The sequence below is a fragment of the Phaenicophaeus curvirostris genome, chromosome 1 (genome assembly GCF_032191515.1).
Source record: "Phaenicophaeus curvirostris isolate KB17595 chromosome 1, BPBGC_Pcur_1.0, whole genome shotgun sequence".
NCBI classification, from domain to species: domain Eukaryota; kingdom Metazoa; phylum Chordata; class Aves; order Cuculiformes; family Cuculidae; genus Phaenicophaeus; species Phaenicophaeus curvirostris.
Window position 1 is genome coordinate 92,214,062 of NC_091392.1, and position 72,089 is coordinate 92,286,150.

Sequence of the window (72,089 nt, forward strand, 5' to 3'; positions counted from 1 at the left end):
TTATTGCCTTGCTCTCCATACACTCTGGAGGCTTAACAGACTCCCAATCATACGAATGAGGCAATCTTTCAGCAACTTAACACTAAACTTGAGAACAGGTGAAATAAGGAAACCACTTAGAGGAAAATAACCTCTCTGTTATGTCCCTTTTTCAGAAATACAAGACTTGCTGTTCAGCACCAGCAAGTGTGTAGGGAGCTAGTTGAATGGGAGAATCTGTCCACTCCTCTAAGTACTTAATGGGACACTTATTTCCCTTTGCTAAAGAAAGGCTGGTGACATCTGAATTTAGTTGAAGAAGCTAATGGCAGAGGGAGACAAGGAAAGACTATGCTGTAAAGCAAGAGGACAGATTAATGTTCCTTTCAGGTTGAAAACATCCTTTCTTCTCATCTGAAAATCTGCAGGCCCTCAGTAGAAGAAAAATTCTTGAAGTACTGGAAGATTAAGTATAATCTAGTTGTTAAAGAGGAGGAATGAGAACTGTGGGTTTGTTTAGGAGGTGGGAAAAGATTCAAAAAAGAGTGTGTTTCTGTTACGTATAGGCATGTATAACAGTCAGGATTCATCTAATGCTAGTGAAATGTATGTATATTTGGAAATGGTGGTCTTAAAAACAAACATTGCACATTGGTTTTGGACAGTATAACTTCCTGTGACTTATTGCCATTAGATGGCAAATGGTAGCAAAGTGATTTTTAAGCTTTCGTTTTTTTTGGATTTGGGGAAAAATAAGAGGGAAAGTTGAATTCCAGATTTATTTTCACAGCAGGTTGTCAGTTCTGCTATGGTTAACATGAAAACTCTTTTACGAAACATCCCCAGGTGAGCTGAAGCTCATCTATGAGTTTAGGTGTAGATTCTGCCAGTAGGGGTTTAAATAACTTAAAACTAAAAAGCAGACCAATTGTGAAAAAAAGAAGTTTTAAAGCAAGAAATGAGCCGTTTTTAAAGCTGTTCCAAAGCACTAGGAGAATATCTTTTTTGCCACCAAGCAGGCAGGTTTCCATAAAGTCAGAGAATCTGAAGGATTTCTGTGTGTGTTTTTTAATCCAATTTGTAGTTTGTCACTACAGCCATTTCTCATTCAAGTTCATCCCCGCTAAAATTGAAACATGTTAGTCCTTAGATGTATATTGTTGTGTGCTAGTATGACTAACGGGGATTTATATATCCGTGTTCTATGGTCTATACTGAGATGAAACTGTTTTCAGGGTTATTTACAATCTGTTCATGTCACGTTTTTGCCTTTAGTAAAACTCTGCATAAACTAGATTTGGGTTCTGTGTGATGTTTTAGTGCAAGTATAATTTCATGATCATTTTTCTCACTTGCATTCCCTGTTCTGCTAACAGTTTGCATTAGAGCGATTCAAATTATAATTGCTTTGGCAAGACAGAAAGTGAACTAGTCAGTTCTGAGCTTGAATACTGTTCAGTTATTTAAAACTGGTGCACACTTTTTCTAGATGCCAATAATGTAAATAGTCATGATAAGCCGTGTGTTTGTGGGAGTATATTCGATTACAAGTAGGGATGAATTTCTCATGCAGTATTGATTTTTAGATTTTTTTTTTTCCCCCTTGTGGCTACAGTCCACATCAAATAGATACAGTAAGAATCATATAAATTGTTAATCTACGCTAGCTGGGTTCTATATTAAATCTAATCTTTCAGAAAAGAAATCTGGGTAGCAGTGTGAATTGTTTATACCAAGGTGCTTAACATGGGCTTAATACTGAGAAACGGTTAGAAAAGAAAGTGTCATGAGACGCAGGTAAGTATAGGTATGAGAAATACAAAGCAGCTGGAGAAGGGGTGGGGAGCATTTCAAAGCTTCCAAAACTTCACCGCAAGAAGAACTGAAGGGAGTAGCGTAGGCATTGTTGGAAAAGAGGCAGGTAAGAGGGGACATTTATGGATGATGGTAATGTCAAGAGAGGAAATCCATGAGAACCCTCCCAAATATAAGCCTATACATGCCTTTCTATATCTTTCTGTGATACAGTCATACCACTGTGACCTTATAGTTGTTCTGGCCAGAATAACTGTTTGAAATCATACTGAAAACTCGTAAAACTATTGAATATTATATACAGTGAAAATAACTTCTTTACAAATAAACTTTGTAAGATATTAGCAGTAAATTGTGGATGAATGGAGGCTTTCCAAATCCTGGAGGAGAGAGGAGAAAAAATATTTTGCTTATGTATTGTCTTCTATATGAAAAGAAAAAGCTTCTTAGCTTCTAATTGCTAAAACTTGTAATCAGACAGTGTCCAAAACTCCTCTAAAATTAGTGTTTAGAAGAATCACCTTGTCTGACCTCAAATAATGGACCAAAAAGTGAGACCAGCAGAAGGATTTGTGGGATGGAGACAGGTTTTGAATTTGGAAATGAGGAAGATGTCTTTTAGTCATAATGAGGTACATTTGGAAAGCTCTTTCTGTGATACAGTCATATCACTGTGCCCTTATAGTTGTTGTGGCCAGAATAACTGTTTGGAATCAAACTGAAAACTTGTAAAACTATTGAATATTATATAGAGTGAAAGTAATTTCTTTACAAATAAACTTTGCAAGATTAGGGAATCAAATAGTCAGGGGTGGCACATTCCTTCAAGGATTAATGGTGAAATACTCAGGTTTGTTTAATTTTTTTATGCTAATGATTTCAGGGATTTCCTTTTATTTTAAATATAAGGAGCAGATAAGTAACACAATATATAGCAGTGGAGTTACTGAATTCTCCATTGTTTATAGAGAACTTAAAACAGAACTGTGGATTTTATAGGTGCATGCAGCATATCCTTCAGATTACTTATAAGTACAGTGTGATAACAACGAATTGCCTATTTCTACTAGCCACAGAGATTTGTTGATTTATGGCTTTTTATAAATAAGAGCAGATAATTACTGATAGAATGAATGTGTTGTGGCTTTGCCCTTCCATCTGTGGAATTTTAATAGATAGAGGGGGAACAGCTGCACGCCCAGGTTTTGAAAAATGTTTGGCGTTGGGAACATATAGCTAACTGCTCTTTTACTAAGAAACACACAGTATGAGAAGGGTATGTCAGCAATAATTTTTGCACGAGTGTGTGATGTGACCTGCTTAGATGAGCCTGGTCTTGCTGGTTACCAAGCACTGTGATGCAGCTGCTGTGAGCTGTGCTGCCCAGCCAGCTTTTAACCTGCTTCTGCTCACATATATGTGGAGGTGGAAGTATATTCACCTCAGCCAAGCTGCTCCTACAGCTTGTGGAGAGAGCTGGGTCTCCCTAAAATACACAGCCACCACTCCTCTGTGTGTGGCTGCTGAGATGGCCAGCTTATTGGGTGAGTCTCAAGTCAGATGGACCTATCCTGCAGCGTGGTATTTTACCTCCTTTATTTTCTGAAAAGCATAGTCTGCAGTGAAAGAAAGACAAGATGACAGCTCTGATGCTGGGCCAGGGTTTCCTTGCGTGCACATCCCTATGGAGGGAAGAAACTCAGAGGTTACAGAAGCTGTAACTGCTGTCAGTGGAAACAAAGAAAAATGGCACTGTCTTTTAAGATGGTTTGATGTTTTTAATAATCTTATTTGAAGACCAAAACTGAAAGGATAGCTTTTGAAGTGTCTTTAAAAATAAATAATAAAAAAATTTGAAATTCCCATTTTGGAAACTTGCTCAAGAGCAGACTATTCTTTAAACACTCTTCTTTGTGAAACTGGTATTGTGCTGAAATTTTTCGTTGTGAGTTTGTGTGACGAGATATCAAAGGGTCTAAACACTTAATATGAACTAAAAGACTGGAACGTGTTATAGCTGCACATATCTTGGTTTATCTTTTGATTAGTTCAAGGCTGCCATAATCCAGAATGTGTTCCGTTATTCATGTAAAAGGGTTGGATTTAGATTTTGAGTCCTTATCCAAAGCAGCATCAGTATTATAGGGTATGTGTCTGAATAAAGGACTAGAAATTTGCAGACATAAAGAGCCCTTTGAAGCCTGACAACTTCTATGTGTAACTCTTACAGACTGGATCTTTTCGAGAGCAAAACTCCTGCTGAGAACAGCAAAAGCTCTGTCTTAGCAAGGAATCTTCACTGGGCTTCTCTGCTGAGTCTGGAGTAGCCTGGTGGGGTCTGCCACTCCCTGGTGCAAGGCACAAGGTTTAATTTTGCAGGGACTATACTCCCTTTCGGGGCTGGGAGTAAGGTGAAATGGATCTTCTCCAGCTTTACTGGATCTGCGCGCAGCATCACTGAAGGATTAGGCTGCTTATCTGTCTCATGTGTGGAGTTAACTGGCAGGAGATAGCTCAGGAAAGGGTAGGGGAACGCTACCTCTGAACAGATTGAGAGCAGGCAGGGGACGTGCAGAACCATGAGCCCTCTGTGGTTCCTCTAGGAGTTCCATCGCCAAAGCCTATGTCTCCATAGGGTGTTTCAGTGTTAAAAGGGCAAAATCAGCTTTGTTCTGTCAGTGCCCTGATGTGGTAGAACCATGAGGAGGAGGAGGATCAGTGCATCATGTTGCCTCTTGCTTTGCCATGGCTGCTCTTTAGGGCCTGCCTGGGTTACCATGAATGTGCGCAATATGTTCTGCAGTACTTTGATGTTTAAGATTGGCTGGCCAAAGCGTAGGCATGTCAGAAGCAGGACTTTTCTGTTCTAAAAAATGTCCTAAGCCCCAACAAATCCAGGCACCTCAAAGCTTTCTCTATGGTGCCAAAGCCTATAAACTACTGTTTCCCTGGCAAAGGTGTAATGAAATCTTCTAAGCATAGATGTTTGCAATAGAAACTGAAGGGAAAGGTGAAAGGAGGCAGGAGGAAGAAAAAACTAATGCAACAAAAGGGAGTTAAACATCTCCCCTTCTCCTCCAAAGCTCAGAAATAGGGGAGTATATTTTATGAAGCAGATTCAGTTTCTAGCAGCTTGATCTTCGCTTTTGTGTGCACTTGCATTCATGTCCTGTTGGTAATTATCATTCTGTTGACACCTGTATTCATGATGACACCCATATATCACATTTTCATCACAGCGTGAAATGTAGTTCTTTCTGCTTTTGTTTTGTTTAGTACTATGAATTTAGCCCAGAATTGAAAAAAATAGACACTTCTCACAACACACAAACGAACATTGATAACCTTGCAGCTTAGTTACTGATCCTATCTCAGTGCTTCAATCTCTCTCCTTCCTCCAACCTCTCTTTTTAAGCAAACAAGGTTTTCCCTCAACAAGCTGATGACAAAATAATTTCTCCAGGTTGATTGTTTGCCCCACATGGTCCTCTGGAGATCTTCATACAAGTGGAGAGAAACAGATCAAAAGGCTGCAAGAAAAAAAGAGCAGAGAATTGAAAAAAGCTACTGTAAAGATCCTGCTCAGGTTTCAGCCTGATGATGAACAGGCTTGTAAAGTATTCTAAGAACTGTCAAATTTTCCCATCTAAAATCAAGACCTATTTTAAAAAGAATTTTCATAATGAGTGTCTCTTTTCCTCCATCCGCAGGCTCAGAATATTTTCTGAAAAAGTTCTGCAGGGCAGAAGAGTTGAACACTTGTTCACATGCAGGAGCACAGGATACATGGAGTACAGCTGACTCAACAGCTACAGGGGATTTGGGTAAGTGCCCACCACGTCAGCCAACTAGAACTTACTAAAATATTGGTGAATGTCAAACTATTTGTTACTTTATAAAGAAAATTCTCTTTTATCACCTGTCAGACAAATTTAACCTCACTGGGAAATCTTAGTGGGAGTTTGTTGACAAAGAATTATGCAGGGAATGGCTAATGAAAACAAGAAGCAGCTAACTAAGAAAAGAGGTGATATATATATTTTTTTAAACTTAGGTTTTACCTAAAGGTACTCAGGCTAGACTCATGCTATTAATGTGAGGGAAGGAAGGTTACAAAAACCTTATGGTGCTGAGGCTATCAAACTCACTCATGTTGCTTTCAGGAGGGAAATGACTAATAGCTTGAAGGAGACAATGTTATCCAGCTTGTGGTGTCAGTCAGCCTGTTCCCACAATCATTGCATTGATGGAAGAAAATTTTGATAAGCCAGACTTCTTATCTGGCTCTACTGCAATCAAATGACATGGGCTTGCTGACTGGAAATTGCATTGTCTCTGGTCACAAAGGTGACTAGACATGGTAATTGTGCCACCTTTGTTTATTTTTAAAGTAATAATTATGATAATATATTCTTGAATGAAGATAGTGGGAATATGAAATCGAGTCTTCGATTAAGCTCATGGACTGATACAGTCCAAATTGACATAGTTACTATAATTGCTGTGTGTCCTACAAGAGGAAAATTTATCATGGTCAAAGAGCAGCAGGAGATAGGAGTGTTGGCTGTGCTTGCTTGTATTCTTTGATCAAAGAACATTTTTATCACTGCATGATGTTTTGTTTTCTTTCAGCTAGATCTTTAGTCCTCAGGGTTGTTTTAGAGTCCGTCTTGAAAATTACTTCAAATACTGTTTTAAGTACAGAATCGCTATGAGAGGAACTTAAAATGTTGTGAAAGAAATATCCATAAGTGAATATTTTCTATTTCACAATAGAAATATTTTTTCCTTTTCTTTTTTAAATATAATCCTGTGACTGCGCTCTGATTTCAGAGTTTATGAAATCTGTGGAATTACATACATAGGCTAGATATCACCAGCATTATTTATTGTAAATTTATTTAACTTTTAAGGATAATAGTGCTGTACTGCAGCAGTATTCTTGACTTTACTGCTTAATTTCTGTTCTTAAAACTTAGGGAATTGAAATTATCCTGATGGCATAAGCTGTCACTGCTTTTTGTCAGGGAAGTCTTATTTTGCTGTTAACTTTTCAAGCTGCAAACAGATGGCTACAGTATAATCTAGTGACATCAAGCAATATTTACTGAAGATTTATATTAATACTGCTCTCTTCAAAAGGATAAAAAGAGTAATTAAGTAGAATGATACTCATTTAGATCTTTATATGCCCATGCGACTACAGGGCTCTCGGGCAGGCAATAGGATTAAGAGTGTGTCATCAGTATGTTTGAATCCAGACCATGGTTACAGGCAACTGAAGGCTATTGTCATGTGATGACTGTTCAGTGGCCTATACCAAATAAATTCATAGTCTCTGTAAATGTGCTAGTTGATGGAACCCCCATAATGATCAATGGTCTGAGAAAGACATCTGTAGACTGTATATGCATGTATTAAGAATGTATTTCAACCTAGGAACAACCTGTTCATTCTAGGATTTTAGGGACACTTTGTACACTCCCAGTACAGGGGACTAGATGCAATTTTTGCTTTTGTGTTTCAGACCAAGATGAACCTGGACTCACTTTAGTCTCCCAGTGGTTTTCAAATTGCAGTGTCTCCACTAAAACTGTAAGAGGAAAACAAAACTGATGCAAGAGAGAAAAATCAGCCCATTTTTTCTCAGCATTGGATTAATTAGCTAGTGCCTTAAAACCACTGTAACATTGTTGGTTACAGGTAACTCTATATGCAATAGTCACTCTGTAGGTGAATGCGGCACAGCTGGTGTTTACCTGATAGTCCTTGTTTCTTAATCAGGCAGTTTTAACTGTTAACTATAGAACTTCTTTCTTGCATAGAAAAATTTGTTGCTGAAGTGAGAAGTGGAAAATCAAAATTGTTTTTATTTTATTTATATGATGCGAGTCAAATATGCAGTGATTTTTAGTAGGAAGTAGGTTTATATTGTCATTTCATGTTGAATCCACCAAAGTAACACTGAAGAATGTAAATTCTAACACACAAGATTAAAGAAATGCACAGCCAGACACAAAAAGTCAAATTATATAGGTTTTAATGATTAAAAGGATGTTTTGCTTTGCCAAAGCCTCCAAATCTGGGATAAAATGGTCTTTTCAGATCACTGCAACAGCCTCCAAATCTTATATTGAATTTCCTTCTTTTTTTTTCTTCAGGTCTTTTGCTGATGTCAATTTTTTTTTCTTATGCAGTAAACAATATGAAGAGTGTGAAAGTGGGAGAGAATTTATCCAGAATTCTTTAATTCAGGTCCAAAGCTTCATTCAAATACATTTTCCTCTCAAATCTGCTTTCACTGATGACATTCTGTGACATTCTGTGTGAATGTCCTATGGGAAACAGTGGTTAATTCATGCAGGCTGAAAGCACAGAATAAAAATCTGTCTTTCCCGTGGGGCTCAGGAGATGTGATTTTGTTCATTTTCATATCTGGAACTTTAAGCTGTGCTGTGTTGTGTTTTAACATTTTATTGAGGTATCTGTGAACCATGGAGTCAGAAACATAATTTCAAACAAATTTTTTTAGCTTGTCTATCAGATACACGCTTAAGTACTTTCATTGTATGGTATGATGGGCATGATTTAGAAAACACTCACATTTCCTTAGGTTGTTAAAATAAACGTCTAGAAGAATTTTGGCAATGTTTTCTGTGAAATGCAGGAAGAAAGATCTAAATATCTTATTCAAGTCATCTTTGTGGGACAGTAAAGCAAGCATTCTGGCAATATTTAAAGTAAAATCTAACTGTTGCATTGCTAAGCATAACCCGTAAAAATAATATGGAATGGAGTCAGGGGAAGGCAATGCTTTTGAAGAACGTAAATATTTCACTAGTGAATATAGGAAAGCTAAAATAACTCTGATGTTTAGCACTGATGTTTATTTAGAATAGTGGGTAAAGTGTTTATTCTATCACTTCAACAGTCCTAAATGAATAAGTTTAAACAGATCTAGTAAGTCAAGATCTCTGCCTTGTTCAACTCATACTGTTTTAGTATTTCCCTAATAGTCTGTCTCCTTAGAAGAAGGCATTATGCAACTATGTATAAATTAACTGCAAGTATTTAATGTAGTCATTTTCTTCATTTGATCCCTGTTTCTCTTTTTGCCTTTTAAACAGATTCAGTTAATTTTAATCAGATCAGATTAAAAAATATTAGTGCACCAAGGATTTGTTGTAACAACTAATAAACATGCATGCTAAAGTACAGTTTAAAACCAAGTATTATTGATGTTTTGAAATGTTAAAATGTAGATATCTGTTTTTATTTATTTATTTATTTTTACTGCTTATTGGCAGTATGGTACACCAATTAAATTTCCCTAGTCCTCAGGCAGGAAGAAACCTCAGTCTCAGCTGGAGTCTTGTCTATCCAAGGCTGTGAGATGAAATTCCAGATAGACCCATGTTCAGGTGTATCTCTTTAAGCATACTTTGTACTGATTTTATAGGTTGAGGGGCACTGCATGACTGTAAGGCCTTTGTTATTTGCCCAACATAGCTATTTAATTCTCATTACCAGTAATGAGATTCACAAAAACAAAACCAAAAAAAGGCTGAGCTGCATCTCTATGAACAAGATCTAGGTTTTCAGTGTCTTGATGTTCCCCAACATATAGAATATTAATTTCATTTCAATTCATAAGCAAGGTATAGATAGCTTCCATAAAAATATTTTATGGTCTTGAATTTCAGTTGGCAGTGTAGTGTACTGGTCAAAATTAAAAGTTGTTCAGTTTAAAGTCTAGTGATTTTGGTGTGGCTTCCTTTTGCTGAAAATTAATGTCTCTTTCTCAGTGCCTTTGGCTTTTTATCTTGTGAAAGAGGTTATTGTAAAAAGGGCTGGAAAATAAACAAGATTATTTTAAATGTTAGAACCAAAGCAAAAGCTTTGTATATTGCTTTCAAAATACTTTTCACAAATTTGTTCCCCAGTCTCATTTTCCTTGGATGCTGTAGGCACTTGCTTGATTCACATAACATCTCAGCAATTGAGACTTCAGCTATGAATAGTCTTTGTCAGGTAAAGCTCCTGTTTCTTTCTGGTAGAAATTTGGATAAGGAGTGTCTCCAGGCTTTGACCTGACATTTAATTACATAGCTGAAGTAGTCAGACTTCTGTTTTTAAATCTCAGGAATTGAGTGGAAATATATGACTAGCAAATAAACATGGGTCGTTCTAGGACCAACTAATTGATGCTGTCGGCAACTTTATGCCTAACTACATGCAGGCATTTAATGCACAGTTTTTCTTGCATAGTTCACAGTTGCTGTTTGTATTCTAAATAGCTATGACTGAGATTAGTTTACCTATTTAAAACAAACCTATTTTCCCATTTTTGTAGGGAAAACAAAATACATTCTAGGGTGCACTTATCCCTGGTGTTCTTAGTTTTATTAATTCCCCGTGTTTGTTGTTAAATTTTATATTATTATATTACATTTCTGTGCTGTGTGCTCTCAAGTACCTTAATTTTGGGAACATACATTCTTCACAGACTCTTCACAGATTTAGCTCTGTCATCAGCTTTAGTCCTTTGATTAGGAAGCTGCTGACCTTCACTATATATGTGTGTGCCTCTGTGTGTATATTTGGCAGGGGAGGGGTGTGTGTGTCTGCATATATATATATATATATATATATTTTCAGCTTTGCAGGCTTTGCTTTGTGTCAGAAAATTGGATGGCACTATGGAGTCTGAAAATTGGAGAAATCTGTAAGAAAAGCAATGCCCTGTTTCAAAGTCTCAGCACCAAAGATTATACACGAGCAGAGGGGAATCTTATAATTGAAAGGTGTCTGAAAGCTCTCTGCGTCTCACGTGCCCTTTTTTCTGTTACAGTCCTTTAGAAAAAAGGGAGTTATTGCCTTTTGGTGGGCTTATCTTCAAAACAGATACTGTAAAGATTCAAGTCTGATTTTATTTCCATCAGAAGAGCCAAGGAGATAAAGAAGCGGGAGGCAATACTTAAAATGTGATCTGGATAATTTGCTACAATGGGATGTGCAAGTTATAAGAGAAAGTTGCACTGAAAAACTTGAGATAGTGAAGTAGTATTCTATTTTTATTCACCGGGTTACTTTTAAATGACAGCAAATGACCTACTACACGTCTAGAAGCAAAAGAGTTCTGGAAGACCTAATAGTGATGCAGTTATTGCACTTCACAACTATTCAGAACTTGAGTGCAGAAGCATAAGCAAGTATGGCTGTAAGATGAATATAAACCAAAAAGGCATAAAGCTATTTTTTCATGAGATGACTGAGAAGTGCTCATTGAACTATATAATGATAATTTAAAAATATTTTTATTAGTAAAAGTAGTAATGTTTCTATTCCATTACCTAATGTACAATGTTAGAGAGCATTTAGGCAGTTACTAGATAAGTATGAAAACACTTATAAATGTTCCACCAGCTTTCTTATGTGCTTATCACATCTATAATTTTCTTTCAGAAGTTTACATTATTCCTGTTAACTATTTCTTTGAAAGACTTATCCAGTCAAAAGGTATAAATTTCACTATATTACTATGCAGAACTGTCACACACTGTGAATGAAAAATGAAGAACAAGCAATAGATTATCATATGTTCTAATAAAATACATGATGAATGTTTGAAATAAGCCATATACTCAGAAGTTGGAACTGGCTCAAAAATTAATTTTTGACAAAAATATAAAGCTGAATCAGTGAATGCTGTTCACAATGGAAATTTTTTCAAGATATTTTTAGAGGGGATGGGTGTAAAACAGAAATGAATGTTAAGTAATAAGAGAGGAAAGAAAACGGAATCTAGATGGGTCAAACCACTGCTTCTCCATGAAACTAAATTCCTAAACTGACTGATAAATGGCTTTTGTTAAATCATAAAAGTCTTCACTTTGAAATTTTGTGCAGGATTTCTGACATGGTGAAGTTTATGAAAGCAGAGACAAGGGATTTGTAAAATGGTAATGATTATATAGAGGTCTGCATGTTGCAATTCTTACCCTTTGTACTCTTAAATGATATGCAACACAGAACAGTAAGACCTGTCATTGTGACCTGCTTCTGTGGTTCAGCAGGGATTCATACCATAACTTGTGTTCTGGAAGTTTACTCTTATTTAATTACATTGATACCTGAATATGTTGGCCTATTGTCCTTTGAACTGATTGTTTTATAAATCTACGAGAACCTTGGTCTCTGAAATTATTTTATTAACCATGTTTGGTAGGTCTTTAAATCCCTTTCTGTCTCTTTGCCTTTAAAGCTCTTTTGTTTGTGTAATACTTGAAATAGTTGTCATGTTAACTTCTTTTCATGGTAGTGGAAGACCTGCACGTGGATTTTTACCCCCAAGTCAAAGGAAAGACCAGTTTCCCTGGCTAAATAGAAAATACCAGACTTTGTTTGGAAGAGATCTTTAGGTGGATGACTGAGGGTAGAAACATTTGGAAGTAAAATTATTTCAGTGACTGTGATGGGTTTTTTTGAGATGATTAGGGGATTTCAGCGAGACTAAGCACTACACTGCGAGTATCATAAACAAAACATGATAAGTAATGTAAACATTACAAAGATCCTTGGAGATGTTCAGCAGAGAAAAATGGAGATGAGATCTGAAGAATATATGAGAGAACTCTGGGTACACCAGTGAAATCTGGTATAAATTTGTCAATTAAGTATTTCATATATAGAAAGGATCAAATTTCCCCTGTGGTATGTGATGGCATCTTTAGAGTCATGAAAACCTTTTTAACAGCCAAATATGTTTGATGCTAGAACAAAGCAGCATTTCTTTTTTTTTTAAAAGCACCAAGAGCTGTATTCCTTGAAAAAGGCTTCAAGAATTGCATACGAAGTTAAAGGAAAAAAGGGCAAATATCGTCCACATGAATTTGTTGACTTACAGTTCATAAATCACTTTATTCCTGACACTTCCATATTACCTTCCTTTTTTTGTACATGGAAGTTTCATTTATATTCATGTACAGAAAATGAGATTATGATGATCTCATTACTATTTTGGTAAAACTTTGTTTCTTTTTTTTATAATTGGATGAAATGTTCTGCAGTGTCCGTATGGCACAAATTTTTAACTACTATTCATTATATGTTTAGAGGACTGAAGTTTTAGAAATTTCTGTTGATAAATGAATTGCCAAAGACCTTTAAAAAAAGGCTGGAAAAAAATAGGAATGGCTGCTTTGATTCTTGCTGGGCTATGCAGACAGGCAAGGGTGGTATCTCAGGGTGCTTTCTAGCCTTGCAGTACTCTTGAGAAATGAAAAAATAATGTGCATTCCTAACTTAATTGAAATCAGCAGTAGTCAGCTTAGCTGATGATGTGGATCTACATGTTGATCCATGTGCAGATGAGTCAATAGCCAGAAAGCAAGTAGGACGTTATTGGTTGTGTTAAAACACAACTTGTTCTGAATATGGCTGTAGAGCTAATGCTATAAATACTTAATGTCTTAATTCAGTTTTGTTCCTTGGCAATTTTCTCTTCGTCCTCTGAAACACAGCATCAGTAGTTGAGTTTAATAATTAAAATTTTAGATGTTATTGCTAGTTCTGCTTTTCATCTAAAGTAATAGCTACAGCTTTGTCAGTGTCATCTTTCATTAAATTCTTTTCAAAAAGGTTTCTTCTTGGCTAACAAAAAATACTGTGGCAGTTAGAAAATTGAAGGCAGATTTAGATCTTGCTAAATTACCCTTGATTTATATCATTGTAATAGACATCAGAAACCAGCTCATATACAAAAGAACAGTAATAGCTACTTTATCGATGTAACTGTTGTACAAGCAGAGGTAAGTCTCCACTACACCGGAGAAATGTCAATTTTCTAAGGGGAAAAAATTCTTCTTTCAAAATAATGTACAAATTTTCATAGTAAACAGACAGACTGCCATCTAAGTTCTCGTGTCCAGAGAAGAGCAATGAAGCTGGTGAAGGGGCTGGAGAACAAGTCTTACGAGGAGTGGCTGAGGAACCTGAGGTTGTTTAGCCTGGAGAAGGGAAGGCTGAGGGGAGACCTTATTACTCCCTATAACTGCTTGAAAGGAGGTTGTAGAGAGAGGGGAGCTGGGCTCTTCTCCCAGGTGACAGAGGACAGGACAAGAGGGAATGGCCTCAAGCTCTGCCAGGGGAGGTTCAGGCTAGACATCAAAAAAAATTTTTTATTAAAAGGGTCATTGGGCACTGGAACAGGCTGCCCAGGGAGATCGTTGAGTCACCTTCCCTGGAGGCATTTAAAAGACGGGTGGATGAGCTGCTCAGGGATGTGGTTTAGTGGTTGATAGGAATGGTTGGACTCTCTGATGCTGGGGGTCTTTTCCAACCTAGTGATTCTGTGATTCTCCATCTGGAGTAATGGAGAGGGTGAGTAGATCACAAAACCACAGGGGTTTCATAGAATGAATCATAGAGTGGTTTGGGATGGAGGGGACTTTAAGATCATCTAGTTCTAATCCTCTGCCATAGGCCAGGACACCTTCTATTAGATCAGGTTGCTAAAGCCTTGAACCCCTCCAGGGACAGGGCATCCATGACTTCCCTGGACAACCTGTTCCAGTGCCTCACCACCCTTGCAGTTTCATGGCAACACAATTAGGAATTTTATTTTCTTTCTTTCATTTTCAAAATTCTTTATCAGCATTAGCTGTAAGCACTGTCAACGCCTACGGTAATCTGATGGAAGAGGACAAGAGGGACAAAGAGTGCTTTCACTTAGTTTTGTATCCATATGAAACTAAAAGGATGTTGTATTGTTGCTATAAGTCACATTTTGAGGAAGTTGTGCGGAACTTACTGGCAAAACTGTTTTTGTATATGGTAGGAAAAGTTACACCTGACTTATAAAACATGCATGCTTAGTAGGAAGCTGGCTTTTCCAGTTCTCCATTTTTATTCCATGTACTTCTAAGCAGAATTACACAAGTTAATAGCCAGACATTTGGACATCCTTTGACTTTTCAGTAGAGTTTGGCTCAGGGCATTGTTATAGTTGGTTTGTTTGCTGACAGTCTTGGGTTCTATGGGTCTGTCTTTCAACATAAGGCTTTAAATACCGGGGTTTTGTACTGAGTGAATGTTGTTTGAAAACTAGTGGAAGAATTTATGTTAATTTGAGCAGACTTTAGCTCACACCACTGTGTAGCCATGAAAGATCCAGTTAAGAGTAAGGGTCTGTTTCAAATTTTCTCTCCATGTGCTGTTGCCAGCTCTTTTTAGCAATGCATGACAGCCACTTGCCATGCCAGATATAGCTGTGCTTAAGTATGCTGCACCTATAGAGTTTACAAATGTTCTTTGACATCCACTTGGAGAAAGGTGATGATCAGCATTTCAGTATCAGTAGTCTTAAAGAATACAAACCTTCTGAGTCTTAGAATTTCTCAGTTCCTGTCTAAGCAAATGGAGAACATTGCTGCGTTTCAGGTACATGTCAGCAGAGATACTTTATAAGATTACAAAATATTGTAAATAAATAAATAAAAAAACCAGTAATGCTTGGATTCGTGGAAAAATCTCAATATTTTGGGATATTGTTGACAAAAGCATGAATTGGGTGGGTTTTTTGGTTATTCTAAATACCATAGGTGTTACATCTTGTTTTCCTCCTAAGAAGAATAATTACTCAAGACATTAAAAATGCATGTGTTCTTATCATGTGGTCTGGTTGCAAGATAATATTCAAGTAGGTAAAAGTTGCTATGCCAGCTCTGAATGTGAACTCAATGCAATTGCATGCATGCTTCAAAGAAAAGATTTTTGGTAAATAGATATGAACTAGATATTCCAGGACCTTGAATGTGAGAATTGCACAGCAAGCCATTTATTTATACAGTTTTCAAGGACTTAGCTAAAATAAAGCTATTATTATAGGATGTTTTTCTCAAACAATTTTTACACTGAAATGTCAAAATCAGTTACAGTTAGGTTAGGATTGCTTAAATATTCAATCATTATATTTTAGGGATTTTTTTCCTTTTCTTTTATAGCATCCTTGGGTACTTTTTTTTTTCCCTCCCACAAGTTATAATTAGGAGCTGTAGAAGTTAAAAGAAATCACACATTATTCAGAAGTAGAGAAACGGGCCCTGGTGCCTGTGGCCTTTTTCACATAAGTTTGTGAGCTTTATCCCCAATTCCTTTGCTGGAGACCATCAGCTCCTGAGTGGTTAAATATCTGCAGTAAGCATCTTTAACACAGTGAACAGATGTGTGTAATAACCACTTAATGTTTTGCTAGGTTTTGCAATGGAACAGGTATGGTTACTGCTCCTGCTGACGATTAAAGTGCTTTCAGTGACTGCTCAGTTCAATGGATACAACTGTGATGCTAACCTCCATAGCAGGTTTCCTGGTAAGTGTTTAATAGACTTTTTCCTAATGGCTGCCTTATTGTTTTGGTTCAAAGCAGTGCTTATTTTTAAATATAGAGCTTTAAATTTGCCTGAAGCCTGGGGATAGGGATCCACATTAAATGACTGTTAACTGTCTCAGTGACAATGAAACTCCTGTGATCCTGCACTTTACTTTCTCCTTAATTGCACAACGGGTCAAATTCAGCCTAGTAGTAATGAATACAACTCCCATCGTATCAGTGGGGTTTGACCTGCTTTTGCCAGACCTCTATCCTGTCCAAGAAATTCACCAGAGGGCATTTTGTTGTAAATGTTCTCTATAGATTTAAGAGTCTGAAACTTCTAACTGGGTTTTCTTTCCTGTTTTACCTGGATAAGAGAATATAATTATGTCCTTTCAGTGAAATAAAGAAATATATGTATTTATTTTTGAGCAAAACTAAGTTGATGGCTAAATTTAGTGCCTCACTTCAACAGTAACTGCTTTGTTAGGGGCAGGTAAAGCAATGGAACTGTATATATGTATGATGTACACTCAGCCTCTGTGATGAAATGTGTATTAAGTCATTTTGGGGACATTAGATGTCTGGACCTGTTAATACGATAAGAAATAGAAATGAAATTTCAGTCTTCATGATGCGTCTCAGGGTTTACCTAGCTAAAGAATGTTTCCAGTCTCTATTACATTGCTCATCCTTCCTGTATCAGCTGTTTCTTGGACAGAATAATAATAATAATAACAGGAAAGGTTGTGAATAATGGCTCACTCACATCTTGTGTTTCTGAGGTAGTGATTAACAGTGTAGTGATGAATTCTTAATATAGTACAATGCTTTAATAACTTTCAGTGTTGTTGCTTTCTCAATAGTGATAATTTTGATTTTATTTTTTTTCAGGAAGGATCAGTTCTTTTATTAAACTTAAGTCAGCAGAAAGCCTAGGGTTTGTTTATTTTTTCATGTGTTACCACCACAGTCCTACATGCTTTGTTGACATAAAAACAACAGTGAATTTGACCCTTTTTCACTTAATCAGTGTGAATATGAAAAGCAGAGAAATAAGATAGGCAAAGAAGATCTCGTCTCTGTTGCTGACCAAAATCACTGTTTAACTGAGTATTACACAAACCACTGTTATATTCCCCTTCTTAGGTAAAAGTTTTAAAGACTTTGATCAAAAGTGGGAATGAATTGTGCCCACCTGCCTCAGGTCTGATTTTTGTAGTTTTTTGTGTAATTGTTTTTCTCTTTCAGGATTCTTGAGAGGATTGCAACAGCTACAGGGAAGCTTAGATTTGTACTTCTATGCTTTTCAAATTTTTCTCTGGTCATTTTTTGCACCATGTGCCAAGATTTTAGATTTGCAATGTAATATCCATGAATTGAATCTAGCTCTTATTGTGGGTGTTTAGGGGCCTCTTCCAGTTCTGCCTCATAAAAATGGTCATATCGGATTCCATGTCTGCCAAATCTCAGGGACTCTGGAGAAAATATGATTAGGTTGCAAGTAAACAGTGTTTTGTTTTTTTTTTTTTAAATGCTAATCACCCTGCACTGACAGTGGGAGTTGACAGTAGAGCCCTACTCTTTCTTGTTTGTGAACTCAGGCAGTAAGGATTCAAAGGTTGGAATTTAATCAACAGTCTTAGTGATGATTTTGAGAGCTAGGAAATAAAAATAATCCTGCTTGTTAGTCGTGCTTTTGAAATAGAGGTAAAAACCCCCAGAAAACCTCTTTGACCCCAAATCTGACAGGCATTATTTTTGGTAAGCAGAAGGGGCTGCTTTGTAACGGGCTGGGGCTAGTGAAGCTGAGTAAGGCTGCTGGAGCTCTGCTTTCTGGCTTCAAGAATCCCAGATGATGTGGGTGAGAACCTCTGCAGGGTGAAGACACTCACTCTTGCTACATCTGCCTCCCTAGTTCTTGACTCAGGCTGTGGCTTTCAGAGTGCTGGCCCCACTGCCTTCAGAATTCAAATGTGAAAGGAGTGGTGAGAGACAGAGGTCAAAAGGAGAATGTTTCAAAGCAAGTATCTCTCCAGGTACAGAGTCTGGTTATGAACAGGTTTTCTTCTGGCTCCTCATTTGTTCCACATAAGAAACCTTCATTGTTGTCAGCTGAAATTCCAAACAGGGCGAAAATGGGCTTTCTTGCTGAGGTCTGTGGTGCACAGATACCAGAGAAGCCATTAAGTTTTGAAGTTGTTTGCTCTTTTTTCTTTAAATGTTGTGAAGAACAGAAGTTGTCTTCAGCAAAGATGAGAAATTAGGCCTTCCTTAAAGAGCCTTGGAGCTCATCCATTTTTCATTTGTTTGTGCTTTTATCATTCATTGCTTAGGTGACTTCTTGCATAGGGATGGTGCTGCATAAATAGGATGATAAATAATCACTCAGGACTTTTGTTCTGTAGTTTGCAGGTTTATTTTAAAGTGTAGGTGTACATTGGTCAGCAGGGATGAAGGAAAACCCCCCATATTTGGTAGATTGAATATTCTGTGTGACTTTTTATACTAAGAACTAGATGTGTCCTAGAGAGTATGTAATAAGGTCAGGTCCTGCCATCATTCATCGTTGCCTAGATAAAAAAGCTTTAATTCTGCACTGCAGTAAAGCATAGCATTTAGAGGGCTTTTGGGGGATGGAACCATAGCAGTCTGTCTGTCTCCAGATGGGAAAAAGCACAGTTTTGATTCAGTGAGTTTTTACTGTAAGTACATTCTGAGAACTTAGTAGAAGCCACGAAAATATTACCTCTTTCCCCACATACAATATACATTTTAATTCACTGTCAAAACAGTGATTTGATCAAAGAGGCAGCTCATGCAGAGAAGCTGGTTTTGAACTATAAATGGTTTTGCACACGTCTTCTGATGGAATGTCTTTTGTCAATGGTGTTCTGTGGTAAACTTGTCCACTGCAGGATTTTTGCTGTCTGTTCTGGTGTGAGTCTTGGCAATGTGTGGAAGGATACTAGAGCAGAAGTTGTCAGTGGCACTCTCAGCATTTGGCTCCTGTTTCCATGGGTCTGTCCTTGATTCAAGATGGTCTCTGTTACTGTAGTATCTATGTACCTCTTGAGATTTACTGTTCTGTATGCGACATCCCTTTGAGTACTGTTGACTATAGGAAAGATTGTCTGATTTGAATCAAAAAGAGGCCAAACGCTTTGTCTGTGTGGAAACTCTGTGACAAAAGAGGTCATTATATTTAAGGCTCCATCAGCTGGGTGACCTAACCTTCAAACCATTGCTCCTCTCTTGCTAAGAAGACCTGAAGCTTTTACTGTAAAAATGTTAATACTTTTTGTTTAGAATTACACATATATAGGAATAATACTTACCTTTCTGAATTCATAAGAGATGAGGTAGATATTTAGCATCTAAAGGAACATTAGTATACGTTTGTACCTGGCTTTAGATTAATTTCTGTTTTAATTCCTGAGTGGACTAATTTGGCAACAATACTTTCTTGTAAAATAGTGGGAAGAAAAGCTTCAGCCTGGAAAGGTCATTTATCCTCCTGAGTAGCACAAATGTTGGTTTTGTACTGTATGGTCATGTTTCCCTTAGTGTCAAAAGAGAATTTTGCAAATTGTAATGGTATCTTAACAGGTGAAGTAATATCCTGGTTTTTAAAAGGCTTGAAGTGAGTTATAAAATTAACTGAGCTACTTTATATTACATACTGCAATTTGTTACGATCTGTCTCTGCATTGGTCCAAATAAGTATAAAGACGCACTTTGCCATTAGCCTTTTTTTACTATTGCCTCTACCTTAGTATACCCATTAAATGGATCATAACAGTCCTGGTGTAGTGAATACTAAGGCATGCTTCCTCTTGATCTCTGTATGTTATGTTAGCAGAATTATGTATATATACACATCAGGAGAATTTCATGCCAAATCACTTCAACTCCTGTCTTGCCTCCGGTGCGTTTCTGCCCAAATTTACACCCAGTGAGTAACATTTATCACCACATTAGCTTAGGACTGAGTTTAGCTTGTTATTTCCTGCACTTGATTGTTTTGGCTTTAGAGCCACCATTAAACTGTCTAAATTAAACTGCTTGTGCTGCTGTACCACGGGGGAAGAGCTAGTTCATTATAATAGAGATTTCATTCTCTCTCTGTTGTGACAATGCAGTGAAACAATTCATTTCAGCAGGCTTAATGGTATAATATTGACTGAAGTTTCTCTGCAATTTTTAATAGCACTTAATCTTTAAGCAGATGTAATAAATGAGTTGTTATATGAAGGAGTAATATCTGAATTTAACATGATGCACTACGTCTTTTTGTAAAGCCCTAGAGCAAAAATAAAATATTACCCTCCTCCCCCAGTTAATCTACAGGCAGAAAAGAGCTTATAGAAAAGCTCTTATTGCTCTAAAGCAAAATGGTTACTTGTGCCTATTTCCTAACCAGGTGCTTTTCCATTCAAGTACATAAAAAATTCCCCAGAACTTTCGAATGAAAGGTCAAATTCATCCAGCATTGGTGCTGTTCAAAGATTGATCAGTTGTAACAATTGCGGTTTTCTAGGCCTTTTGTATTGTCATAATGTACAGAATGACAGATTGCAAGATGCTTTTTAGTATTGATCATTGTCTTTCAAGAGCCAACAGATTTTTCATTAAAGCTAAAGTTGGTGGTTCTTAAAAAAAAAAAGCCAGCTTTATAGATATCATAATAAATTGCTCCAATATACTATTGATTGTCCTTTAAAGTCTGCACAGCATGAGCCTGTGGTCTCATGCAAACTGGACTGCTGACAACCTCAGACAAGCACACCTGAACCTCCATGCCAGAGTGGGCTGGAAGGCAGAGCTTGGCAGCCTGAGTTTCTCAAAATCATTGGAAATTTCTGTTCCAGAAGGGAGCTGTTTAATCAGATTCCAAATATTTAACCACTTCCTGTTTTCCACTCTCTTGAAATACTTCAGTTAATGAATGTGCTACTGAATTTTGAAATAATGGTTTTATTGCATGGTAGACTATGTTACCGTAATAATTCTTGTTTTCTTTTTAGTGAAGTTGCAGAATCAAAAATGTTCTTCAGAATAAAGCAATTCTGGCCTTTATATTCCAATATTGTGCTGTGACTGGGGTTTAAAAATAGATTTGATCAAAAGTTACAACACTAGACTAACTGCTACAATAATTATATGGAGATTAGTTGAAATACATCTTCTTAGAATGTCTTTTCCTGTATTTTTCTTGCAGCTGAACGAGATATCAATGTTTTCTGTGGAGTACAGACAATTACTATGAAGATAAATTTTTGCACAGTTCTTTTCTCTGGTTATTCTGAGACAGATCTGGCACTGAATGGGAAACATGGGGATGCCCACTGCAGGGGTTTCATCAATAACAACACCTTTCCAGCAGTGGTCATTTTCATCATCAATTTGAGTACTTTGGAATCCTGTGGCAACACCTTAGTGGTAAGATAAAGTGAAATAGTAATATAGCTGTTTATGTATAGGATCAAGTGAATGGCCTTGACAGCATTGTAATTCATAATCTTGATTACTGATGAGAAAATGTGGTGGAACACATATTTTTCCTTTGATTAAAAAGTATATTTTTCATTTCAATATTTTTTCAGTGGAAAAATGATATTTTTTCCAAGCCATTTTTAAACCTCTTGCTGAACATGCCTTAATTTTTGCTTGCAGTAGAAGAATTTGCCATGAAGCAACTTTTTCCTGTCCCTGTGGAACTGGTCACATTGTAAACTCCCTGAACTTACTATTTGATAATAGTGGTAAGAGCTTGATGGTTTGGGTTTTTTTAGAAAAAAAGTCCAGTAAGTCCAAATAATTGGAGCTCCCCATGAAGCCCTCCACAAGGCTGTACAAGATACAAAGTCAAAGTAACAGCTGCTAAAAATATAACAAAAAATTCCCCTCATCCTCGCTCCGTTTATGCATGCTGTGCCACAAAGAGGATAAAGGAGCAGGGAGCATTTCTTATCATGTTCCCCACACCAGAGTAAAACAATCTCATGCATTTCTTGGCTGTGATTCACAGCAAAGACCTTCAAACTTATTTTCAATAAAAGAAAAGGAGAGACAACAACTCACAAAGGACTTGGGTAAAACCCAGGTCTTTCTGTAATACGGTAGATGAAACATTTTTTTTGGGGTGGTGTTTTGGTGAGGAAGGTAAACAGAGTTGTGGTTTGCTGTATTACCTAAGTGTTCTAGCTTGTGTTTTGTAGGCCAGGAATAGATCATAGGAAATTGATTTTCAAAATTTCCCTGCCATTTGGCAAATGATTAGGTATATTATTGGCAAAGTGTGTGGCTGCGCCTGCTTTCTAGTTGTTTTTTCTGTAGCGAAAGAAATCTAAATACTTGCTGTGTATTCTCTGCTACTTGGTGCAAAATGTTACAACTCACATGCACCTCAGGATGATTCTTCCGTAAAGAAATACTTTTTTAGGAAATGATGTATTCTGAAGCTATTGAAATAATCTGTTTTGCTAAAATGCTTATACAAAAGAAATGCTACAATGGAAGTCCAGTGCCGTATTAAATTGCCTTATTGTGTATGTGACTACTGAGAAAGTAATTTCTGGCATTTATGTGCTGTTTTAAAACCCACCACCTTATTCAGACTGGTAGCTAGAGATGGAGTGGGACTGGCTCCTGCCAGGATGAAAAGGTATCCTTCATTTTTCTGGAAAGCTGCATGTTATTGGTGGCTCTGCATACTGTGATCCAGAGCAATACAGGGCAGTGAATGTCCAGGGACTGAATTAAGGTTGCGTTGCCATTAAAGTTTCATTACATTTCAGTTCTTGCGTTTCTGACAGTGTTTCTTTGCACATAGTTTATAATTTGGATTTAGAGATATGTAGACAAAAAACACAGACTGAAAGTTCATCTATTTGGCTTGCATCTGCTTATAAAGTACATTTGTTTTGATGTGTCAAAAGAAAAGCTTGAGTGTGACTGAGTTTTGTTTCTGTGAATGATATTGCTTGCAAATTGACATTATTATCACATATGGAAGCTCGTTTTACAATAATATTTTTAAGTTTTATACAAGAGTTCCTCAGTATTTCCAAGAAAGTCATGTGAATTCACTGGGTGTGCTTAGAAAAGAAGTAAGACGGGCTGAGAGAGTTGGGGTTGTTCAGCCTGGAGAAGAGAAGGTTCAGAGGAGATCTTATAGCGACCTTCCAGTAGGTGAAGGGGCTACAGGAAAGCAGGGGAGGGACTATTCACAAAGGGTTGTGGTGATAGGACGAGGGGCAATGGGTATAAACTGGAGAGGGGCAGATTTAGACTAGACATAAGGAAGAATTTCTTCACAATGAGAGTGGTGAGGCACTGGCACAGGAAGGAGCTTGCCCAAGGAAGCTGAGGATGCCCCATCTCTGGAAGTGTTGAAGGCCAGGTTGGATGGGGCCTTGGGCAGCCTGATCTAGTGGGAGGTGTCCCTGCCCATGGCAGGGAGGTTGGAACTAGATGATCTTTAAGGTTCCTTTGAACCCAAACTATTCAATGATTCTATGATTCTAAGTACCAAATAGTGCCTCCACGATTCATCAGTTTTCTTTCAAATGTTACTCAAGTCTGTGTGATATTGTTTGTGAATTTTATATGCCTGATTTTGATAAGGTAAAAAACAGAACACAAGGAACGTGTTATTAAACTAAATTAACTTTTGAAGGATTTCCTGAAGATATCTCTGGGTAAATTATGGGCTAAAGCATCAAAGTCTGTAGATGTCTCTTGTTCCATTGTTAACTTTCTGATAACAGTCAATTTCTGTCTCCCTCAACAGGTATCTTCAGCTCAAGGTATCAATGCTTATGGAAATACCTCAGTGGTACAGATAGGTAATGTTTCAGGCTATATTGATACACCAGACCCACCAACGATTATCAGCTATTTGCCTGGGCTTCTGTACAAATTTAGCTGTAGCTACCCACTGGAGTACTTGGTTAACAATACCCAGCTTGCTTCGTAAGTGTGGTTTTCATTCCTGTGTGTTTCATTCCCATGTTTTTGTAAGACTTTGTGTGTTTCTGTATGCATGTACGCCTAAATATATGCATGCCATAGCAGTTATGTCAACAGAATGTGTTTCAGCTATGCAAGAGTAAAAGGAAAGGAAAAAAGCACTGAAAGAAGAGGTCATGCAAAGGAAAATAGAATTCTGTATCTCTTTGCATCAGATAACATCAGTTTAAATATGAAACTTACCTTAAAATTCAAGTGTTCTGGTGACAATATATTAGCAGCAAAAAAAATGGAAAGTCTTCATTGAATAGTTTGCAAACATGCAAATACAGAATACAAAAGAAAGCATTTCCATGGATAAACCTTGTACATCATGAATACTGGGTTCCTTTTTGTCACTTTGCCTCTATGCTAATTAGTTTTCTGATTGATGTTTTAACAGTATCCATTACTTTTTGCATAGTCCGAGTCCTGTCAATGTTTCCACTATAAAATCCTATTTCTGAAGTTTATAACCCCAATGCATAAATTAACTCTACGATGTGACTCGAGGAATTTTTTAACTATTAAAAACACTGAAGTGTTTAAATACAGAAATAAGGTATCTTTCTTCATGAGGTTTTTGGTTTCTGGTTCTATTGTAGGTCATCAGCTGCCATTTCTGTAAGAGAGAACAATGGTACATTTATCAGCACTTTGAATTTGTTGCTTTACAATGTGAGTATAAAATACAGTAATATGACCTGGACTAGATTCATCTCTGCATTATGTGGGTACAAGCTAGATTAGCAAAGCAAACTATAAACTCTTCTTTATTATTTGCTATTCCTTTCCCACTCCTCCCATAAACCAGACCTTTCATCTAGGCATCTTTCATCTGAGTTCTGTTGTCCTTTTTCTTTGCATGTACCTTTTGTCTTGTGCCTGTATGGCTGATCTTTGAGGACATACACACTAAGTATTTTTGTCCTGTATTTATACAGTTCCTCAGTTTACAGTTCTGGCTTTCAGGTCATAATGACATGTGAATAACCAGTTGCAGTAATAATAATCATATTCCACAGTGCATGCTTGTGTTTGCATTTCTTATGTTCGTGTATGCCTATTACTCTACACATGTGTAGACATATGTGTACGAGTACAATATACCTATTCAGAGAATACTCTATAGAATTCTGTAAAAATATTCCATATTTGTTCCCTTAGCAATAAACTATAGTACTTTTACTGTACTTTTTATGTTCAGGCCTCATCAATGTGTTTTGATCATCTTTGTAGTGAGGGACGTGGGATTTATTCCAAATCTATAGCCTTGTTGCCTCATCATGTGAACTTCCGAGGTTTTAAGGGTTAAAAATTTTAGCAGCTTTCAACTAACACTTCTTCCTTATGTTTTAGATAATTTAACTTGAATATGCATTATTGTAAAAGCTTTTACTATGTAAATATGGATGGTGACAGTAAAACATGAAAAATGCAAAGATATCTACTTAACATTAGTTTCTGAAATGATATTTTCATGTTGATTAAAATTTTTATTCATACGTTTCAAATACCTGATTTAAATATCAATTTTTCAATCTATCAAGCAACATTTTTGTAAATGATGAATCCCATTTTTTGGCATTATTATTCATGCCGTCATGACTCTGAGTTATAACTCGTTCAACTGATTTAAAAGTCAATGCTTTATGCTTTGAACATAATGAGCTATAAATATTGTAATAGAACATTTTCCAAAGGCATGTCTGAAAAAAAAATTTGTGTTTGTTTGGCAGAACAGAGCTCCAAATATCAACCTATGATCTGTTAAAATGAAGATTATACTTCTTTCATTTTTAAATAAACCTGTGGCTGTAAAGATGGGGCAGGGTGAGGGTAGCCAAATTTCTCAGTCAGGACAAGCTTTACCCACCATGCTTGCTGCCTTTCAGGGCCCAGTTCTGCATACAGTCAGGTAAAAATGCTGTTGATGCTTGTACCAGACACGTTTTTTTCTTCAAACGCTACGTGCCAAGATGGACTTTAACCCTCCATACAGCAGTGAGTTTACAAATCAGCCATGAACAGTGGTGTCTTATCCTTCTGCTTTCAGTCAGTATTACTCATGCTCGTGAGTAGCAGTAGAAAGAATAATATTGCTGAGGCTGGCAGATTCAAGTGGTGAATACGCCCTTCTGGTTCACATCCTGGGGCTGGGTGTATTGTGCATTGCCTGCAGTCTGCCTGTTTGGGAATGCTTCTTGTGACACCCATTGTATCATGAGCTCACTTGGTCCCTGTTAGACTCCTGGTTTTGGGAGGGACCTCTAGATTCCTGTCCCCCTTTGGTATGGTGAAAGTTTATGTTAAGACATGGCTCTTGACTGTGAGCAGCTGTAGTTTCAAGCTTTAGTTGTAGTTTTATTTCCTAATAATGACTCTTCCCCTCCTCAACTCACCTCCATCTTCCCTCACAAGGTGATGTTTACATTTACTTTGTGGCATTAGCGTGTACTATCATTAGGAAAGGCAAAACATTTAATAGGCTTTTGCAGAGCCTGAGTGGCTATGTGTTTTGGGCCTTTTTGTCTGTCTAAATGAATAAAAACTAGTCTTTAATAAAAAAAGAACTATGGAATGTAATAGTGAGTGACTTGCTGTAGAGTAACCAATTTGCAAAATGTGACAGTTATATTTTTGAGAAATGTATACTTAATTTTAATGAAGGCAAACTTGGCTGATCTCACTTCAGCGGAGCTTCAAGGACTTGCTTTGTGTATATCACAGAGCTGGTCTGTGTGTGTGCATGTGTACCTCCCAAGGCCTCTGATGTTGCAGAGATTGAATATTAAGTGTGCTGTACATTGTTCCCTCTGAAAAAATACTGTATCTATGTGCTTAATTCTTCTTGTTGCTGTCAGCTGTTGCCCCTAGCTTTGCTTGCCACCCTGAACCTAGTAAAAGTTCTGTTCAATGGAAGTTTTCTAATGTGTTGAGTGTTTTGACCTCTCACAAGAGGTCCCAACATGCTAGGTCACTGTGCTTTCTGGATTAGCAACCTATTTGACACAGGTGATGTTACCAGTAAGTGCATTGTGATATGCTGGATTGGCACCTGTCAGTCAGACCTGTTTCACAGCATTGTTGCTAAAGTGACATTAATGGTTCAGCCTTTGAACAAGAATCCCATAAAACAACTATATCAATGTAGTTCTATATGGGGGATTCTCAAATTTTTTGTTACATACAGCTTTCTTGAAACTATCATAGAAACATTTTTTTTGGTAATAGAATGTGTCTGTTCTCCTGAACTACAGCTTGAGATATGTAAAACCTAGTGGCATCGCTATTTCCACTAATTCAAATAACCTCAACAAATTTCCCTGGGAAAGGATGCACTGTGACAACTCAGTTAAGCTCCTCCTTTAGAGAACCACAGTAGCTGCTACATTTGCTTGTAGGCATTGGGAGACATATCAATGTGTCAATGGATGATACCTTTCCTTTAATCGCTGGTCCAACCACTTCATAAAATCATAAATAGATTACATAAAGTGGTTGCATAGGATAAAGATAGTCAAGCAGTGTTTACAGACAAACTTGTAGGCAAATGCTCTGGCACTGCTTTTTGCTTCTTCCCTTATGGAAGACAAAGTAAAAGACTGTCCTGCACTGAAGGGTCAGAAAAATTAGGTGGGAGTTCAGTCTCTGGATGCAGATGGACTGTTACCGTGAGATTTCTGGTACACTAAGGCAGTGTTTGTTTTTCAGGATTCAACCTACACCCAGCAGCTCTTTATTCCAAGTACAGGTTTGCCTTTGAAAACGAAAATATATGCAGCTGTAAGAGCCACCAACCTTGATGGCAGGTACCATAAAGGATGCTATTTCTTGTCTTGCTTGCTATTCAGCTCTTGGTGCTTCAAAATTTTCTAATTCAGAAGCAACTGTCTTTCCTTATACCCTTTTGTGTGCTGGAACAGTGGTTGGTGTATGATAAGCACAGCCCTCATCTGGAGGGTATCAGGTCCTTGATGATGAATGCATATCTTGCTGCTGTCCTCATTGTGAAAGTTTTCCTGTATTATATTTTAAATTCTATGTTGCTGTTATTTAAGAAAGAGCCTCTGTAAGCTCAAATGAGAAACTCCAGGGCTTTTAAAAGTGGAATGTTTTTGATCTCCAGTCCCATGTCACCATGATTTCTGAGAAGAGGTATACATACAATGTATGTTAGTATGGTGATTGACTTGCATGAAACTGAATTATTTGATTTATGCAATTCTGCTGCTACACTGTGCTATTTAGTTTTTTAAGTCATGGGAAGAAATAACTGATATATTGGTCATTCAGGATGACTTGTACATGAGCTGTCGAATACAGTAACTCGGCTCCAATGTGACAGCCTGTGTTATCAGTTTGTACACCTGTACTATCTTTTAATCCTATCTCACTCAGCCTCCACCTCTACTTTTACACAGTCAGTTCTTCTCAGCTATCACTTTGCTCTCTGTGCAGGTGGAATGTTTTGATGGACTACTGTTACACCACACCATCTGGTAATCCTAGTGATGATCTTCGATACGATCTTTTTTTCAGGTAAGTCCTGTGTAAACCCAGTGTATTGTGGGTTCTTCCTTTAAAAAACAGTTAAATCTCTGCCATAGGGGTGTTCTAAAATGCCAGGAAAGCCTAAGCAATATTCAGAGGGCGGACTGAGGGCTGGGCTTACAGTTAACATCAGGACTTGTATTGTTTGTGCACAGAAACGGAGAAGCAAGTGCAAGGTTGCAAGAATTATGAAGGTAAAGAAGCTTATATCTAAAATGGCTGTATGATAGATACCATAAACACCCAAAATGAATGGCTAAACTGGCTTTTATTTTACCAAAGGTATCCTTGTGGTGATTGACAGTGATATAAAATATCATGGACTCCAGTTCAGGAAAGCAGTTAAGCAAATGATTAAAGATAAATAGATGCTCCTGCTTCTACTCTCAGTAATGACATTTATTTGAATTGGAACTTTGAAAAACATCTTGGCAGTATCTCAGATAAAATTGTATCAGTGACAGTTGCTAGAGAGATACTGTCCTCAATTGGACTCGCCTGTCTATACAGGTTAGCATACTTGATTACTTTTTGCTTCAGGTCTCAAGTTTCTTTGGGCATTGGAATTAAATGGTACCTTGCTCATAGCTGTGATGCTGCAAAACAAAACATAATGTTTTTGTAGGAATGATTTCAGCACAGGATTATGCAGCCTAACAGGCAGATTGTGGCTACCCATGTTGGACACCAGGGCACTGTGTTCTTTTTTTCAAGGTGCTAAAGTGTTGAAGTTGCTGCTTAAGTTACCTTGTTCTCAGCTAAGATCTTCAAAATGCTAATCATATAGCTGCTCATTCTAGTTTTAATCTCTTCTACAAAAACTAGTTGTGACAAGGACCCGCAGACAACTATAATTGAAAATGGCAAGAGCCAAATGGGCCGGTTTTCCTTTGAGGTGTTTCGCTTTGTGAAGCACAAAAACCAGAAGATGTCTACGGTCTTCCTTCACTGTGTGACAAAACTGTGCCGAGCAGATGACTGTCCCTTTCTCGTGCCAGTAAGTTTCTGTGGATGGAAGTTGTTAATTATCTGGATATAAAAATAGGCAGACTAGAGTTATTCGGCATACCAATGCTATGGAAGTTGAAATGAATTCTTCACCTTTTGTTCCTTAGTTAATTTTTAAAAGTAGCAACTCTGATACAGATTCAAAGCTAATGTTCTTAATATAGCACGTAAGAAACAAGATATTCACAATCACAGTGAATGAATAGAAATGTCTTAGAAAAGAACTAATGGAAAACTTACAGCTATAGTTAGTGTCTTATACTGAGAAGGAAAATTCTTAAGAGATTTGATAGTGTGGAAAAAACCAATTTTACTTCATCACCCATAATTTATTACCACCTCCCTTATAGTTTGGAAACTCCAGTTTTGTTGAAGTTTATGATGTTGTGTCAATTAAAACAATTTATTTTTAGGAGCATCAGGATAAACAAATATATTTTGGAAACTGAAACATTTAAATAAAAATATAAACAGAGAATATTTTGTCTTGATATCTTCAGAATGCAGTATCATTTCCGATTGAATGACTTACCATTTAGAATTTTAAAATGCTATCAGGTCTGTGTACTTCTGACATTTTGTATATTATTTTATATTTTTGTTATGCTTTTAAATAATTCATTGTTTCTATTGAATTTGTGCACTGAGGTTTTTAATGTTCTTTCACAAGAAGCTGAAATTAAAGAAATGCTCTTGGTTGAAGCATACTAGAGTACCCAAGATTAGGGTAGATGATAAATTAGACATGTTAAGGGTGGATTCCAGATGATAGGGTGCTGAGGGCTGTTTTAATGTGGGTCACTGTTATTTAGAAGTCTATGGAAAATGCGTAAACTTTTACTTGAGAAGCTTGGTAGAATAGGGATTATATATATTGTCTATCCCTAGTCAAGCAAAACACATTTGTTGGGGAAAACAGACTGTAAACAAAGCTTTGTGAAATTAACTACTGAAAATTTAATATACCATAAGATGGATCTTGTACACAAGAGCAATGTAGTTCTGTAAACGAAGTGAGGCAAAATATAACGGGAAGACAGACATTTATAAGATACACTTCTTCAGAATATTGCAGCTGTTTTTATTGCGAAGTAATTTAATGCATACTAAGAAATAAAATCAAAGTTGTAATATTGCTTATAAAAGTGTTCATATTAAAGCAGGAAGCACATAAGGCAACTCCATTCCAATCTGAAACTGTGATTGTTTTGATTAACCACTCAGATTTGCAGTAACAGAGAAAGAAGAGACGCTGGTGGGAGGACAACTTGGAGCCCTCAGAGCACCTCTGGCAACGCTGTAATCTCTGCTGGCCCCATCATTACGAGGAGTGGTAGGAATGAGCAAGCTTTTTCTGTGGACTGCAGGAATTTCACAAACCTGGGGAAATGTTTTGCAGTTGAATATAAATTTGCAATGACTTAGAAAAAGGGTAGATACTCCATGAGTTTGCTGGATATTTTTTTTCCCTACTGTTGGAATCTTCCATAGAAGTTTTGAGCTAGTATTTCTATTCATTTCTTGCATGCTTCCTCCCTATCCCAGCAAAATCACTGTGGGATACTGTTATGCATATAAGGCCATTATAAAAGCCCAAACTTAGTGGGTTAACATCTTTTTTTTGTCAGATTTCACTGAAGATAATGGAATTTAAGGTATTGTGTTCTGTGTTGCAATTTGATTTGGATAGCTAATGAATATTCATTGTCACTTTCTTTCATAATTTCTTCTGGTTTCACCTGTGGGGCTTTATCTAAGTGTTGCATAAACTTAATACAGGCTATGCTTAGCCTTCAGCTATAAAAAAGAAATAGGACAAACACAGTGTCAATTCTAAACTGAGTGGGTCAAAATCTACTCCTTCAAATACAGGGTGAAATTCCATTATTTGAATTTTTATTGCCAAATTAAAAAAAAGGGAGAAAAGGACCAAAAATCCCAAACCCATCAAAAAACCCCAACACCTGAAACCCCACAAACCAAACCCCACCTCACTCCCCCAAAACCAGCTCTGAATGCAACCTGCAGTCTTTGAAAAGAATTTGACTGCTGTTGACAAAATAATAATAATACTAAATTAAAAACTGTTTAAGAAATTATGCTTACAGATATTTATAAGTAGTTGCAATTAGTTAACTGATTTCAGCAGTCATAGACTTAGAAAGCTGAAAGCAGGATTGAATTTATCTAGGAAAAATAATTGAAATGCTTGAGAATGATATCCTTCTTTATGTGCCCACATATACAGACACAACAACTGATTCTCCAGAATAGGAAACCATTTAGCAAGAGACCAGTTTTAGAACAAGTACCCTCTGTTATAAGCAACATATCTGCAATGAAAATGAATATTTTCAATCTTCATTGCACATAGTCCTAATTGAGTTGCTGCTATCTGATTAGTCAAGAAAAAGTGAAAAGAACTAACTTCAAAGTTGCATGCATGAGTACTTATGGGAAATGAATAACATGTATGCTAGACAAACGCTGCCTTAGGCAAGGAATGAAAACTAGATAAGGCTTGGTACATGAGCAACCCCTATTAGGTAATTTAGTTTCGGATTCAAGAGCTGTGAATGCTACTTTTACAATTAAAAAAAAATGGTACTCAATTGCTTTAAAATACTGCATATCTTCAAGCAAACAGACATGTCCGTGGATGCTTAATGATCCCAAAGAAGAGATAAATGATTTCATGATGTTTTTGACAACTGTTGAGTTGTTTGTTATTTTTTCTAAATGCAAACATGAATGAGGCTGGAAAAGGAAAATAACTTTTTAGGTGTCCTCTACAGAAGATATGTGGGTAAAGCATTTTAGATTAGACGTGTTTCTTCATCTCCTTAGTACGTTTTTGGAGCATTTCACCAGTGCTGACAGAAGGATGGTTTGATGGGAAGTAATCTGAAAAAATGGGATTCTGTTCTGAACTCTGTCACAAGTCTTCTGAGTTGCAAGTCAATCTGATTTGCATTTCACTTTTTTTTCTGCTGCAGAAAGAGTGAATTAATATTTCCCCCCACTGTCCCTTCCCATTATGAAAATAAATGCATTAGAAATGTGACTTTCACAAATACTATAGTCAAGAGAAGAAAAGGGGAAAGGCCATGAGAGAACTTGAACAAAACTATCTGGTTTGGATGAGGAGTGCTGGCATGCACTACTGGCTCACTCTGGTGTGAAACTGCATGAAGGTGCTTGTTCTACTTTGAAGGCCAACTCTGCTCCAGCTTTAGTACAGTACGGAGCTCAACAAACCTCCTGCACCTAACTCACCATAGTATGTACACTAGTATTCAGTCTGCAGTTTCATGGATGTGCAGCCTCTCGCTTCCCTCGCTTAGGTTGATGCTGTATCTGTCCCAGTGCTGGTCCTGTGCACATAACTGTCTGCAAAGGCACCAGAATTTGGCCAGGTCCCTCCATTACTCTAGGCACCAGTTGTTCTGCTAACAGAGCTGTTTATGTAGTTACCTTGATAAGGACTGAATGCTGCTAACTGCAAATGATTAATGGTCTTTTTCCTCAGTATTTCTGAACTTCTATTTCTAACAGTTTGTTCCTTTCAGAGAAACTTTGTTCTTCTTGCTTCTTAATCTAAAATAAGTCATTACAGCAAACATACTCAGAAGAAAAATGTTTTAGTCTCTGTGTACAGAAACAAAGCAGGTACCTACTTGTGAAGGTGAAATTGTATAGCTTTTGATAGATGTCTCACTTAAACTTAGAAGACAGCTGCTCAAAAGAAATATGTATGTGAGCTGTGCTTAGAAGTTGCACAAAAAAGTAGAAATAGTGACAAGAAATTTAGCTCTGAGATGGGCAATGGTGAGTAAGTAAAAAATGAACACAAAATACAAACGCTTCCCTGCATATAATACCACTGTGTAACTGTCAAGAGAAAAGAGCATAGGAAAGGGCATTTGTGTGATCATTTATGGTTACTGATGTATTTTTCCCTGGAAAACTCGGGTTAGTTTTTTTCTTCCTATACAGATTTTCTTGTAATGTGATTAATAGTGAAGGGACTTAAGTATAATACGGTGCTTATGGTTGTATTTTTATTGAGGGAATAGAACTGGACACCTTTTCAGTTAAGAGGTTCCTACATTAAGGTGTTATGTTTTGCTTCTTTTTTATTGGCACAGAATACTAAGTAACTTTGTATTGTTGTGCTTACACTAAAAATGAAGCAATGTCATGTAGTAACTGTTGTTTTCCTTACTCTACCAGAGATGTTAAATGCTACTAGTCAATGTTGCAAGTATAGCTGATATGTTTTGCAAATTAAGTTAAGATTATTGTCATTTATGTTGCAAGGAGGGGAGGAGAGAGGTAGATTTATTTGTAAAATATAATGCATCCTGTTTTTGTTTTATACAGATGAGACACCAACCAACAATTCACTGCTTGGTAAGTTAATCAGAATTCCAAGTGGCATAAAAGAGTGCTTGAGTGAAACAGAATTGAGGAGATGAACCATTTTGATTGAGCTCTATATAATGAGCTGGAATGTTTTTTTCCTTTTGGCTTGGTTTTTTTTTTGTTTCATGTAAATGAGTCAATACTGATGTGCTATAAAGAAACAATTGGTGAATCTGGAATGCCCAGTTTAATTGGTGCCCCACCAATATAGCAACTTCTAATTCCTATGATGGAATTGAAATGAAAATTTGCTGCTGTGACATACGAGAGTGAGAGAACATTGCAACTGCAGGATGCAAAATCAGACTTTAGCAGTAAAATCTGTTCATGCCACACGGGAGTAGAACAGCAAAATGGTTATTATGGTGCAGTTAAACTCATTTCACAGCTCAAGTTAGAAGAGCTCAGCTTCAGTTCCTGTTCTTCTGGCATTTAGTCACACAAAGAGCCTATGAAGGAGCTAGAATAGAACTCATAGTCTATTAGGGCAATGAAGAAAATAGGGTGCAGGGAGACCAAGTCTCTGTTCTAGGGTGCTTCTCCTTTGGGCAGGTGGAGAACTTGTTTAACCCTGTCTGTTAATGTTCTCTGTTGGTAACAAGGAGTAGCTAATAACTAAGAAAGGGTGGTCAAGGCAACCAGATGGTCCACTGGGCCATTCCACCTCTTTCTTATTTGAAACAGGACCAAGTGGCACAAGCAACCTATCCTGTCCTCTGAACTCTAATACTATTTGTTCCCTTCTTTTCTCAACTTAGAACACATAAAAGCAGCTACCTTTCTTTTCTGGCATGGAAACAAAGTTCTGTCTGCAATGAATTGCTCCTTGATGTGTTCTTACCCATGGATATAATGAAAATGATAATACTAAAAAGCAAACTCTCCATATACTGAACACAGTTTGTGTTAATGGCTGCTACCTTTCCTTCCCATCCAACGAAAGCAGCAGCCTCTGTTTCCATCCTAGAGCAACAGCCTTTTGTGGGCCTGTTGCTGTCTCAGTAGAGAGCATAGAGGTAGAACACGATGGGATTACTACTGTAGTGGAAAGAAGGCAAGTAAGGTCAAAAAGCAGCACAGTACTTAGAAGGGGAGGGCAACCTGATTGACAGAGCTAACTTTTTCAGCTTTGGTGAAGAGTGAGGGTTTGACTGTGTTGAAGGTAGGTGGCTGCTTCTGGGAGGGGCAGTCTGGTTTCTCACATAGAAGCTGCATCATCATTTCACCTCACTCCCCAGCACTGGTAATGGTAAACACAGCTCTTAAGCAAACACACATTGTTACTTCAGGTAGCATCTACTGCTCAACGTTTTCCCCCCACCCCCTCCTGGAAAGGATGGTGCAGGGTGGATATATGTGTTCCAGCAATTGTCCATTAGCTACACTAACTAGTACATACATACGTTACCTCTGCTCTCTGAGAATTTATAAACACGTTAAGAAGCCTTATGTGGTGCCAGATATGCCTGCTATGGATTTATATACCCTTTGAATTGAAATGTGGATAATGGTACTGGGGGGAAAAAACCCTTTTATTAACTTCCTTAGACCACAAATCCTTATAGCTTTGCCTGGACAGTGATAGTCTTGCCTTAAATAGCACTGGTGAAAGCTAGTCACCAGCATGTGAAGGATTATGCCCTAGAAGTATCCTTACTGTCTTTATCCCTCAGCATAATGGGTTTTGAAAGAATTAATAAATATTTTCAAAGCATACTTATATAAGCTTTATTCACGTAGGCAGGTGCTCATTCTGAAGTAGTTTTAGTCCCTTCATTGTAATTATTCTGTATATAGGGTGTTGTAGTGGAAAGACAGACGTTTTTGGTGCTACTGAGAGATTCTAACCAGATCTTACATGTGCATTTTTGTTCTCCTTGCAGCTCATCCAAATGGACCTCCTTTCGAGGTGAACTCAGTCACCAGTGCACTGATTTCAGGTGTTGTCATCCTAGGAATCACAAGCATTTTCTTTTTTGTATGTTCCCTAATGCTTTTGCAACGCAAGTGGCCCAACAGTTCAGTCTTGAGTGGCATCCGGAATCCAGTTTTCAACTGAAAGTGATGATTACTTGCACTTTTCCTCTGGGGTTGCCTTTCTTGTCCATGAAATATTGTTCCATTAAAAAATAATATTAAGGCAACACTCCAGCTCTATCCAGCTTCTATTCCAGCTATTCTATATTTGTAGATTTGTTAGATGCTGTAGTGTAGGTAAGCAGCAGGGATATTGGTAAGAATCCTAGGAAATTGTGTCTCAATTGTGCTTGTGATCAGACTGTATGACATTATGCCCATGGGCATTGTGCTGACAATAATAGAGCTTGTGTCTCCAGGTTCCCAGTAAGGTCTTAAAGCTGAAGGTGCTGAAGGTGAGAACCTTTCCAAGTATGCCATTCTTATTCAAAACCTGACATAGTCAGAAACATTCATAAGTTCACAAACACCTGCTAAGATAACGATCACTTCTATTTTATTATGGTGTTTTTCACAGATTTGAAAACAATTGCATCTCAGGAGGAACTTGTTTTTATCTGTCTTGGCTATAAATAACCCCAGAGAGACTTAGAATAAGTGACTTGCTTATTATTAAATTGGAAATGTTTTCTTAGGTATATCTTCCATTGAATTGTGGTGATACCACATGAAGGACATGATTTGGCTAGGTATCTTTGAGTCAAATTGTTTAGGGCAAACTGCAGTTGGTCCCAGGGAACAATGCTGCAGTTTTTGAGGTTGACAAAACTTTTTTCAGCAAAATCATTGAGTGAGGCTCAGTGAGAGCTTTAAATTTAACTTATGTTCAGCAGAAAGTTAATTCTGCACAGAATTGCCACATTTGCAGCCTTCAAATTCTAACCCCAGGCACTGCTCCAAGGGGAAAAATATTCCTTTCCCCTTGAATCCTTGAACAGGCAAGCTAATGCAAACGATTAATGCCCAAACTTTCCTCATAAAAAAATTATTTTTGGAGCACAGTTTGGCAGTTGTAAAATGCTAATATCCTAATTTGCAAGGGCTAGTTTTGCCCCATGAGTTTTGTTGTTCTCATATAAGGCTTTTCTTTCTACATGAAGAGTTGTAGATCAATGCTTATTTCTTTAGCAGATTTTCTGCATGGATTAAACTTCTTCACTGCATGGATGGAGGGGAAGAGGGCAACTAGAAGGATAACAGGCCACAGGCAGTACCATACTGTTGACTGTAGTTAATCTGATAAACATCAGACTTACCTGAAGTGAATGTGAGTGACCAGGTGCCCTCAAACAGCAGGAGCACAAAGCAGTGGCATAGCTCTATAGAACAGATAACAATGCTGGTGCTAGTAAGGTCACCATAGACACAATATATATTAAGCTGGACTGGGTAGACAGTTGGGATTTTGGTCACACGTACAGCAGGTAAATTTCATTTTTCATGTACTGCACATATTGGCCTAGAAACACCTCATGGATATTTATCACTATTATCATTGATGTGACACGCCTGCCTAATGATCAGGGCTCTTTGGCTCTCCAGACTAAAGACAAATACAGACTCGTTCTCGGTTTTCTCTGATCTTGAAAATACTGTATAAAGGCCTGTTGTTTGCGAAGTCCACTGTGCTGTAGTGTGGTATCCCTAACAACCAATACTGTGCCTATTTTCCTCCAGTCTTAATACCTCAGAAACATTTTGCACTTCAGGGGTTAGGTCTGATGGCATGTAAAACATGATTGTTTAATAAAATTATTTGAAACATTTCAGAACGGATGCTTTGTCTGAACTGTTTTCCTCTCCCTATGAAATTGTTGCAGTTTCGTACATGTTTTCAGTGACCTCATTCTACAAAGATGAAGACTGGCCATGATCTAAGTCATTTTGATAAAAGCTTTCAATATATAGCATAAATTAATTTAAATACAGCTTTGCTGTCCTTTAAAGGAGGGTGATAAGATCCAGGGATTTATATGTCAGTTTAGGGATAAATAAATTCAGATAATCAATTTCAATTTACTGATAAAGACAACCACATAAATTCCATTAATGTAATTATTACTTCATAACGAACAGCTTTAGCTGAAAGTTACTAGTGACAGAGATAGCTGTTGCCATCCTTAGTAAGTTGTTCCCACAGTTAATTGCTGTTTAACACTTTTAAAAAGACTTATTCTAATGTGAATGTACTCACCTTCATTCGCCAGCCATTAGAAACTGGTGTGCCTTTGCTAGACTAAGGGAGACCCTTTTTCTAAAATAAATCACAGATAATATGGTTTAGACCACAGGGGAAAAAAAAAAAGAAAAAAGCAAATGGTGCTCAGGATGGGGAGGAGGGGATGTGAAGCTGCTGTACTTGTCCTATTTCAATTTCTCTGTGTTTCTAGAGAGACAATTTCCTGCTTTTATATAAAGAAAAGTAATATACAGTAATTAACAAAGGCTTATTGACCAAACTCTGAGACTTTCATAGCATATTACAAAAATGGAGTTGTTATCAAAAATATTATGTAAATTATTTTTCTTGTTAGTTATGATTTCTGGAGTGGTTTGTTTTTGTGAAGAACCAGATAAGGTGGTATTCTTTGTGAAGCTTTTCCTCATATGAAAATTATTAGGTACCAAAGGAAAATCACACACCAGTTATGTTAGTGAATGGAGCTCCCACAGTCATCTGTAGGAGTCATTACTGAGCTTGCTATGGATTGAGTGTATTTGTCTCCATCATTCATTAAATGAGATAAATCCTTGTTCCTACTTGGTAAAGCAAAATGAAAATCACAGGTGGAAAATGTCTAAACCCAGGCTTACTCGTTTGCAGATCTGATGTGAGAATGCTTTACAAATGCTTTTTAGGGGAAGTGAATTGTTGAGCCAGGCTGCCCAGATATTTCTAGCAAGGAGAGGTCTAACTGTATTTGTAAAAACAACCCCGTTGCAGTTTGTCTGAAAGAAGTATTTAGGAACTCGTGGAGGCTGTAACCTGTGAGCTCATGATTTTCATGAAACAAGTTAGGTAGAAGTTGGGTGAATTTGGATGAAGGTTACATCCTACTTTTTGAAGGACAGGTTGCTATGTGAGAAGGAAGGGGGAATGAATTGAAAACATAAATTACATAAAATGGGCAGGGACTTCTGGCACTTGAAATACCAAGGTTTAAACGGAGCAGTGAATTAAGATGACATTTTGTACTTTGGATGTAGAAACTCTGGCCAAATACCTAATGGGGGTCTTGTAGGTGTTAAGTGAAACTGAATTACTTGAAGAATAGTGGCTCTGCTGATAAAATAACTTCTCTTAGGAGTGCCCATTATATGTGTTTAAATGCTCGTTTTTGCACCAGAAGTTGGGTTTCTGCAGGTAAGTACAGCATACTGAAATATTCTCAAGTCTGTGACCCCACCTGTAAGAGACCATTATTGAACTGCTTTGGCTCAACATAGCTGTCAACCACAACGATCTCGTAAGAGAACGTTATTGCAATGAAGAGCTGATCTTGTAAGAGCTGCCAACCACAGAGACGAACTGTCCCCAACGGAGAAACCATTACATCCACCTGAAGCGGTGCCTACCAAGCTGACCACCATGAACACCTGGACATGCGCACATGGAGGACAATATCTTCCTGGAAATGGGTGGACTGTTTGCGGAAATCGTGGAGACTGGGGCAATAAATAGGGGGCCTCCTGCTTCTTTGTTGCTCAGTGGGCTTGGGGTGCTCGGTTGCTTTGTCTTTTGGTGGACTCGACCTTGTATGTGTTGGTGGGTGTGCCCCCCACCCCGGTCTTCCTGGAGCTTGGAGCATCATTGTCGTTCAGTGGCCGTGCCTTCATCATCATCTGCACCGAGACCGATCTGACGGGACATCGCTGGATTCGTGGTGATGGTACTTAGCTGCATCTCTACCATTTTCTTGCTTAGGGATTCTAACTTTTCCTTTCTTTTCCTCTCTGTCCTATCGCTGTTATCAGTTGTTCCGGAAAATAAAGCTCACAAGATTGTATGGCATCTGACTCCGTTTGAGGCTTAATCTCAGCCTCTTGGGATAGTTTAGGAATCCTCCCTGATATTGGATCTGGACACCACCTCGGAGCAGACAGAACAGAAACTGAGGGAGACTTTAAGCTTCCAGTATAATTTAACAGATCTATAAAGAAAACACTTCCTGGGTCCCTGTCTTTGGAAGAAATAATAGATGGCATATCCAACTGGAGCTATGCACTGCAGTGCTTTGAATAAATTCAGCTGATAGTTGAGAAACAGGCCTTGGTAAAGGAACCTGGAAGTAAATCATATTTCCCACCTCGTTCAGCAGGCAGTATTTCTTACTCCTGATATCTCCTAGGCTCCACAAGTATGGTAGAAAAAGCAGCCTTGCCCTGTTAAGATACTCGTCTCTTCACTTGGAGGAGACACTTAGGAATATCGTGATAAACTAGGAAATGTTCCAAGTGTGGCAAATTCATCCTTCCTCAGATTACTCCCTGCTTCTAGTTCAGTGACACTTGGACATTTCCTGTGCCTTTCAGGAAGAGAGAGGGTAGGATTGAAGTGGAAGAGAGAGAAGAGATTAGCTCTGCACAGTCATCAGTGGCTGGACTGGCCATTTGGTACAAGGGTAGTTTCAGGGTTATGTTGTGGCTCTTCACAATGATGTCTGTTTTGAACAGTTTTTATAACTAGTTGATTAACTCTTTCCTAGTCTTTAAAGAATGTTTGTACAATTAGGAAGCACATCCCCAAGACAATGAAACTGAAAATGTAAGGCAGAAAAGTTGTTCATTTAAGTGACTTATCTTGTGGAGAAGGGAAGTAAATTACATAAAACAGGGGGAAAAAAAATTGCTTCTGCTTGTTTTCATCCTGTTTCTCTGGACTGGATGATGAATCATGAGAGGCCCTGTGTTCCTACCAGGACTGTACTAATTTTCCATCATAGTAGAGAGGCTGAATGATGTCCATTACAGGTACTGTTCAGAGAAGGTGGGGCAATGTCTGCTTTTGTGACTGTTTTCCCCTTGATGCTTTAATCTGGTGTTCCTTGAGTCAAGCTGAGGTCTGCCTCCATTCAGCAAATATTATTCTCAGCAGGTGGTAACATCTGTCGGCTCAGCAGCTGTTTTGAGGGACAGACACATGGCTATTTTTTAAAAAAACTCTGTTTTAGAACACAGAATTTATTTATTTTACCCTATGATGCAGAATTAGTGAATTGAATTGATTGGTGTGATCACAGGTAACTACCATATAGCAGATATTCCTGATTTATTATTTTCCTTCCTGGATTGTAGTGAATAAAAATAATGAACCTCGTAATTCAAGTATTATTTGCAAATGGCTGAAAGGACATTAGTTCAGTGTGGGATCTGAACTGGATGATTCATTTGGTGCATATGAATGTGCTTATTCACCAGATATATATTCTGCATGGCCTTATGTTGATTCTGGAGCCTGTGACTTCGCAAAGCAAGAGCATAGCCCTGACAATGCTTTTGCTGTTCATTTATATTGGTAAGTAGCTTCTTTTACTACACCTAAACTCCATACAGACTTGCTCTAGTGGGAATACTGATTAAATACTCTAACAGAGGTGTATAAGTTAGTGGGAAACCACTAAGTAACCTCCTCTCAGGATAACTGTGTTTGCTTCCACACATGAAGGCAAAGCAACAAGAGTAGGAGGTGGCAGTGCTGTGGCCACGGGCATGAGAGCAGCAGCCCCTGCAGAATGAGCTGTCAAGATGTCAGTTTTCAAGGAAGAGACACAGCCTTCTTCTGTGTCTGTGTTCATCCAGCCTTCAAAGCCTAGTGAACGTGTTACGTGGCAGGAATTGATAAGATTTTATGGTTTCAGTGGGGCAACCATGTGTCTGTTCTTGGCCTGGTACACTGGAAGGCACTCAGTGTTTAAGGCAGACTCTGTAATATAAACTAGGAAGGATTGTGTTATCCTAGGGAGGTCTGCTTTGATACTGAGCCTGAAACAAGCTTACAAGTGAACAGAGTGAAAACTTAAGCACTTGCATACTTTTCTCTTGTATAGATCACTTCTGCAGTAGGAATGGGCTTTTTTTTTTGCTTTGATGATGCTATGACATTCACAGCACTGTCAGCAGGGAAAATCTTTTATCACTGTTGCAGAGGACCACTGTGGTACATTGCTTAGATAAGAACCTCTCTCCAGGAGCTTTCATTAAATTAATTATACTTAATAAAGATGTTTCTGGTCTGCCAAGCCAAATCTGTGAGTGAGGCTTGTGCCTTGACTCTTAAGTTAGCTGAACTCAGGCATGCTTTGGGTATGGTCCTATTTCAATCACTAATTTTAATCCTTTAAAGTAGCAACTGCCATGTGCTTAAGATGTTGCTTTGTCTTTTCTTAGCATTTTTTCAGATCTTCAAGTTCTTTAAGCATAGTAGGTTCTCTCCAGGCTGAACAAGCTCTGTTTCCTCAGAATTTCCCTGAAGGGCATGTGCTCCAGCCACTGACAAACCTGGAGGCCCTCAACCAGAATTGTTCCAGTTTGTAGAATCATAGAATGGTTTGGATTGTAAGGGACCTTAAAGATCATCTAATTCCAGCTCCCCTGCCATAGGCAGGGACAACTCCCACCAGACCAGGCTGCTCAAAGCCCCATCCAACCTGGCCTTGAACACTTCCAGGATTGGGGCATCCTCAGCTTCCTTGGGCAATCTGTGCCAGTGCCTCACCACTCTCATTATGAAGAACTTCTTCCTAATGTCTAATCTAAATCTTCCTCCTTCCAATTTAAAGCCGTTCCCCTTTGTCCTATCGTGACATCCTCTTGGAATAAGTCCCTCCCCAGTGTTTCTGTTGGCCCTGTTCAGGTACTGGAAGGGTGCTATAAGGATCCCCTCCAGTGCAGCTTCCTTTCCACCAAAATCCCCAAGACCTTTTAAGCAGAACCACTTCTCTATCAATTAGTCCCCAGTATATGAATTGGGAGGCTGAGTGTTGCCACATGCAAGTAGATAAGAAGCTCATGATTGAAGCTTGTTTCCTATTCACCACCAGTCATCACACTAGCCTGCAGTAGCTCCATTTGTTTAAATGAAAGAGGTTGTTGCTATCACTTCAAGGTTTGTGTTCAGCTGATCATGTATGACAGGGACAATGATGATGCTACACAGTGAAAGGTTGTTTTATTTATTTATTTTTAATCAGGAAATTACTTTAGAAATCCAATCCTAACTGATGGCTAATGTTACAAAGTAAAGCATTAGGAAGCTTTGTTCAAGCATGGTGTGTTTTCTTGGTCTCTTATTTTCTATGAAGCCACATTTTGATAAGGCATAGCTTGAGCTAGGGTAGTTTCAAGCAATGAATGAGAAGGAGATTACTGCCTAGTGAAGCCCTGCCTCCTTTACTGAAGAAGTTACAGTTTCCAGTGAATGAGGCAGGTGATTGGTTTAAGAGCTGGTGATCAAATTATTAAACCATTGATTCTGGTCTGCCAAGTTAGACAACGCTTCTGGGTCAGCCTTCTGCTGGACATGGCTGGATTGAATTGAATTTAGGTCATACTCCGCACTTCAATTCTTAACTTTCTTTCTGGATCCTGTATGCTTAAGCCAAAACCTTAATTCTTTGGTATCAGTCCTGGTACAGCTTTCCACCCCTGTGTATGTCTGATGGTATTCTGCCCTTGCCTGCCTATTTAGGACTCCTTGGCATTGGTATCCTTGGTGCTGCCCCATGACCATAATTCTTGCTGCTCCTTGGTTGGATGGACACCTGACTTCACTCATTCCTGACTTTAACCTGCCTTGACTGTAACTTCTGCTTCTGCCCAGCCAGCCTGACTTAACCCTAAGCCATGACCAAGTGGGAGCCATAGCAGCTGCCACTGGTAATGGGATGCCATTACCTCTGCTGTGGTTCTGGTAATGAAGGTATTGTGTGACTAATAGTCTAGAAAATGCATTCATGTTTTGGTAAATGTCAAACTTACTTTTCCTCAGGATAAGTTTTAAGCAAATAAATCTTGATGCTCAATACATTGAGCATGCTCCGCTGCTGTCATCATACAGGAGGGAAGAAATACTAAAATTAAGAGGAAGCAAAAAATGTTAAGCAACAGCAAAACCTTATGCTAATATTTTTGCACTTCCCTTGCAATTCAAACAAAACTGAATTTTATATGCTTCAACAGCTTTTTTTTTTTTTTTTTGTCTATCCTGTTTTGGACTAGAGTTGTGCAAAAATGTCACTGATACACTGTGATTTACATGAACGTAAATGCAGCATAAGGACCCTTTATACTTAATAAAATAAAGCAAGCAAGGTACTTGTGTTCTCAAAGGGCATCCTCAGCTGTTTATTCATACAATTTCACAAGTTTGCTTTAATGCTGCAGAGGCTATTTGCTGTTCTTATTGTTTTATGAGTTTTGTGGTGGCAGAAATCTGGAGAGAGACTTATATCCTCCTTCTTGTTTCTGTTTCTGTCATTAACTGGGTTAATTCTGCTTATAGGTGTGTTGGGGCTGCCAATATACTCTTTTTAGGTGGCTATGGAGATCACTTGTCTTTGCCTGCCTGAGGATAAAGAAGCTGAGCTTTGCTGCTGTTTGCGTTGTCTGGAAACCGCTTCCCCCTCTGAGGGATGCCTCGGTAATGATTATCAGGCAGTGAATATACTACAGAATAGATAATGGTATCTGTAGCTGTTGATTCTATGTGGTAAAAACAGTCCAGCCTCTCACAGAGCTGCCTCAAAAACGGTTCCTATTTGCATTGCTGAAAGGAAGATTGAAATGGGTATATTTTGTAGCGACATGTAAATTTTGTGATATAAGCTGCTCACTTCCTTTTCCTCATTCATTTTGGTCTATGCATGATTCCCTTTCCCTTGAAATTTTAGTTTCCTACCTCAGAAGCTCTCTGAAACCTCTTTCCTTCACTAATATTCACCTTTCAAGACCATCCTCAGCACTACTGGAGCAGAGTCCTTCACCCTCTAACTTCTGCTAAAACTCACTGGAGTCTATTCCAGTTATATGTCTCTGTTTCTCTTATTTTTGAAGCTGCGAGGGACAGTAGGAAAAGCATGTATGGTGGAAAATAATAAACAGCAACCTGACTTTTTTTTGTTGATTTTTATAAGATATCCTTAATTAAGTATTTGCTAAGTTGTAGCAATGAAAGCCAGGATTAGCAAAGCAGTCTTTGGGTAAGTTTTCTTTGGAAAAAAAAACCTGTGTATTCTTCTAGCTTGGCTGAAATCTCTCTTCTATCTTCCTAGGCTTTAAAGTGTGCTTTATCTGCATTTTATTGTAATTGGATGACTTGGCTGGTCAGGGTCACTTCCAGTGAAATATAAATGTGGGGAACTAGTGTACAGAGAATATATGGACTGTGAAGGTTATGAGGAGGGCTTAGAAAACAAGTTGTTTGATCATGTTTTATTCATTCAGTTATTTGAAGAGTTATGCTACTTGAAAATCAAGGCAATGGAGAGATGCTTCTGTGAGATAAAGCACACCTCTCAACAACATGCGTCCTCTCACATTGAGGTGACAAAAGCTATTTAGATGTGATGGTGGCCTTCAGGTTTGGTTGATATCCAAATGGGAAGGTCGGGAAGTTCAGTTAGCTGGGGCTCATATCTCTTCTTGAAAACAGGATCCAGCATCTAGTTGTGAGTCGTGCTGTACTCACTTGAGACAAGCCTGTGCAACCGTCATCTGAAAGATTGTTTATTGATATTGTAATATCTGCTTTCAGTAAGTGACTGTCAGAAAAACTGAAGTACAAAATTGCAGGTTGCAAACTATGCTGTAGTAACTGTCCACATTCCAGGGGTGGGTAAGACACCTGATGTAGAGTAGCTACCGAAAGATAATTAAAACATAAATCTGTGCCCAGCTGGAACAACACCTATGCGTCTTGTAGAGCATCTTCTTCATGGTATACCCCAAAATGAGTAAATGTTTCATGTTGTACATCGGATAATGACGAAAAAGCTTTAAGGAGTCAGAATTATGACTAACAACTAAGAATGGATTGTGCAGGTGTAAGTTGAAAACCTGTCAAACCCGGATAATTTTCCCAAATCCAGACTGGAGTTGTCTGAAGGATGTACTGCAGCACCTTCCATGTACAGATGCATCAGCTAGGTGGATTATAGCCCTGGACTACAAGACTCTTAAGTTTGTTTATTTTACTGGATGAAGAGTCATGTGTAACACCAGTAAACTAGCAAATATCATGATTGACACAAGTGCAATCAAATTTTAAGTCTTACTATTTTGTTTCTGAACCAGCGTATTTCCAAATCAATACAAGATAGCAGGAGGGACTCCCACACTGCTGCTTTTAGTTTATGGTAATGTTATTAACACTACTGAGGCAGCACATAATGGGAATCATTCAGGTTAGTATACTTAATGTTGAGGTGTCGGTGATGTTGGTGTAAGCTCAGAAACTACTCATCTTAACACTGCTGATATCACTGGCTGTATGAGGCAGTTACTCAGAGTAGTGCTGGGGGAAAATACTTTTGCAGTTGTCACAATTCATATTTAGCAGTAGGGAGAATACACATAGTGATATTAAAGATCAACATAAAAAAATATTTATGGCATATCAGATATTTATATATCTGTATATAAAGAGGTGACCAAAAATTCTTGAGTTTATCTCTCATCTTCTGGTAAAAGACGTGAAGCTGTTGTCCTACAGCTCAATACCTCTTTCCTACTGGGACTTGCTCATCCCCTGAATGGTGGGAGAAATCAGTACTCTGCAGCTCCTATTACCCATCTTGGTATTTTATATCATGTCTGTCAATCACTGGAGTGTTGAACAAGGTCATTTCACATCACCCATATGAGCTCCAAGAAAAAGACTTTGTGCTGCAAAATAATATAACATTTTGCTTTTGTAATGCTGTACATTGTACTGCAATATGATAAGATTCTTTTTTTCTTATAATAGGGCACTATTATTTGCTTTTTCCATAGATAAAGGCATGGTTGCTTGGTGGTGGCAAAAAGGGATAAGATGCTTTTTAAGGGGTACTGACTGAGTAGTTAAAAAGCCAGCAGCAAGTGCAAACAGATGTGTTTCCTTTTATATGAAATCCTTTTCTTCTGTGTAGAAAAGATGCAAAAAAACTTATGAAGCAGTTTGCAGATCTGAAGCGAATAGCACCTTTTTGACCAAAAATCCCTATGCGTCTGTACCTGGAAAGTCTTCATGCTTGGGCTCCTTCTTTCAAAATTCGCCCTGGAGCAAACTGCTTCAAAGTGGGGATCTTACCAGCTTGGAGGAAAGGCAGGAAAGTTGCTTCTGAGATTGGAGCTGTTGAAAGCAACTGTCAGATACCAAGGACTGGCAAGAAAATTAAAAATCACTTTTGCTTTGGTGATCTCCTAGTCTGGGTTACTCAGTATTTGGCTTCCCCTCTGCTTCCAGGTGGGTATAGGGTAATAAATCCTACACTGTAGTGAAAGCTTGTGTGGTATTGAGGGTGCTACAAGTCAGTGGGTCTCAAACAGTCTTCTGCATTGTCATCTGAAGGGATGCATTTAAAGACTGTAATTTCAGGCTTCATAATATCCTGATCAGCCAAGGCAAGCATGGAGTCCTTGACAGACATCATTCAATGAATACAGATTTATGGTTAATTAGATATTTCATTTAGATTTCTGACCATCTGCTATCCATCATCTGCTGGATACGTGCTTTGTATCTTTATTAATAATGAGTCATGACTTGTTGATATGCTTGTGTGCAGGATGGGCTGTGATTTTCCTGGCCTCATTTTGTGCCCTCAGTGGCAGATGTGGGAGCTGTTGCTCTTGCCGTGCTTGTTCCACAGAGAAGCAGGTGGTTCCAGATGCTGCTCTGCATTCCTCTCATAGAGGTCAGTCCTGGCCATGGTTTTTCAAGCCAGGTCTCCTGCCTGAGGGCAAGCAGGAAGATGGATGACCTGTAGGTTTGAGTCTATAAGAGCTGCTGTCGTGCAATAGGTTAAAACCAAAACTACTGGAAGTCTAGTAGCTCTAGTATTTTTTTGACTGTTCTGTTTCAGACTGAATCCCTGTATATAACTCTTGACTTTGCTGGTTTTCTCTGCTTTATGTTCTTATGGCTCACAACCTCTGAAATTGTCAAAAGAAGCAAAGAAAGTTCTTCCATTCTCAGAAGGCACCTCTTTATCCATTAGAAAGTTCAGTTAACTGTTTATGTATGAGATTTAAGCAGTTTTCCTTTGTGCTGACCTGAGTCTTTAAACTATTTACTGAGCATCCATGCTTCCTTAGCTTTAGAGAAAGCTGGGGAAGATGACTTCTCAAAACTGTCTGTCCTCTTGTATTCCAATTAAAGGGATGGTCACTGGTGGTGAACTTCAGGTGCCAAAACACAGATCCCTGAAGACATTTTAGGCATGTTGAAATGTTCTGCCTGATCTATGGCTTCCACTCCATGAAGACAAATGTCTCCAGTGGGTTGTGTGACAAATGTCTTGCTTAAACTAGAACACTATAAGTCTGTGCTGAAGTGCCTGAGCTACTCATCAGCCTGTCATTCCTACGATTTTGGTTCCATGGCTGAAGGGCAACATGAGCAAATACATTGAATACTATATTTCAGCTGAAGGATACTGGCATTGTATTTATATTCATCCCTGCAAGGTCATAAAGACAGGCAGTATAGGAAGGTATTTTATGTCAGAAAACATGGAAACCGTGCATTGGAACAGAGAATGGAAATTACTTCAGCGCCAAACACTGATGACAGTTAAAAGTATGAAAAGCAGCCCTGCATTCTTGTTCTCCCCCTCTTATTTTCATTTCAGGCCCGGTTAGAGTGCTTTTGGCCTCTTTAACCTGCAAGTCTTCAGTGTGTGGTGAAGCCGTCTCCAGAAACAAGTTGATTCTTAAAGCAGAGTATAACTGAATTTTTGACTAATTAAAAAGAATATTACTGTATCTGCTCTGACCCAGGGTCAACTCAGAAATTTCTACCATATTATCAGATAAGGTTGTAGCAAAGAAGCTCACTAGAGCCATCATTGGACTACAGAGAGCAAGCAATTGCAGCCCCCTGAGCTTCTTAGAATTAGCAGAACTCTGGGGACTTTGGGTAATAACCTCTGATTTTGTTTTGTTGCTTCTGTTAGTCTGCCCTACCCCTACCTAGAAAGGCAGTGGATGACATGCATGTGAGCTTGTTGCATTTCACATTTGTCTCATATTCTGATGTTTTCTGTAAGAATGGCAGGGGGAAACAGTACAGTGCAGAGACCTGTTAATATCATCAGATGTCTTCTGCAACACAGGGAACAACCTCTTGCCACAGAACAGGAGACAGGAATATTGTTTTATTCGTAAGATGATGAGAGGTGAAAGGTCGGAGAACAAAAGCCTCAGCGTGATAGCACGGACTTAATCTATGCTTAGGAATAAAAGTGAAGGTTATTGTACAAAGAAAAAGAGAAATGTCTTAGGGATAGCTGACTCAAGCCAACTAACCTCCCTAAACATTAAGTGATGTATGAGAAACTCAGAAGTGTTATTTGAAGAAAGATATCTCTCCAGTTACACTCCTTCTACTTCTTATAACCATTATCAGCAGATAGTGCAAAGTCAGTACTGCTTCACGAAGAGCCATTGATGTTTTACGAAATTGCTTCTCTCTGTTTTGTCCCCCCCTTCCTTTTATTAGGCAAGACCTAGCAGTGATTGATTCTTGGAAGGAAGGAGTGACATCTGAATAGTTGGAGCTGCAGTGACCTACTTCTTGTAATAGCTTGATAAGAAGCTCAACAATGGCTTGTGCTTCTGAACAGCTGTATCTTTTAAAAACATTTGCTTCATGGGAATTTTAATCTCATCTCTGCCCCTTTGTAGCTAACTAAATGTGTGAAAATATAAAGATTTCCCAATGAGTGAGTTCACAAAACTGCACTTGAAATGAGTTAAATGGTGCAGAAAGCGGGTCCTGACCGATACATCAAAATGTGAGAAATGCTGTAAAGTCACAGCAAATTAACTCTCATTAGGAATGGGATGTAGAGGTAGCAGTGATGTGTGTTTTGGGATTAACATACTGTTTTTGCTCAGATTGCTTGTTTGCCTCCATCTTCTTCCTCTGGTTTGGATAAGTTCCTTAGCTGCTGTTTCCTCTCCCACTGCTCTGCTTCCGTGCTCCTCCTCCCTGCATTTCCTTCCATTCTCATCCCTGTCTCCCTACTCCCTAGTTTCCTTCCTTTTCCTTATGTCTTAATAATTTTGCCTTCCCTCCTTCTTCAAACCTGGAGAAAACACAACTCTATAAACCATTACTGATAACTTGAATTCATGTCTCAATTTTGAGATGAAAATTCTGTTCTAGTAGTTGCTCCAATTAAACACATAACATTGAGAAATAATGTATTAAATAGTTTATGGAGAAATTAGAAAAGGAAAAACTAAGTATATAAAATATTGATTTTCCCAGCATCAAGATTTTCTTTTTTGGTCAAATAGTGCTTAATAGAACTTCATAGAGTTTTTCATTAGTTTAATATTGAGGCTGTTTATATCAATAACTTACTGCTACGTAATACATTTGAAAAAGGTTCAAGGTGATGATCTTCTGGCTGCTTTTCGAATCAATAGGAACAAATCAGGCATTTCAACAGTTATTTTTTTGATTGAAATAAACCTACATTTCACTCAGGAATAATTTCACAGAAATAGGCTGCTACAATTAGAAGTAACTTAGATTAGTGATGATCCATTTCACAAAACCTTTCTTCAAAAGAGAATAGACAAAAATCCCTTTCCCCAATAAAAATACTCCCACAAAAATTATCTTACTGTTTGTGCTTGTTCATTTGAATAGAGAAAAAAATCAATCTGGTCTTAAAGCTTTTCTGCTTAAAAAAAGAAAACAAATCCTCCTTCAACAGAATCAAGTTAACTAATGGAAAAGCTGTTTTTCTGCCAAGAAACTGTGTCCTTACACTGGGAATTAGACAAATAAGGTATGAATGTGTTTCACTAAAAAACATATAATTCTTCCCTCTTTCTAAAACCCTGTGGTCCTGCATATTTTTTGTAGTTTGGCTACCAGCTACATGGAGCTCAGTTATAATTGCTCACCTTATAACTCCTTCTGACACTTCTACCTAGAGCACAGTGCACTACAAGGGTGTAGATATATTCTGAGTGTGTGAAATATTTTGTAGCTATTGTAGAACTGTGTTCAGAAGAAATGAAGATAATCTTTAATGGTTCTTCAACCACTGAAAATAGGAGTTTGTAATGCATTAAATGCATATTACGCATATCTTGCTACATTGCGTTGTTCCATTAAAAACATGCATTTTGAAAAGTAATGGCGATACATTGAAACAGCATTTCTCTACGTAACTGTTCTGTTCCTTGAACGTGCTGGGCCATATTTATTTCCTTCCGTGAGCAAAACTGAGTGTTTTGACTTTTAGTTCTTTTACCTGCAGCTAACATGGCAGAAAACAAACATCTGAATGCTGAGCCACATGCTTGTCTCAGCCCTGCACTGTTTGTTGGAGCCGTTTCACTGAATTCAGTGTTCAGGATCCTTCCTGAAGATGTATTAACCCAGGGAAGCTTGCACACTTTTTGGCCCTGAGCTGGATTGGATGCCTACCAATGGCAGGCTAGGAAAGACAGGGAAAATTGATAAAAAGGGAGCTCTCACATGTTGTGAATGTGTTTAATTGTTAATCATGCTCAGATGTGAATGCCTTCTACATAATTTTTACAAATGTAATCTTTCAGTTTTCCTATCTGCATGAGATGTGCTAAGTCACTTTTCCTAGCTGTGTGAATCCATATGCACCATCTCTTTCACCTGTTTGAAATTTCCTCCCATTTATCTTTTGTTGCTTAAGCAGATCAACTCTTTGACATACCTGCTGCATTTTTGGCTTCCCTCTCTAATGTGGTGTATTTAGATTTCTGTGGGTTCCCCCCGCTCCAAATATTAACAGCTTATGTGAACACATTAGGATTCGCTTCATTCTGTAACTTTACTAATGTTTCATGCAGAATGAAACTAAAAAGCTTTCAAGTAGAAAACAAATCCACATACTGATAGCAACGTGTGTATTAAACACTGTACAAGAAATGTTAGTGAATTTTTTAATTCTTTTGCATAGACTCATCTTTCTAGTAGAAAGAAGGATTTCAAAAGCTGTTCCTGAGCATGAAGTGAGCAAACGTTGTGTGGAGAAAGCTTTGCCACTGCTGTTTCCCATTTCTTATTCATGGTTTTGACCTTCAGATTGCTTTAGATGCAGTAGATCATAAACACCATAGCTCCTTGTCCTGTGCTTTTCCCTGTTATTTCCACCACAGTCAGAAACTGCAGCCATGAACTCCTGGCTGTCACTGCATTTCTCTGAGCTATGGCAGGGTGTATGGATGTGGCCTGCTGCTCCTTTCTTCAGCAAACTTGCTCTTTTCTGGTAGTTGCTCTGAGGGAAAGGAGTGAGATGCTGCCTTCAAAAACCCCTGCTTCTCTCCAGCCAACAGAATTCTGATAAAAAAGCCTTGGTTGTGCTTGGTGTAGCATGTTCTTCATTGCAAATATAGTCAGAGCTTGGGCCATGAAGGTATAAGCAAAGTGTGCTAGTGGAGAGCATGTTGAGCATGTGAATTAGCCATACTGACAGGCCTGGTCATATACAGTCAGGTGGTGAACATAGTGCTAGTCTTTCAAATATTTGTCTGAGCTAACTGTTTTTTCATTTGGATGGTCATGTTATTCTATATGATGATGAAAGAAGGTGGTAAATTAAGCTGAGCAGGACTTGATGAAAAAGGAAAACTAATGTTTCACCTGTAGTCCTACTGGTAGTAATCATGGATTTGAGTTTGTGTACTATTGGTAGGTAAGGGCAAGTATGGACTCTATTGAAGAGAAGTATTTCCCTTTTTTCATTGGGAGGCAAAGTCCAAAGATCAAATGTGTACCGACTGCCTGACAATGCAATCGAGACACTGAGCATAGCCTTAACTGTGTCCAGGGTGCTTGTGAGAGTGCAGGCAAAATGCAATCATATACTTTAAATGTTTCCCCTCATACTTTACCCTACTTATGGGAGCAGTGAAGGTCAAAACTAACCTCAGACTTAAGGTTGGATTGCCACAGTCTCATCACCCTTTTCTTGCTCATCCAGACTACAAATGCCGTAGGTTTTACTACATCACAGCTGAAATAGGTAAGGGCCCATGACCAGTGTGTACATACGTCTCACTCACTAGGTGTTATGGGCGGGTGGACTCCTCTGTCATGATTTGTAGTTTCTTTATTTTTTTAGTATCTTTGCTGTGTTATTCCCCAATGCTGATGAGTTGTATAAAATATAATGACACACTGCACAGTGAATTGTAGAAATTCTGTCTCTTTTTACACCGAGCTAGAGGTGAAGTTCTTGACTTGCTTTGTCTGTCATGCTTCATCTGTCACAACAGGAACAAAAAAGAGTGTTTCATGGTCTTGGTTCAAACCAAATATAAGCATGGAAATTGCTTGCTAATTACCATCAATTTCAAGTCATTTTCTCCTACACAGTAGTTATATTTGTTTATTATGCATGTTTATTGCAGTCTCCTGGCCAGTGCTCAAGATCAATAACCACAAAGGAAGAGCATGTAGAAAATTCGGGGTTTGACCAGCAAAGCCAAACCAGAATTACTTTAGTTTAGTTCAGCCTGAGAAATATAACATGATGGTTATATTGTCAGTTTTGTTATCCTGTCCTATGTTCTCAGATACAAAACTGTCTTGAGTATTGGAGGGCCTTTAACTTGTGAAGTAGTCTAAACGTATAAAATCGGTATCATTCTTGGGATAGTTTGTAACTCCGATTTCATGTGCTGTCTTCTGGTGCAGCTCTGAATGTGAGGCTCCCTGTTCACTCTAGTTTTTACCTATGGACAGTTTTGCCAGCTCTGTATCGCTATATGTCCATTGGTTCTTGTTACTGCACAAAAAGGTCTCTGATTCTGGAGTTGTAGTACTAGGTGAGATTCTTACGCTTTGTTTAGAAGGTTCTTGATTTTTTTAATGGTGGAAAGGATTTTGAAAATATGATCCCTAAGAGCTCAAAGGCTGAAAGAATGAATGTCAGATGTATTATCTTCAAATTTTATGCATTGTGCTATCTGATGTGGCTTTGCATGGCCTGAAGAAGGCATTGCAGACCTGAGGTGCCTGACCTAGTTCCCATTATGATAAGTCAATTATTTTTCTTCACTAACAAAAAAAGACAGCTTGGCACTGAAGCACCTGAATCCGTATTTTTTTTGTGTGAAATGGTATCTGCTGCTGTCGTGGAACCACGTAATCCTGCACCGCTGTGGAAGGCTTTTCCTCCTCTCTCTGTCAGTTGCTCTGCACAAACTGTGCTGATTTTGGGAAACAGTGTCTTCACACAGGGGAACCCTAGGACTGAGACAAAGTGCCTTTTGTTCTACTTAAGAACTCATGCTGTAATAGATATGGTGAGCTACATCCAATTCATTGTTAGCTTCGTGAATCTTGATTATATTTTTCTCATCTCAGTAGAGCCAACAATTTTCCTCCCCAGTGCCCACAAAATGTTATCCGGGAAAATGTCCCAGACCAAGGGAAATTCTGGCCTTTGGTCACAGAGATAATGAATAGTTTTTGTAGCAGCTGATTGGTGCTAGCAGAAGTGACTTGGGGCCCTGCCTGACTCCTTGGGGGAAGGCTTAATTTGGAAAAGAGGTCAGATGTGGGCTTTGCTTTTTTGTTTACCCACTTGTGTAATGCAGTCAACAGTAATTCCCTATAATTCAATGTGTGGTTCGTACTCTTTTCCATTCGATGAGTCTTCTGTGGCCAGAGTTCAGCTTGTTTAAGGTATTTTCATGTGCAAAGCAGTTCACAGCCTGCTTTGGATTAATTTACAACATTCAGAAAAACTTCAGTGAAGTCCCCCGAAAATTAAGAGTCTGAGCCTCTACTGGAGGTAGCTGAGTCCCTACCAGCTATTGAGAGCTGGCTAAACTTGTCCTTTGAGATGGTTGAAAGAAGGATGGTACAGAAACCATTTAGGCACAGGGGTAGACAAAATAAGTTCTCCTTAAGGACTCCTTGCTTGGACAGAATTGCACAACAAAGCATCTAAACCATTTGAAGAGCATGTTGTTGTGCCACAGCCTTTGAGCCCAGGCAAAACCACCTCTGAGCACTGTAGAGTGGCTGAGGTAAGCATGCCGTCCCGTTCCTTTGAAATCCCAACTTTCAGCTTTATAAATCTCTTACCGATCTTCCTAAGAAAATTCCTTTGTCAAAGCAAATTATTATTACTACCGATGTGATAATAAAAGATGAAATTGAATGCCTGCTATAAAATGCCTTTGTCAGGGCTGTGCGTTACACAGTACCTGCATTTTCTCATTCAAAACAGTACGTCATCTTCAGTTCTACAGCTGGCTTTTGACTCTCCTTCCCCCCTGCCCCTAAAATAATTGGCAAATGATGGGATGTGATTACATGGCCATTTAGAGCACTTATTAGCATTTCATTTATAATATTATCATAGAAAACTGACTTAATCACCCTCTGGGTGTAAACATTTAAATTTTGTAAATGGCAGCTCTATTCACTTCTCTGCCACTGAGGAATACAGTATATTACTTCTCAGAAAAGAAAACAAATTTGTCATGGACCGCTACATTCACTGTCTGTGAAGAAGAAAGAGCTCAAAAGATTCTGTGGCTCTTTGGGAGTATAGACAAGGATAACAACATAATTTGCATTCAGATATTTGCATATATGGTACAGTAATTTGGCATGGCTCCTTTGGTTTCTATCTCATAGGAGAGGAGGATTGTAATTTTTCTATTTAGTATTCTAAAAATCACAAAGTCTAGTGCTGAAGAAAGTCTTTGTAAGAGCATCCATAGCCTTGTCACTGTAGAATTGTTCCCAAGAGAGTATTTATTGGTGCTTTGCCAAATCTGCATTCAAATATACCAGCTGATAGCTTGACATTCAATTCTATTGGACAGTATTCCAAAAGCTAAGCAACAGTCTGCCTGGGTTTTTGGTTTTTTTTTTGTTTGTTTTTTTTTGGTTGTTTTTTTCTCCTTGGTGTTTGGGCCTATATTTCATTCCAGTGGTCCCTCTGTTCTTACCTGGTCTGTTGTTCATGTGCTTACTCAGCCAAGCAGGCCATATTTTTAGCTACTTAAATTTCCTTGCAAGGGATGTCTGAATCACTTCAGGGAGCTGTTGTTCTGTCTCATGGTGCTTTTTAAATTCTCGCTGTTAATGTTTTCTATAGCATTCTCCTCCCTGCCCTCAAACATTATCAGCCATTTTCTTCTGAACTCCCTTTGAATCATGGCGCTTTTAAACCACCACACAATGTACCAGATGCTGCTGTGCCAGGGCTGTGGGTCTGATCCAGAGGGCACTGCAGCCAGAGGAATACCTCCATTCATTTTGAATAGGGAACACAGTGAAGAACCAGGTAATAAGATAATGGTTCACTGCTTAAAACACTGAAACGTGAACCTGCATCAGACTCCAAAGATGGAGGAGTTGAAAGCTAAGGGTCTTTCACAGCCATAACCGAGAGACAACAGCAACAAGCTATTGATCTCACCAAAATAATGAAAAAGGACTACAGTCATTTTTGCAGAGAAGGGTGAAAGTGTTTTGGCAGTGTGGGCAGAGCTCAGTTTGGCAGGGATGGACTGCGAACAGTACATCAGGTGGTGCTCCCCATGGGCTCAGGCATAAGAGGAGAGCTGGGGAGGGCTGTGGGTCTGGGCTGGGAGCCTAGAGGGCTGAGAAGATTTGAACACAGACTGGCAGTGAGGCAACAGTTTGCTTTGTTGGAATTCAGTGAGAGCAAGAGGAGAGGAGGTCCACAGGGTTGGTGGGATCTCAGCAGCTTTGGGAGGGTTGCAACTGTGGCGGGAGGTCAATGTGGGTTCTCTCTGCTCCAAAAGCCAACCTCCACCCCTGCCATGAGTATGGGGAGGAGAGACCTGTAAGGAACAGTGGATGGTTGGGTTAGGCCTGAAGCAGCAGTACACTTGAAAAAGAAGGCGTTCTGCTCCTGTGGTGTTCAGGGCAAGAGCGATCCATCTCTCTTTCAGCAAAAGGCTGTACAGATGAGAAACAGGAGGAGACGGTCTTGCAGTAGAGGAGCCATACCTGTCCCACCTTCTCCCTCTGTGCCACGTTGCCATCTCAAGCCATTGCATGCTGCGCCAATTTGTCTGTCCGTAGGCTCAGCATACAGCTGGGGAGGGGATAATTTCTTCCCTACGATTGTGGGTTTCCGCTCGTTTCTCACTTCTCCATGTGGACACACTTCTGCTCTTGCCATCTGGTTGTGTGCTGTTTTTCCTCCTGTTTGTTCCTCAGTTGCTTCCAAATCTGATTCCACAAAACAATCTCACTGGCTTCCTCCATCCCTGGAAAGTCAGCCCTTGAGCTCTCTTGCCCCTAAAATGCTGCCCCATCTACTTTTGCCCTTTTCTTTCAAGCCACTGGCCCAGTGCTTGACCATTCACTTCCTACACTAAAGCCAGGATAGGAAAAGTGAGGTCTGAGGTGACTTAAACCTGTGTGAGGACATTTTGGGGGGTAACTAAGCTCATGTAAATAAGGAGCAATGTCAGAAGCTGCTCAGTCCTTTGCTTTCCCACAGGCCCCTAGGGCTGTGCTGACAGGAGTGCCTTGGCTCCACAGCCCTATCTGCAATGTGACTTTCAGCTGACAATCTGACAGGCTCTTCCTTATTTCACCGCAAAGCTGAAAAAGTTCCTTGGAGCCTGCAGTGCATGGGAATAGTCTCTGCTTCAGGAGATGCTGCCAGGATGCCCTGTCATCCTCCCTAAGAAGCTATCTGCATTACTGGAAATACAGACTGCCCTCCCTGCCTGAGGGGAGACAAGATGGGTGGTATCAGCATTGTTTCTCTCCTCTCCCCCAGCTTCTTCAGTCTCATCTGGGCTTCCTGCAGAAACCAGATAAGTTTTTACTCTTTTATCAAAGATCAACAATGCATATTTCCATTGGAGGCTGAGCTAGCTGGCTGATAGCCTTTGCATCAGGAAGAGTGTTAATTCAGATTTCCTTCACCTTCTACCTTTTGTGCAAAATAGCTTGATTCATTTCCGTGTCTCTCTTACTGACCCTGTAGGTTAACTTTTTCAAATGTCCATGAGGAAAGAACATCTTCAGGAATAAACCAAAAATGTCATTATACCTGAACACATGCAGCTAGGATCTGAAACACGTTTTTATTGTTTTCTATAGATGAATGAAGGAATGTGAAAAAACTCCTTTGAGATTAGGAGGAAAAATAAAAATATGAAAAGGAAGAAGTGAGAAGTAATAAGAGGAAGGAGAAAAGAAAAAGGGAATACCCCCTTATCCCCTGCCCCTCTTTAACAAATGATGAATAGCAATTTCAGTGGTCACGTTTTCATAGTTCATTCCTAAGGATGCACTGCCACCTGCCAGCCTTTAAGCAAAATGCATCGGAAGAAAAAGTGATTTCATTCTGAATTGTACTGTTTTTAAACAACTTGAATCACCGCAAGACCCATATATCCATTTTAGAAATAAATTTACAGTCAAGGACTTACCTATGCATTTATACCCTTGCACTGCGCATTATGCAAACAAGCGGAATTCATTTGCCAAATTGAAGAATCTCGAATCTAGCCAGAGGTGGCTGTGGCTGAGAAGCAGGGCTGAGCTGCAGCAGGGAACAGGGCTCCCCAGAGCCCACCCCTCTGCCTTGCAGGAGGTACCCTGCACTCCGCTGAGGGGTATGAAAAATTTAGGGGAAAGGAGCAAGAAAGGGAGATGTTGAGAGGAGTCGATTTATGCTACTAGAAGAGGTTAAACCTGCTGTATATTAAGGGATTGTTAAGTAGGAGCTGAAGCAGTGGGTTGCTGAAACCTGAAGGTGGCAAATGACAGAAGGGAAAGAAATACTGATTTAGGGTGAGTGTCCAGGAGTAATGGGGTGAAATTTCAAAGGGAAACGTGACTATTGTGTATTAAGAAATGCATGCTTCCTTATACTGAGATCTATCAGGCTGTGAATAATATCCCAGGGGAAGCTTCTTCACCCCAGGCATTTTTGAAACTAGACTAGAATAAATGATATGAAATTATTATAGAGTGAAATCTTGTAGTGGTAAGGAGATGGAATAGATAATTTAATAGGTTTTTATTTCTTCTCAGATTTTTTTTACTCTCCCTTGTCTTTCATTATGCAGCATCCACAAGCTGTTCAAATTTGCCTATCAATCAGTATACTACTTTTACTATGTATACAAGTGTCTGTTAAGTATTATCTCCATTGTACAACCTCTGATAAAGGATGTGTGGAGTACAGCTTTTTCTCAAACTTGACGCAAGTGGCAATGTAAATGGCATTTTTGATCTCTCAGGCTTAGTCTTGTTTCAGATTAAGCTTTTCTTTAGCACTGTGTAGGGTCGATTACTGTGAAGAACCTTGTATATGCTTTGTTCAGTACATTTCTTAAAAAAAAATTCCTGTCATTTGAGGCACTGTATCACCTTAAAACCTTACTGAGTCAAAAGCAATTTAGTAAGCAAAAACTGGTTACCTCCTCCTAAAGTGTCATTGTCTATTCTTGATAGGGTTGTGTGGGATGTAGAAATTCAGAAATGCCTCTGGAAATTAAGCAAGTCTTATATCTCCCTGTTAAACTTCAAATGTTCTTCTCTGGGTTGGGATTGAGATCAAAATAACTGTGTAAAGTTCATGACTGACTGAATACCTGTCATACTTATTCTTAACAGAGACCTTTTGACAAATGGCAAACAATTAAAGATGTGATTAGTCTCTTGTGAGTTTGATTGTCTTTTTATATACAAAAGTGAAAATGATGGAAGCATGCACACAGGTGAAAAAGCATGCTGAGAGCATAATCAAACCTTAATTTTTATCACCTGATTAACTGAGTTCACTCCAAAACACTGGCTAAAAAGTAATCTTTTTTTTTTTAATGTATATATCCTGAAATACAATTTAAAAAGAGCCTCTCTAACTTTTGTCAAAAGCATTCCAAGTTCACATAACAGCTATTTGATTATACCTCCCATAAAGACACCAGATCGGTTGAGTGCGGTCTTAAGAGACACATGCATTAGCTACCATCGTTACACTGTGAGTTCAATTTTCCTTTTTCCTTGTGAAATTGCCTGTATTTGTTTTTCTTCTTTTTCCTCTCTGGGAATAATTTCAAACCTAGCTGCACTTACAGATACTAAGAGAAGACTTAGTTTAGGAAGGCAGTTACTGTACACTTGACACTAGGCATGTAGCAAGTCCTATTTACTTCAAATGAATATTAAGAACATGTGACTATTTCTAAAACACAGTGCCTGTCTGTCATTGAACTTTGGGAACAGAGTTGGTGGGTTTATTCTTGAGAAATCTGGAGTTTATTCTGCAATTAATATAGAGAGAAAAATAGTTGCTGTTCTCTACATAGTGATGCCCAGGGCTACATCACTCTTAAGACCAAATCTGGCCAACTGCACGTGGTAATGCCTGTCCTAAGAAGTTGCTTTATGTCTAGTAAGAATAGCAAAATATTCAGTCTCTGAGCTCTTAGTCCTCTGGCTGTACTAGAGTGTGAATTAGAATGGGCATGTGATGGTCTTTTCCACTAGAAGATCTCATGAGTTTGGCTCTTCTCAAGAACATTATGGAGACCTCAAGCACCTTGTTGAATCCCTGCTACAGACAGATTAAAAGTGAACTGTGAAAGTCAGAAGAGCACCAGTCCCCAGGGTTCAGTGGATGGGAGCTCACACTTCACCTTGCAGTTCAGACATGACCAGTGCCCCATACAGAGTACAATTTAAGGGTACAATAATGAAGGTGTGGTCTTCTTAGCCAGAGGATCAGATTTAAGCTGGGCCTGAGCAGCAATTCCTTGCTATCTGCCTTAGAAACTGCTGCAAAACTAGTTTCCTTTAACTTCTCATCCAGTCCTTCTGTCCTGAAAGGGAGTGGTTTAGCAGGGGAGGGTAAAGGTAGTGCCTTGTGGATAAAGGACAAAGGTGCTGTGAAGTGTGTGGCAAGGAGAAGCTGGGTGAAAAGCAGAGCAGATGTAAGGGTTGGATGATATTCTAGAAGAAAGAACAAATCACGTGCATAGATTTGTCTTCATTATTTTGCCTTCTGGGCAGTGTGGTATGGATTGGGACACCAGGATGATGATTGCTTGATATATATGAAAGTATTTGATAGGACTTTCTTCTGACTTGATTATGTCAGTTTACTTATGCAGGAAATTGGTTTATATGTAGTCTCTGCAGAATGGGAACAAAAATTAATAACCACCTCATTAGTCCTATTTAAAATAATATATGGATGGGCAAAACAAGTGTCTATGGTTCTATTTCTTAATAACCAAGGAAATCATTATGAAAAGTTTGTCAGCTTTACATTGGTTAATAATCTTCATTGTTTCACTCCTATTGTGTAGTCTGCAAGAATAAATTAATCTAAATAAGCCTTTATAAAAGTGCTTTTTAACAATGTTTTTGTTTTCATCACCAGCTCTGTAAAAATCTTTAGATTTCTAGATTCTCAGACTGAATTGTGTTTGCGTAAATGTAGAGATGAAAAGGAAAACCTAGTTCTCTTAGATATGCCCTCTGGGACTAATTACACTCATTTGACTAGACTAGCTGTTAGATTTGAATTATAGTCATGAATAAGTTAGATCTTAATTAAAGTCATGTTTGGGTGCAAAAGGCAATGTCATACACGCAAAGAAGCTGCTTTGTAATATGTGGAAATTAGTGTTAATAATAATTTGTGTATGAGGTTTGGATTTCAATTTATTCTTCATAGTGCTCTCTCTGGCACTTTACCCATATAATAGTACATCGTGCTCCTGCTTCCATTTGTAAGTACTCTCAAAGTAATAAAAGGTAAAGCTTCGCTAAACCAAAAACCAAAATGACCCACTCAATTCACATCAATATTTAAGGAGCTTTGTAATTGTTAAGGCCTTATCAGTTGTTTGACAGTGTCTCACTTCTCTTTGGAGTATGTTGAAAAATTAATAATATTGTAATGTAACATAATTACTTTCTTCTGAAGACTATTGGAGTTTCCCAGGAGCATAGCCTAGTCATGTTTTTTCATGTTCTGGTCTGTGCTTTTCTCTCCCATAAAGACAGCATTGACCTTTAAGTATATGTACATACATAAATTATAATACTACACTTTAGAACACTGTTACATGTGGATAACCATCAGCCCTTACGTTGCTTTGGACAATGGTATAAAGCTTTTTAGGGAAATATCTACCCTATGCAGGAGATAAAGGCAAGACTAAAGCATGGAGAGCTGGTGTAAGGCCAGTCAACTACACAGGGCTGAAAGACCAACGTGGAAATACCATTTAGACTATAAGATGTCTACATGGAGTAACCAAATAATCCAGAAAACAGATGTGGCTAGTAAGTAAGTGTATTTCTTCATAGTCTTTCCATCTTGCTGCATGGTGATCTAGATTTTCAAAAGCAAAGTGTCACTCCTGTTTAGCACGAGCAGGTAGCCTGAAGCACAATGTGGAAGCTTGGCAGAATTCTTTCTTATGACACATTTTCTGTCAAATGCTGTATCTGAACACATTTGGTGACAAAGGATCTTTTACATTTTTTGTGACCATTTTATCATTCCTTTTTATTTCTGAACAAAATGTTCTGAGAAAGTCAGGGTATTTTCTTTTTATATTCTGTAAGGGACATATTGTTTCTTGAAAGAAGAAACTCTTTTCCTAATCCCAAGCAACTTCTTTTTTGACACTTTTATCCATTCATTTAAAAAAATACAGAGGAGATAAAGAGACAGAAAACTTAAAATAGAAATGAGCCTTTTTGACATCATCCTGAATGAATTATTTTTGCTTTAAACTGAGATTACCTTTTGCCCCAACAATTCTGCTCTTTACATCAGATAGATACACTATATATAGTGAGAACAATCCAGGCAAGCAGGATGTACTTGGTCACAAAGGAAGACAAAGATGTAACATTAATCTTGTACGTGTTTCACTTCCCAGGTCTAGGGTAGAGTTTGGCTTTCCACTGAATAGCACTGAAGATCCTGGATTTAGCCCCCACAAGTACAGCGTCCAGAGGGTGTGGCTCTCAGGAGATCATCTTGGAAGATGATTCTGGTACATAGAGTTGAACTTGGATGGAGGTCAGGTCACAGTGCGTATTTAACTCTGTAGCCATCACATTGCTGCCAGCGCTATGCTCACAGACGCTGCACTTGTGTGGCCAGGAATCACTCTATACTGCTCATTGTGGTTTTAATAGTCACTTGAAACCACTCAATGACCAAAACACTTAGGGCAAACATACATAAAGTATCCTGTTTTAGGAGCTGTTTGCACTATAGGTGTTTAATGACATACAAACAGGGTAAATTGTGGTGGGTTGCAGTGAAAGAAATGTAGGCTAAACATTGAGACAAGATTTCCAACAGTTAAGCACTGGAGTTGTATATCCATAGGCCTTAATAAATTCTGTTTCCTATGGATTTTAAGAACAAATAAGTCAAATAAGGGTGATTTTCATTAAAATAATCTATACTTGGCTAGAAGATAAATGGGAGAACTTCCTGAGGTTTAGTTAAATCATTCAAAGCAATTATCCACAAGATACCAAGGTTAGCCCTTTACGCAGGTTTGGGTTTAAGATATATCTTAAGATATCCTAGGAAATCAGTAGAAATTTTAGTATTTGATCCAGCACATTGTAGTGAAAAATAAAAGTATAAAAGTAAGGAAGTAGTTAAAGGGATGCTTTTTATTTCTACTTTTTATTGTTATTTCAGAAGTGAAGGCAATTTGGTAAAGTGGGAAATAATGAAAATTTCTATCAAAATACTTTTTTTTTTTTTTACTGCCTCTTTTTGTCCTGTAAAACTCAGTGTTTCCAGACACTGTTACTGAGGTGTTGAAGATGATTCCACTCAGATGACTGTCTGTACCTGTACTATCTAGGATAAAGTACAATATTAAAGATCTGAGCCCTTCTGCTTCAAGACACTAACCCATCTTAAGTGCCTTAGTTTTGGAAGAAATATACTCTGTGGGAACCTTACCTTGTAACTGTCTATGATGGCTTGAAGCATCTGTTGATGGTACCTATCAGAGACAAGATACGAGCATTATAGACTGATTCAGCCCAGCAATAATTTCCTTCTTAGGAATTATTATCCAGTAAAACACAGCAGAGCAAAATCCTGCTACTCCTCTTTTGTCTCAGGCATTGCTGCTTTTCTTCTAGGAGAAAAGCAGTAATTGCAACTGGAGAACTTGAATTATGAAGACAAGTAACATTCCTATAAATGAATGACTTCTTGTCTAAGAATTACTTAAATATTAAAATTTCCAAAATTGAGAAACTAATACAGGGCATGGGTGCTCTAAGATGCAAAAGGAGTCCTGAGCATTTGTATGGATAGATCATGCTGTAAGGGAAGTGCAGCTGACACTCTTCCTTGACCCTGCATGTGATGATGTTTACATGAGATACTAAAATTTGTTTCAAATTTTCTTTTTGTGCTTATTTGTGGATTGTCACACAGTCAGTATCAGAATATATTTACTCTTATTTAGCTAGACATATCCATGTCTGGTTCAAGGTGCTTTGTTCCTTCTGGCAAAGGCAGAAGCACTGTCATTCTCATCCATGTGAATAAACCCAAAACATAACTTTGAGCTGATATAATTAGAACACATTTATGCTTGTTTTCCAGCCTTGGTCTGCTGAACAGCAATTACTTTGAAAGGTAGGTCCTATGCCTGAGTTTTTTGGTTTGTTTTAATTTATTTTTTTTTCCTGGTATACCTTTAATTCAGCCATGGGCTTGCAGCGGAAAGATGGAGGGAGATGAGAGGTATATAGCGCTTTGCATATTTGTCAGCGAAGTGAAAAAGAATGCAATGTACCTGATACAATGATCTTCAAGTATACAAAGATAGCTGCAGAGAGTAAAGGCCTTGGATGGAAAAAAAATCTTTATGAAAGAAGATTAGAAATAACAGGGACATATTTCACCAAGGGAGACTGAGATTAGATGTAAGGAAAACTCATATTTAGTACAAAATAACACTTCTTAGGGGAGACATGGGCTTCTGTCACAGGAAATCTTTAAAACAGGATAGACTAACTGGCTGGGAAAATCTTATGAGTACTTGATTCTGTTCTGTGCAGAGGAATGGGCACGATGGCCTCTCAAAATCTTCTCTAGTCTTCACTAATTGATGTAAACCTTTGTTTCAACCATATGCACACAATACTCTTAACACGTAGTTACACAGCTATGGTGGTAAGTGGTGGAAGCAAGGTAAGTATATGCCATTAAGATACGGTTGCTCCTGTGGAAATGCCAGCCCCCACCAAATGCTGTCAAACAGCAGAGCTTGCAGAGGAGCAGAAAATGACTCTTAACTAATTATAACAGTGATGACTACAGGGTTCACACACAAACAAGCATACCACATGCCATCTGCTGAATTGATGATATTGATAGAGGTATAAACGCTTCACGCTTGTGCAGAACTTTCATCTGAGGATATCAAACTATTTTACAAAGTGGAAATAGAAAGTGGCATTGTCCTAATTGCACAGTTAGATGAGCAGGATCACCACCTTCCTTAATTGCATGTCGATATTGTAGCCCGGCATCTTCCTGAAGAGATGTTACTCATTTAAGTCTTGTCTATTTGTCAAAGTTGTTTCGCTTAACCATGCTGGGGATACTTGGGAGCTAAAATGGTTTTGTTATGCCACAGGCCATACATATACATGTGTGCATATAAATACACATTTATTTTACTAGCAGAAATTCTTTACATCATGGATGTGATGTAGTTCTGCTATTGTGAGACATTTTCTTTATAGAAGAACATGTGCATTCAATATAGCTGGGTTTGTATGTCTGCACTACTATCAATGCCACAGAACTGACATAGTTACATTGATGTGAGTTAGTCTATGCCCTCAGGAAGGTTTAACTCCCAGCCAGCAATACCTGGAGATACTTATGTGAATAGTTCTGTGTAAACTACCACCATTAGTGAACTAGTGTATTTTTCACTCATTTTGCATAGAAGCAAATGATGGATAATGCTAGGGCTGGAGAAACTGGCCTTCTCCTTTGCAGCATGATTTGTACAAAACCAAGTAATATACTTGGGAATAGATGTGATAGATGTGTGCATCTCATCCCTGCCCAAAATACTTAAAGAATTAATTTCCTAGCCATTAAACTGTACACTTATGACCCAAATGTGGAAAGAAGTTACCATTTTACTGGCCACTGAGTAAACATATAGCAGAGACGTCATGACTGTACGTCAGTCATGAACTCATGCATACTGCAGTTCCTTTTCAATATCCGTCTAAGCCAAAGTGCATGTAAGACATCAGAGTGCTGCTTAAAGGCCACATAAATCCGTATTTGGACCCTAATAATGTCCTCCGAAACTTCCTTTCAGCAATTCATTACTCTTCCTGCTTTCATTTTTTAAATCCACTCTGCAGGTGAGATAAGAGGATTCTTTCTGCCCTTAAATTATGGCAGTTGCAAGTAATCTTTGCTGTCTCTATACATATGGGACACTTTGTTGGTTTTTTGTCTTTATTGTTTTTCCCTAGGGAAAAAAACTGTTTTGTGCTCATAGAAAAACAGGAGATTAGCTGTACTAGAACATGAAGTACGAGTTAACCCCAGGCAAAGCACAGCTGAACAGTAGAAATACAAACTTCCCCTCGGCTTCGGTGCCAAATGTCTTCAATGATAAACCTTCAGGGGCCATTAAGTGGAAACCAAGTGTCCTTTCTAAAGTTTCCATTTTTATTAAAAATAGTATATAAGGCTGAACGTCTGACAGTAAATAATTTCCCCCCACCCCTCTGCAGATAAAGGAATGTTTTGAAGGGCAGCAGGCACTTGCTCTCAGAAGAAACAATTTTGAGACGGTTTTAAGGCAGCAGCTGCACTTGTGATCAGGCAGGTCAGTGACATTAATATTGTTTCAATGCATATTTAAAGACTCGCTGACCTACATACAAATATTTTCAGGACATGCACATTCTTATTCTAGCTGGCATCTTTTATGTGTCTGGAGTGGCCCACACCTTTCTCTGCAGGCAGTGTTGCTACCTCGCCTGTTGTTGCCTATGGGGAGGGTTTGGAAGATGCTCAGACAAATTATTTCATGGTGGATTTTACTGGGAAACATCAGTTCAATTGTGCTGAAGCTAGGCACAAGCTTGATTTAGAGTATCAAAACCAGAATATTTTAGGAGAGAGATGCCATTCAGAAAAAGGCAATAATGGTGGCAACATGTCCTCTTCTTTGTTTTGGTAGTGTAGGCACAGACACTTGGAACACAGCAGAGAAATGGTTGAATTGCATCTGCCTGGTTTAGATCAGAAGCTATAGGGTAGTCAGGGTGAAGCGTCCCTGTTGCAGCTGGGCTGCTTGTCCGGATGCCAGAGAAATACGAGCGGTAATTAGGCTGTTCACTAGGACACCTTTGTTATAGCCTATGATCTGCACTGAACAGAGAGAAGCTGCTGAGACGTCTCCAGCAAGTGTCAATTACTCAGCTGTGTGGGTAGGGACATACAGCCGTTTTCTCAGGCGATCTGTGTCACTCAAATCTTTGTCTTATTAAACAGGCAGGAAAACTGTTGTGACTTGGTAAAAATTTGGAAAAGAACGGAAGTTTTCCAATTCAAGAGTCTTATTTTCCCCTTCCTAGGGAGAATGGTATTTAGACTGTGGTGAGAGGATTTGGGGTTGTCTTGAGCTTCTAGGGTGGCAGGGTTAGGGAAAAGAGCCTTTCCACCCCTGCTAGAAAAGTGCCAATAACGCTCTAATGACTGTATGTTTCCAGGTACTTGGGAATGTATGTGCTTGTTCAGGTGAAATGGGAACTTCAAAGAGGAGTTTGTCTCTGAAATATGACAGCTTACATGTTTTTCCAGGGTCACTGTCCTCTGCTAGGGCAGAAACAGTATGGCTGTGCTAGGGGATTGCTAGAGATTTTGAACTTCAACAATAACTGTCGAAGCTGACATGTTGTCCCAAGAGGCTACATGTGCCCCTTGAGCATATGACTGCAGAAATGCACAGTGGACATTTTGATTGCCTTTGAGGACTTTTAGGTAGGACCCTTCTGGGTCATGGGACAGCAAGACGGTGACCAGGGGGATAAAGTCCCTCCCAGAGTAGAGGAGGGTCAGGTTTGTACCCACCTGAGGAACCTGACCATATATAAGTCTATGGGACCTGATGAGATGCATCCCAGAGTCCTGAGGGAATTGGCTGATGTGGCTGCCAAGCCACTCTCCTTGATATTTGAAAAGTCGTGGCAATTGGAAGTCCCTGGTGACTGGAAGACAGATAACATTGTGCCCATTTTTAAAAAGGGTAGAAAAGACAATCCTGGGAACTACCAGCCTGTCAGCCTCAGTTCTGTGCTTGGGAAGATCATGGAACAGATCTTCCTAGAAGCTATGCTAAAGCACATGGAGGATATGGAAGTGATTAATGCCAGCCAGCACGGCTTCACCAGGGGCAAATCCTGTATGACCAACTTAGTGGCTTTCTATAATGGGGAAACCACAGCAGTGGACACAGGTAAACCAACAGATGTGGTCTATCTAGACTTCCGCAAAGCCTTTGACATCATCCCCCACAACATCCTTCTCTCTAAAATGGAGAGATGTGGATTTAACGGGTAAACAGACTGGTGGATAAAAAACCAGTAGGATGGTCATATTCAAAGAGTAGTGGTCAATGGCTTGAAATCCAGATGGAGATCTGTGACAAGTGGTGTCCCTCAGGGGTCTGTACTGGCACCAGTGCTGTTAAATATCTTCGTCAATGATATTGACAGCAAGATTGAGTGCACCCTCAGCAAGTCTGCAGATGACACCAAGCTGAGTGGTGTAGTTGAGACACTGGAAGGATGGGATGTCATCCAGAGGGACCAGGACAGGCTGGAGAAATGGGGCTGTGAGAACCTCATGAGGTTCAACAAGGCCAAGTACAAGGTCCTATACCTGGGTTGGGGCAATCCCCAATTTCAGTACATGATGGGGGATGATGTGATTGAGAGCTGCCCCGCAGAGAAAGGCTTGGAGCTCCTGGTTGATGAGAAGCTCGACATGAGCCGGCAGTGTGTACTCACAGCCCTGAAGGCCAACTGTATCCTGGGCTGCATGAAAAGAAGCATGGCCAGCAGGGCAAGGGAGGTAATTCTGCCCCTCTACTCCTCTCTTGTGAGACCTCATCTGGAGTGCTGTGTCCAGTTCTGGAATCCTCAGTGTAAGAAGGATATGGAACTGTTGGAACAGGTCCAGAGGAGGGCTACAAAAATTATCAGAGAGCTGGAGCACCTCCCATATGAGGACAGGCTGTGAGAGTTGGGCTTCTTTAGCCTGGAGAAGAGAAGGCTCCGAGGATACCTTATAGTGACCTCCCAGTACCTGAAAGGAGCCTCCAAGGAAGCTGGAGAGGGACTATTCATAAAGGCTTGTGGTGACAGGATGAGGGGGAATGGGTATAAACAGGGGAGGGACAGATCTAGGTTTGATGTAAGGAAGAATTTCTTCACCATGAGAGTGTTGAGACACTGGAACTTGTTGCCCAGGGAAGTTGTGGATGCCCCATCCCCAGAGGTACATAAGGCCAGGCTCGATGGGGCCTTGATGAAGGGAAGATAAGAGACCTCTTCAATGGTACACAGTAACGGCTTAAGGGAAGACAAACAGTTTCTTTCCTGTTAGTTGTTTGACTCTAGGAAGAATTTTACTTATAATTTTTTTGTAGGGCTGTTGATAGAGACAAGGCTGGACATATGAAGACTCTGAGTTTCTACCCCTAGAACTGTAGTCATTCACACTCCAAGCAAAGCAGGAGTTGTGCTCCTGATACCCACCCAAGGGAAGTTAATGGTCAGAAGCACAGGGGATCTGTGTTCACCTATTGCTCTTGAGCATGTCATGCAGTGCTACAGACTAGGAGAAGTCTGGCCAGAAAGCTGCCTGGAGGAGAATGACCAGGGGGTGTTGGTTGACAGAGACTGAACATGAGCCAGCAGTGTGCCCAGGTGGCCAAGAAGGCCAATGGCATCTTGGCTTGTATCAGGAATGGTGTGACCAGCAGGTCCAGGGAGGTTATTCTCCCTCTGTACTCAGCACTGGTGAGACTGCTCCTCCAATACTGTGTTCAGTTCTGGGCCCCTCACCACAAGAAGGATGTTGAGTCCAGAGAAAAGTGACAAAGCTGGTGAAGGGGCTGGAGAACAGGCCTTATGAGGAGCGGCTGAGAGAGCTGGAGTTGTTTAGCCTGGAGAAGAGAAGGCTGAGGGGAGACCTCATTGCTCTCTACAACTACCTGAAAGGAGGTTGTAGAGAGGAGGGTGCTGGCCTCTTCTCCCAAGTGACAGGGGACAAGATAAGAGGGAATGGCCTCAAGCTCTGCCAGGGGAGGTTCAGGCTAGACATCAGGAAAAAATTTTTCACGGAAAGGGTCATTGGGCACTGGCAGAGGCTTCCCAGGGAGGTGGTTGATTCACCATCCCTGGAGGTGTTTAAGGCACGGGTGGATGAGGTGCTGAGGGGCATGGTTTAGTGATTGATGGGAATGGTTGGACTCGATGATCCTGTGGGTCCTTTCCAACCTAGTGCTTCTATGATTCTATGAGATTGCATTGCAAAATAGCCATGAAAATGTTAATTTCCAAATACGTGCTGTGTTGTGGGAAGTACAACTGGGAAATGATGACACATGAGCAGCACCAATAAAACATCATGTGCAGTGATTACCAAATGCTCAGGCAGATCTCTATACTGTTTATGGAAGTTCCTCTGCCTCTCTAAGAATCACAAGAGAGCCTTTGCCATCAGACAAAAATAGCAGTGCAGGAACTTGTGAAGTGTTCATTAGGTACAGTAAGCACAGGAACATTGTAAGCAATTGAGTATCACTTGATGGATAGACTATAGTAGGTTATACTCAATAAATCCTCATGATCTCTATCTGCATTGTCATTCAAAATGAATTATTCATACTTAAAGAGCTATGGAAAGTCTGCACATCGTACACTGTCATGTCCTGAGTTACTGGGCCATGTAACTGATGCCACACAAGTCAGTGTGGAGATGGGGAATTAGCAAACTCAGTGGACCACCATAGGCATGGAGCTGGGTCAGATGCACTGGAAGTGCTCTCCTTACACATGGAGAGTTGGATGGCTGAGTGTATGTCATTTCTAGGGCTTCCTAAGATCTCTTTTAACACTAGCTTCTAGGCCAATGTACAGTTACTTTAGCATGTGCAAAGGGAAGAGGGAGAAATAGAAAAAAGTGATATTTCTTGAAAATAATGAAAGATTGAATGTGCTATGGGATTAAAGCAAAGCCATGTTCAAATTTGTAAAATTCACTTTGCTTTTGCAATATTAAAGCTTAAGCACAATTAAAAAGGACTTTGAAGAACTGGGGGATTCTTTAGCAGATGTGAAAGGATAGGAGGATACAAGGCAAATGTGTTGTCTGCATTCATTTGTAAGTGGAACCACTGAATTTTGTTATCTTGATGATGTCTGAGAACAAAGCTAACTTTATTCAGCTTTTGACCAAGATATTGGAAGTCATGTCTGATCCCATTTAAACTTCATCATTAAACTCCATACCTCATCTGTGCCCATGGGCATGACTAGGATACAAATAGGCTTACTCATTTTTTAATTACTTTCATTGGACCATGGATGGAAAGCAAGCAAGGACAGACGTGGGTGCAATATTCCAGTGCCAGAAAGAGACATGTGCTGAACATGTCACTGTATAAT

General features: G+C 38.9%; 1 protein-coding gene across 1 annotated transcript; it reads left to right on the plus strand.

The window, feature by feature from the left end:
* Nucleotides 1-2,774: 2,774 nt before the first annotated feature.
* On the plus strand, nucleotides 2,775-37,890 carry ZPLD1 (zona pellucida like domain containing 1). Its single transcript, XM_069868498.1, has 13 exons — nucleotides 2,775-2,831; nucleotides 5,218-5,380; nucleotides 5,505-5,618; nucleotides 16,049-16,162; nucleotides 21,387-21,607; nucleotides 23,961-24,142; nucleotides 24,784-24,856; nucleotides 27,893-27,990; nucleotides 28,640-28,720; nucleotides 29,558-29,729; nucleotides 30,965-31,073; nucleotides 34,124-34,153; nucleotides 36,049-37,890. The coding sequence occupies exons 4-13, from the start codon at nucleotides 16,057-16,059 to the stop codon at nucleotides 36,222-36,224; spliced, it is 1,248 nt and encodes a 415-aa protein (XP_069724599.1). The 5' UTR covers nucleotides 2,775-2,831; nucleotides 5,218-5,380; nucleotides 5,505-5,618; nucleotides 16,049-16,056; the 3' UTR covers nucleotides 36,225-37,890.
* Nucleotides 37,891-72,089: the final 34,199 nt, after the last annotated feature.

Coding starts and splice junctions, on each gene's coding strand:
- ZPLD1 (XM_069868498.1), top strand. CDS start 16,057: ATGGAACAGGTATGGTTACTGCTCCTGCTGACGATTAAAGTGCTTTCA. Junction 29,730..30,964: donor ACTGTCCCTTTCTCGTGCCA/GTAAGTTTCTGT, acceptor TTAACCACTCAG/ATTTGCAGTAACAGAGAAAG. Junction 31,074..34,123: donor CCCCATCATTACGAGGAGTG/GTAGGAATGAGC, acceptor TGTTTTATACAG/ATGAGACACCAACCAACAAT.